The following is a 64,443-nucleotide window of genomic DNA, read 5'->3' on the forward strand; positions in this document are numbered from 1 at the left end:
ACTTAAGGAAATATATCCACCTATGATTATTCTTGTTGCCCTTCCTTGTCTCTTGCTCTTTCTTTGTTACAGTATAGATTTTCACATGCCCTCAACTTATCCTCACCAACTTGTCTGATGGAATTTCCTTCATGTAAGGAGGCAGATAGAGATGTCTACATTGCGTACAAGGCTATTAAAATAATTAAGGACGCTTCATAGTTCAAATATTCAGTAAAATATGTGTTATTTCAGTCTAAATGCTGTTAAAAGCATATTAGGTGTCTGTTGTTTAAGCTGTAGCTATTGTGACTGTTATATTAGCTGGGGTTAGGATTAGTATGGTACTGTGTTATATATTTAAAGTGTGTTTTGTTAGGATTAGTGTTAAATGTTTTGTTAGTTGTATGTTGTTGCATTAGCTGTGTATAAACTGTGTACTCTGCTGAGTGTTGTTTTAGCTGTGTGTTTTATTAAGCATGGATTTTGTTGTGTAGTATTAGCTGTGAGTTGTGTTAGAGGTGTCTTTAGCTTACTGTGTGGGCAACAGGTGAGACCAGTTTCACAGGGATTTACCAGTGACACTGTCATTATCTGCGTTTCAGGTGATTTACTTGCATCACATTTTGCTGTCAGTAATTAGAGAGTGAAATAGTTTTTCTTGTAATGAATCAATATTTTGGTCACCTAAACCAGCGTTTCTTAAAGTGTGGGGTGTGTAGGTATTGCAGGTGGAGCGCGAAGAATATGGAGAAGAATTTCTTTAATAATGAGCCTGTCTTTATTAACGCCTGGAGCTTGACAGGAACCAAAATATGCTGTTATCCGCGAGCGTTTATTTTGAAAATGTGCGACGAGATTAACCTGTTTTGGCAGCGAGTCTGAGAAGGGTCTTCTTTAAGCCTTCATTAAGGCGCCTGTTCAAATATAAAGCCGCTCCAATCATCAGCTTCACTGGCCTCCTATTCACCGCCAGAGTCTGGTTTATAAAGTTAGTTTTTACCAGCTCTGGGCTTGAGGTCAGTAACGAGAGAACAACAGATAACCACGACGGATAATTACAGTTATAAAGAGGAGGATCTGAGAGTTAGTTAACGTTAATATTAACTCTGTTCAGGTTGTGAGAAAGCGCTCTAAACATACAGTAAGTTAACGTTAGTCTCTAGCCATGTCCCAGACTGCACACTGATGCTCTGGATAGTATGAAAATACATATCTAGCTACCACCCTTAGCAGTGCTCTCTGTAACGTAGTATGTAAAGTTCCATAGTGTGTTGTTTGGAACACAGCCTCAGTGTCTAAGGTTAATGTTAATCAAATGCTGTTCCACGTCATTATAAATGCAGTATTTTACTGCCTTATCTACATAGGAATCAGCTTATAGCTAATATTTTGAGTATGGGGTGGGCTTTGACTCAGCAAATATATCTCTCCCAATATCAAACTCCTACGCCCTGCACCTGCCTTTGCTCATTTTTGCACAGATTGAAAAGTGAGAAACTGTAGCACAGTTTAAATCTTAAACTTTCTGAATTTCCACCAATTTTCCGTATTTATTAACATTGATGGTAATGTTGTATCTGGTGTTATAATGTTAAGCCACTGATTTAGAGATAGAAGTTGATGTTACATGAATAAATTAGAGAATTGTAAACTTGCACGTGTAGAAGAAAATTCCCCTTCATCTGAAATGGGGAATGATAGAAAATGTTAGAGAACCACGGCCCTAAACTATGTGAGAGAATCTGGGCTGTTAAAATGCAAAGACTTTCAGGTATTCATTTGATTTGATGGCATGCATACACACCTTAAGCAACTCTGAATGTCTCTTAACTATTTTATAAAAAAAATAGGACTGATGCCCAGAATAAACTAACTAAGTCTCTGTGTGTTTTCCATGACGTGAGTCATTCCCTGTCAGGCGTTTTATAACAGGTAATTCAGCTGTTTTAAAGTATGCAAAGAATGATGGTGATCAGAATACAAAGCATTGCTTCGATTTCAGTTTTACAAGAAATAATCTTAAAAAGGGAAAAAGAGTTTTGTGTATAAACTGGAATGGGGGAATGGAGATGTTTTATCACTTCATTATAAGACATGTTTTATAAATGAGATTCAAATGAAATTAGATGCAGTGAGTTCATGAATATTAAACATCATTCTCAGTTAAAATCATTACTCAGGATCATCCAAAAACAATGCAGGAGCTATAATGTTGTGTAAAGTTCTTATGAAAATTCATCAGGCCTCACAGTAATGAGTTTTGGTTTCATAAAATAAAAATAGATGAGGAATTTCTGCCCTGGTTAATATTCATGAGTGTCACAGAAACAGTAGATCTATGTCGATCGGGTGAACTTTCGGATAAGCGTATGAAACAAGTATATATCTGACACTTATCAGCCATAACTTTATGACCACCTCTTTATATCTACACTCACTGTCCATTCCCTCAGTTCCACCAACCATACGGTAGCACTTTGTAGCAGTTCTCTTTTGATCTGCATACTTTGTTTGCTGCTTTCACCCTGTTCTCCAATGTTCAGGGCCCTCACAAGACCCCCAGAGGTACAAAGGTGTTTGGGAGGTGGATAATTGTCTGATCTGCAGTGACATAGCCATGGCAGTGGAGTGTTAGTTTGCTATGTTGTTATGAGTAGATCAGACAGAGCACAATTGAATGCCCACTAGCTCACTAATGCTAGTGCTTAGCCGTACCAAACACTCGGCTAATATATTACATTTCTGGAGATATTTAGATGGGCAAGGGTCCCAAAATATTGGCTTAGTTTGTGGCATCATGACTTAAACAGCAGGTTTGTGTAGGTATGTGTGTGTTTGGGTGGGTGACAACCATTGGTGTGTGCAGATGGTTATAGATGTAGCATTAGCTTGACTTTCAGCAGTTACAGTATCAGTGTGGCACATAAAAGGCTATCTTTATGCAATTCAATCTCTAATCTCTCAAGCTCTCCTACTCAGTGTAACTGGCTGTGTCTGTCTGGCAGAGTAGGAGTCATTATATAACCCAGAACAGTTCACTAAATCTACAGATAAATAGATTTGCTCAGGAGTAGTCAACAAAGCAAGTCCCTGTAAGACTGGGGATGAAAAAAAATTATCAGCTTATATTGTGAGTGACGCAGCTGTAGGACGAGAGTGGGGTGTGACCCAGAGTTGTGACGCTCATAAAGGTGTCAAATATTTAACCTTCCCTTTCTACAAAAGGCCAGAGTCAATGCTAAATATATTTACTCTATTGATGCAGTACAACCAAGATAGAACTGACACGCGTCACTCTTATAATTAATCACATGATGAAAGACAAATGAAACATGCAATGACTCTCATGGAAATCATGAACCCATATATGGGTTCTCCTATAGGAAATTCATCATATGGGTTCATCTCCTATAGGAAAATCATTTTCAGCGTGTGATTATACACTATATGGTCTTATATGTTGGGTACCTGTCTGCATTTCTTCTGAAATGAAGGGTATCGATAAAGAGGGCATTCTCCTTTGCTGCAATCACAACTTCTTCTTTTCTGGGAAGATTTTTCCTCTGGATCTAAGAATATAGCTATGAGGATTTGCTTGTTGATTTCAGTCATTATAGCATTAACCTAATATTGAATGATTTGATCTAGATCATAAATACCACTCCACTTAGATTCAAAGAGAACGCAGTTCTACTTTATTACAGCTCTTCATACTTTATATATTTCATGCTGAATTTGGCACTGAGCCTATTGACATTAAACATGTGAAGCATCCTTTCCTATGAAGATTATACATGTTGTATCCACACAACTTTATATCTTTGTCCACAAACAGCACACTTTAATGTTACTAAACTTCACAAAAATTAGAGTAGCCTAAAACAATTGGACATACAGTGTATGTGAAATATGTGATTTTTTATGTGTGGTAATCTTATCATAAAGCATACAGTATTAATGCAATATGTGCTTTTTTGTTTGTATAATAAGTCATTGCTTAAGCCACACTGAATATCCATTATCCATTATCCTTACTGATGATGAAGAGTGGCTAGCTCAGTGTCTAGGGTGACTGGTAGCTAGGCTGCTAGTTCTGTTCCATGTAGATATCAAGAGAAATGGTTTGGTAAGCATGTTCCTTTAAATTCCTTTAAGCATGTTCCTTTAAGATTCCAGATTCACTGTCCCAAAAAAAAATCTCCTTAATAGATACTAGATGCTAAACACATGCCTATCCACCCCCACGCCAACCTTAGTACTATCACTATAGAATATCAGCACAAACATGTTCACACACCCATGCCACACATACTACAGTTCAAAGTTACTGCCAGGAAAGACAACCTCCTAAACACGTCCCACATACACTTCTCTGTTACTTAGCAAGCGAGTGCAATATATCATTTTTCTTAGTTAATCACTTCCACGTCTCTGTTTTCCAAACACACAAAGACTGAAACTGCTCTTCATATAGCCCTTTTCATCAGCAATGTGAAGCATATCATCAAACTTCCTTTAAAATATCAAGTTTATGCATGACACACTTTTCATCATTTATTCCAGCTTTATTCTAAACAGATACAATCCGTGTGATTAATATTGTTTAATATATATCATTAAAGATTAATTTAGATAATCTAGGAACACTGGCAAAAGTTGTCACTGAGGCTAAAGACTGAATAGCACCACTTGTGGAGCAAGACTGAGAATGACTCGAGTGACTGTGTGTGTGTGTGTGTGTGTGTGTGTGTGTGTGTTGGAAATATTTCCTCACATATTTAAAATCATGCACCTGTAATCTGTAGCTTTATTTGTAGTTTCTTTTCCACATGGGATTTAATATTGCATTTTATTTTGGGGGAATATACTTACATACTTTTATTTTATATTTGAAAAAAATCTAATTTGCACCATTTTCTACAATAGAATCTATTCCATCTTTATTTTTGAATACAATGGAAAATTCCCTATACAACATATTCAGGATGCATTTTGGCTAAGTATATGTTAATGACTGGTGTAGTTTTTGTAACGATAAAACAATAAACTTCCATTATTATTGGTAACCTCAACAATGCTATATACTTTAACATTTGTCTTAGTAAAAGGTAAGCAAACTAAAAGTAACATGGCTAGTTGACTACATTATGGATAATAGAGGGAAAAGTCTCTGGACAAAGCACTTTTCTGATATTTCTGGTAGGTGGATTGGTTACTCAAATCTGCTCAAAACTGCCCTGTGACGGACTGGCACATTGATAAAGGTGTGTGCAATATATACGGTAGTCTCCGCGACCCTGAACAAGTGTTGTCTAGGGTGACCAGACGTCCTCTTTTACCCGGACATGTCCCTTTTTTAGACTTTACAAAATGTCCGCGCGGAATTTCACAAACGTCCGGGATTTTGTTTTTCTAGATCTTTCATAGTATTTCGAGAAGCGTTTTGTTCACAAACTAGTCCCGCCCTCCCCTACTCCGTTTGGTTCACTTGAGTGAGAAGGGGGCGTGGTGAAGTAGTCTAGAATCTTCTGATTGGACGGTCTGACTGTAGAGCTACCGTTATTGATCGATAACCTCCTCTGTAAACATTTAATTGGTCAGTCTGCACGTCAGTAGTCCTTGTTTACGTCAGACAAAGCTCATGTACCCACAAAAGAAATTCACATGTTTTCCCATGTGTAGCAAATAAAGGTGTAAAGGACATAGGAGCATACATAGAGGACACAACCATCTCAGATCTGGTCACCCTAATTTAACATGAAAGGAAGAAAACATGTCTTTGGCAGCACTGTTTGCACATTCGCAGCTCATTCTGATCTGTGTGCGCTGCCGTGTGACTGTGCCGCTCCGTCAGCAGAGAAGCCGCGGAGAGAGCTGTCTCTCCCGCTCACGGTCAGTCCTGGTGTTCTAACCAGTCGTACTACCGGCGATTCTCTTTTATAAAACGTAGGTAAGGTTTGTACAGAAAGTCGCTAGTGCTAGTCTGATTTTTTGTTTTTTAAATAACTCACTAGAAGGTCTGAAAAGTCGCTAAAACTAGCGGCAAAAATCACTAAGAGAAGGAGAGGAGGCAAAGCGCTGCGGGCGCATACTGCCCTCCTGTGGCACTCATTGGAAATACTGCTCTTATTTTAAAACATTTAAAACTTGTATGGGGTATTGTACCGTTTTTAATGACAAAGTATTAAGATACTTTTCTAGTATCGGTATATGTGCAACACTACACACACACACATGGGGGGAGAGAGAGAGAGAAAGACCCTAACCATAGCCCTAGCTTTAATATCTGCCATCACCTGTTGCACCCGTCTTTCTTTGTCTGTCAGTCCTGGGCTGGACTTCTAACATCAGTAGCTTTTACAGGCAATGTGTGAATGACATGTAAGTTAGTAGTATAATGATGAAATTAATTAAGAATATACGTTTTTTAATATCTTCCAAAAAACTATTTTAGTGGAAGTACAAATGCAACAACTTATAATTAAACCTTGTCTTACAACTAATTATATACTTGAATCATTGTTTTACCCAAATATCATCACATCTACTTGAGGATGTTTTTGAGCTACTGGACATTTGTAAGTTCAATTCATGTGTCACAGTCACATGTTAGTGGGGAGCCATGGCCTAATAGTTAGACACGAGGGCTTAGGACTGGAAGGTCATTTGTTCAATGCCTATGACACTCTGTGTGTGTGTGTGTGTGTGTGTGTGTGTGTGTGTGTACGCGTGCACTGCCACAGATGGGTTAAATGCGAAAGACACATTTTGTTGTATGTTGTACAATGACATATAAGTGCACCATACACATTTATCAGAAGCTAATGACGCTATCCCTTTTCAATATTGCACTATATTTACCACATTTTCATATGGTATCCTTGACGAATAAATGGGTTAACTTTTTGTCCCATTCCCAAATGCAGCAGAGTCTGTTTTGGGTTATAACCCTTTTGTGTGAAGAGGAAAGTGAAGGAGGGGTGTTGTTATATAAGGCGGCATATAGCCACTTATCCTCTAAGTTCTATACCACACCAGCAGAAAAACGCAGTGTGTGGAAAAACCCAGCTCTCTGTATGGTCTCAATTAAGCCACAGTCTCCTTGACCACAAACTCCCTACAAACTAGACTCTGAATGACTTCGCATTTCTCAACTTTCTCTATAGCGCTCGGTGCCTGAGCCCTGCTGGTTTAGCACAAAAGGGCTGCAGCCTGAAGTACTTATCAAAAGATAATTCACAATGGAACGAGAGCAGGTAGTGTAACAGCACGTCTCAATGACATCCATGGAATGTCATTAAGAAATGTTCCAAATATTGATGGTAAAAATGAATATACCCTATATATATGTATGTTTTTGCTAGTAAAAGCAATAATTAGCATTAAAACACATAGAAAGACTTTGTTTTTTAGCCATAGCAAAAGTTTTTTAATTTGAGGAATTTAATCAACATCTAGGGCACGGTGGCTCAGCAGGTAGTGTCGCAGTCACACAGCTCCAGGGACCTGTGTCAAGTTCTGCATTGCAGACATGCCTGCTCACTTCAATCGCTCCAAAATAGCCAGAAAAATATAAAAACATTTTCTCATTTAAAGTCTAATCAGCCACTTAAAGGTGGTTTTATTTTGGGGTTGGTTTGTTTTGTTGTGTGTGTGTGTGTGTGTGTGTGTGTGTTAATCTGAACTTATTAACCTCTGAATCATTAATTTCATTATTTCAGTACGTATGTGTATGCATATATCTTTTGGTAAGAGTGTTTTTTTCCCTGATATAAATCATGATGAAATTCAAGCTGATTTAATTAATCTATTTCAGTTTGACTACTGTCTTAAATGTTATAAATATCCCTTGGGTTAGTTTTATTATTTGTTTTCTAACTTTACATATGTGTTTTGCTAGTACGGACCATGCCCGTAGAGGCTGAAACGGGGAGGTTATGAATGCATATGAAACCGGGCCCCCGTTGGATACATGAATATGAGAAAAGGGTGGAGACGAGGTGGAGGTGGGAGCAAGTTTTTTAAAACAGGAGGCTCGGTGGGTTTGATAATGACTAAACACGGCTCTGAATACGGGGATCAACAGGAATGGCCCAGCACGGAGGAGCGAGCTGATGTAGTGAAGCAGTAGAATCGAGATCCGTCTCCTGAACTAAATGAAGCGAGTTTGTCTGACGTGGAAATGAAGTGAATTTGCGGGGTATATATAGGGCTGAGAGGAGGAGTTTGGGTGTGGTACTACTCCCAAAATTATGTTATTACATAACTTCAATTTTTGACAGAATGTAATTGTCTTCCACTGAGCTTCAGTAGAGATCTCAGTAAAGTCACACATTGTGCTCAGTGTTACTTTTAACACATATTTATTTGGGCAGTAATTTGGCCAGTTCTAATCTAAGACTATATACTTATAAGAATCTCCTTAATTTTGATGCTGTGAATAAACATTATAATTTTTGTCCTGGCCAGAAGTGTCTTATGTCATCTATTTCTCCTAAGGGATTTTAGGAGAATCATTATTAAGGCTCCCAAGCCATCAATTAGCAAAATTTGAGCAAATTATTTCTCAGGGTCAGGCTTTGGCCAAACATGATGTGTGATACAAGGGCATATTATAAGGTGTTACCAAAGATTGCATGCCTGGCTTAAACTAATAAGCATCTATGGGAGATTCACAGTAGAGGACAAACATTAAAGTCTATGATGACCTATCCCAGCCTCTGTGGGAGTGCAAATAGCTGGCCTTTCTGTTGGATCAGCTTGATCCACTTGCTGAGGCTGACCTGTCCAGCTGAGAGCAGCAGTGAGACCTTCAGCCCCCACATTCCCAGCTTTATCTGGACACGTCTGCATCCTCAGGATAGAATCTTTTATGACAAATTCTAATTTCCAAAAAAGGAATAGAAAAAGTAGAAAATGGAGCATGTTCACACAGTTTGTCCATTTTTAGTTAACCACATCATTTCAACACAGCATTATGTAAAACTGAATGAGGAATGGACCAATAGAAATGCTTCTAAATTACTACAATGTAAAACCGTCCATTTAAATTAATGGCATTCTTCTCCTGTAAAGTTGCTAATTTGAAGATACATGTTTTTGAATGGACAGCAATGATCTGTTGCGCCATCATATGTGCTATTATATAGTCCTGTACAAGGTTTGTTCCTGCCTTCTGTAAGTGATCACAGAAGGTTAAGGAATAAAAATATACTATATATCGCATTCAAAATTTCTTCACCAGAGGTATTACACTAGATTTTGGAATGTTGCTGTGGGTATTTGTTTGCATTAAGCCTTGAGAGCAGTAGTGGTTGTTGGAAGAGTAACTCTGGATGAAAAATTCTACACACTAGCTCATTCCAGATATATTAGACACCGCTCTGTAACTCCAGAGAATGTAGTTTTACTACTTTACATCCCGTTGCTATGGAGATTTAAACCCATCTGGCCAACAATTGGCATGGAGTGATGTTGGTGATGATTTTCTTTGGATTTGTGAGTGCACAGTTGCCCACAATGGGTGCACCTTAACATTAAACAGTTGTCTGCCATATTTTGTACATATAGGGCTGGTTTCCCAGACAGTGATTAAGCTTAGTCTTGTACTATATCCTTCATTCACTGGAAACTGCTATGTAGTCCAGGACTAGGCCTAATCCCTATCTGGGAGACCATCCCGTAGTGTATATTTGACATGCATAAACTAGCCATCTAAATTTCTTATGCAAGTTCTCAATTTCAAGCCACATGTTTTTAGTGAATATGCAGGGTTCAGTGTAGCGTTTAGATGTATATTTCAGGGTCAGGACTTCCATGGAAAGTGTGGATTTCTGTAGAATTCCAAACTTATATAATTTTAGTTTGGTTCTTGGAAAACTGAATATTGGCTTACAGTGGAGGAAATGCCTCTCAGGAACTGAACAAAAACAGATCGCTGAAGGATCCCTAAAACCAGTTGTGTTATATAAAGCATGTGTGTTTTCAATTAGACTCGCTCCAGAGCCTATATCCTCACATCAGTTAGACGACCCAAAATCAAATTAGCAAGGCATCCTAAATTTAGTATGAACCATGCTTTCAGCTGCTTGTTTTTCCCAGAGCCCACAGAAAACCCATAATAATGTAGAAACAGTCTGCGTGAGGAATGATTTTATGTGCTGTTTTCACATTCAAATTGAAAGGGGAGGATTTTACGGGATGACTTATTTTAACCAATTCACTGCAAGGCCTCAAAGTCCAGGGTGACCAGAAGTGTATTATTTCCCAGGCTAGTCCTTACAAGCATTATTTTAGGTGGACAGACTTATTCAGTGCTGAGAAAGCATTGAAAGTTGCATGTAAAATTTCACACTTCTCTTCTAAGTATATGGTTTTATGATTTTCTAAGTCAGCATATGTTAATGCATTCTCTATTTGGAAATACATTTAATTATGGTATTTTTTCTGCATTTGTCAGTGCACACTGGCATTTATTTACTTTAGCATATCAGAAAGAATAGAACATAAAATGATTTTTGTTCACATTTAATGTTTTTACAATTTAGGTTCAGCATAATTGAAAAGCAAACAAATAACTGAAGTACACTCTGCAGAAGTGCATTATTTTTAGCTAAAAATAAGTAATCTGATCTGGGATGCTCAAACATTTGCATGTGACTGCATTATCCATATAAATATATACACTATAGACACACAGGCATACAGTGCTCCAACATAAACAGCCCATTGTAATACAGGGCTATGGATAGCATTAATGACAAAGTAATAAATATTAAGCAACATTTGAAGAAATATTAACCTATTTACTTATCGTATTTACTTCTTATTCCAAAGGCATTAAAACTCCTGAGAAAACCATCTCTCCAATTTGGGTAAATTTAAAAGCAGTCTGTATCATAGCAATTCTATTCATACATTCATTTATTATCTGTAAGCACTTATCCAGTTCAGGGTCACGGTGGGCCCAGAGTCTGCCTGGAATCATTGGGCGCAAAGTGGGAATACACCTTGGAGGGGGCGCCAGTCCTTCACAGGGCAACACAGACACACACACACACATTCACTCACAAACTCACACCTACAGACAGAGGATAAGTGGCTACGGTCACCAATCCACCTATCAACGTGTGTTTTTGGACTGTGGGAGGAAACTGGAGCACCCGGAGGAAACCCACGCAGACACGAGGAGAACACTCTATTCATACAGTGCATGGCCAATAATTTTGTTCACAAACCACACAATTCTCCTGAATGGCATTTTCCTGTAGGAATTAAAATTTCTCTTCCCTGGAAATAAGGAACCCCAAAAAAAAAGAAAACAGCTCCAGATCATTATGTCACCTCCACTAAAATGTACACTTGGCAGTATGCATTAGCATACAGTATTCTAGGCATTTGCTAAAATCTGATTTATCCTTCACTTTGCCAGATTGTCAAGCATGATTTAGACCTCCATAAACACTTACAGTACTGACGTGTTCAGTTACCATGTGTAATAAACTAGCCTTGTCCAATACTTGACATTGTTGAATTTTGGCAAAACTACTCTCACACTACTGGGGTAGTACCTAAAGTTAGGGAGCATAATTGTATCTCACTTTGTTAAAAATGTATTGAATCCATACATGTTGCCTTTTCTGTTAATTGTTCAATTTAAAAAAAATATGAAAAGATACATAAGTAGTTTTTCATTGGAACCACGAAGGTAGTCTGAGGTAGACAATTGGACTTTAAGGCCCTTTAAGCACAGTAGTACTTTCTTTGACAAATGCGCACATATACCACCTGATCTATCCGTGTGTTCTTTTTTGGACTATGAATATGTGGTTGCCCTCTTCAAGAGCTCAAGGCCAGAACTGTTGATTACATCACAAGCTTTACCCACTGTGAATAAATGAATGTGTGCACAGATACGGTTACTTCAGATTAGATTACAGTACAAAAAGAATTCTAATCTAAATGGATGGCAAGGGGACGTTTAGTTTTGCATACAAAGGGGCCTGCACAGCAGTTCAGCTTGTTCCCATGTAAACTGATGCACAAACACTATAGCATGGTACAAATACTGTACTTTTGAGAGGCTCCCAGCCATGCTTAGAAAAGGCCTCTCACTGCTTTCAGATTTAATGAGCAAGCACATATACAATGAATAGATCTACATTGAAGCTGTTGTCGTTACAAATAATAAAATAAGATTTGTGCTTTACATATGCATATGCATGACAAGTTGGTGTATTATTGCAATGTTCTATAATCCAATTAATTCTTCAATCATTAAAAGTCTGGAATTTATATTCTCGTGTTGCTTAGCATTCAATTTGTATTACATAATTATAAGTGATTACATAATTTAGTATAGAGTTACATAAGGACTAATGTTTATATTCAGTTTAAATTCCATGTCGCCCTCAAGTCAATTTATAACAAAAATATGACAGAACTGTAACAGTAATGCAGAACTGGATGAGAGGTTTCACATAAGCCATGGAAAGAGCACGATGTAGTGTTGTTGAGTCCTAAGGTTGTTGGTACAAGCCCTGCTCCCTTTGTCTGTGAGGAGTTTTTTCTTCTCATGTCCGGGGTTTCCTCCCATGGTCAAAAAACACATGTTGGTACTCAATATGTGCGAGTGCATGAGCGAATGTGTGAGTGTGTTTCGCCCTGTGAAGGACTGGGTAGGACTGTGCCATATCGTATTATTCACAATAATATCGTCATATTTTTTAAAACAATTTTAAAAAGTAAATATTGTGATATCGTGATATTCTAATGTTTACCTAATGATGTCATGCATTTAACCATAATATGGCATACGTTCGTTACATGAGTCGTTTAGACACAGTGAAGTATGGTTGAAAGTGGCTCTGAATGATTGAAATTACATTTGTAATAAAATAAATATTTTAATAAACAAAACCATTTAATACTTTTAATATGTATATATTACATATATTTATTGTAATGAATAATAATATAACTTTTTTGTTGCAATAGTGTGTTCTTTAAACTAATAATAGTATTTTTCATTGTTTCGTCATATCGCCAAGGATATTGTTATTGTGAAAATACCCTAAAATATCGTGATATTATTTTAGGGCCATATTGGACTAGGGCACATGTCTTGTAATTCCAGGTAGGCTCTGGACCCACAACGACAGTTACAGACAATGAATGAATGTAGGCCATGGGAGACACAAGATAATAAAACTCGGGTACGAAAAACAAGGAAAGAATCTGAGATGAGAAACAGATAATTGTAATGGCATACTTTCCTTGTGATTAGCTAACACTTCTTGAATCAGCCTCTAAGCACTTCTGAGAAGAGCAACCTGAGCCTGGGTACAGGAACATGTAAAATCTGCTTTGCACTAGAGAAGCAATCAGACTGCATGACTGGACAAGTTTCTACATTAAATATTTGACAGAGGATTAAGACATCAGAGCACAGACAACTTAAGAAATCAGGCGCTGGAACAGTCAAGTTCAGATTGTACTTAATGAACCAGGAACTATCGGAACAATCTTTACAAAAACAACAAATCACCCCAATCATCTCCAAACAACATGTATAAACGAGGTGGCATGCTTCAACATAAATCTGGGCATCTCAATGCTCATGAGTGCTGTTACCATGAGGATGCCATGCCATCACCGTCTGTTTTTCACATTCTGCTGCCATGATCTTCCCCGTTTGTCTGCTGGGCTCACCACTCCAGAATGTCATTTTCCCCAACCTGCGGTCAAGTGCGAAGCTCCTAGCTGCTGTATTCCTCTTAAGCCCAGGCCACCATCACTGTCTTCAGGTCACAACTGAGATGCTGGTTGGCTCCATGAGGCTGAGGGTAAGCACAAAATTCTTTGTCATCTTTGAGTTTGCTAATGTGCCACTGGATCTTCACAAATGTTTTGCTATTTTATCAAGAAATCCCATGGACATTCTTTACAGCAAGAGACCGACCAGTCCACAACAACAACACTCACAAAACAAGGAATGGTAAACAAAATGGGGAAAACGTACATGGACGGTGGATTACCAAATCATCCAAAATCACAGTTCTTGTACTCAAAATGACAAGCAAATCTAAATGCACTACTCACTATATTACAGAACAACAACATAAACAAATACAACAGGGCACACCAGGACCTACATATCTCCATCCCCCAACCTTTCAAACCTGTGATGGACACCACAGTACAATATAATAATGTAATGTCAATGGAAAATCTTCATGTTAAAATAGTTTTGATTGCCAGCCTATATGGCTGTCCACCTGATTTTTCAATTATTATTCATTCATTATCTGTAACCGCTGATCCAGTTTAGGGTCACAGTGGGTCCAGAGCCTACCTGGAATCATTGGGCACAAGGCAGGAACACACACTGGAGGGGGCACCAGTCCTTCACAGGGCGACACTCACACATTCACTCACAACTATGGACACTTCTGAGTCACCAATCCACGTGTGTTTTTGGACCGTGGGAGGAAACCGGAGCACCTGGAGGAAACCCACATGGACACAGGGAGAACACACCAACTCCTCACAGACAGTCACCCGGAGCTGGACTCGAACCCACAACCTCCAGGTCCCTGGAGCTGTGTGACTGCGACACTACCTGCTGCACCACCGTGCTTCCCCTGGTCAATAATTAATAGATGTCAAAATACATCATATTCAGACACATTGTATCTTTTAAATTATTACATGTTTCTTCTACGCGAAAGGAACAAACCCATCCAGGGGGTAAAACCTAATACAAGACTACAGAATCCTTTTCATATGTAGCTAAGTCAGTGGGTTCATATCTGAGTCAGTTGTGGCTGCCTTCTTCATAGTCAGTCTAAGCACCCTCTGGCTGTGTTGGATAACACTGTGGCTGGCCCAACATGTTTATTCCCACTCATTCGGTCACTACAATTCAGCAACAATGTCACTTCAAGAGACTTCCTAGGAAACCGGAAATTAAACCCAGTAACCCTAGTTTTCTTGATTCATGTATAATATCTTGATTCATGACTTGGCCAAAGATGTCAGTTTGCAGTTTACCACAGATGCATTTCATCACAGGCAAGATGTCTGTGGAGGCTGTGTGGGCCTAACAGCAATGATTGTGGGTGAAAATTTTAAAAGTACTATTATATGTGCTGCATATGATGAAGCTGAAATTAAAGTTGGGGTGCAGAAATTTAAGGCAGCATATACAACATTTATACAAGTCAAATATTAGGCTAAAATAACTATAGTCATTAGATGCTTATTGGATATCCCTGTGCTATCTGTAATCTTTGTCATCAAACACTTCTCAGACTACTGAGCTCTTCAGTAAATAACTAATAACCAATTTGGTTATTACTTTTAAGGATATACAAATTATGTGGGACTGGCTCTTTGTCCATATATATTTCTCTAATTACAAACCACATTTCTTAAAAACTGATATGTACAGCAAAATATAAGTAAATATAGAATGCAATTATGGTTAACAGTACAGAGACATTTCCTATTTTAAATATGAGAATTGTAGTTGTCTTTTGAAAAATATTTTCTGATTTTGAAAATGAATTAGGTTAACTGGCAACATTTGTGACATGACTAGGTTTAAAAAGAGCATCTCAGAAAGATCCCAATCGCCACACGGAGTGAGAATGTGAGTAAATAGTGAAATAATTCAGGAATTATATTGCTCAAATAAAAAATAATAACATTTTAAAAGGAACCTGGCGGCCTCTTCATCTACAACATATACTCTGCCAGTCTGCAACATCACAGACGACTGATAGTATGGGGTTGCATGAGTGCTTGTGGCATGGGCAGCTTGCATGTCTGGAAAGGCACCATACATGCAGAGGACTATGTTCAGGTTCTAGAACAACATATGCTCCCATCTAGACGTCATCTCTTTCAGGGAAGACCCTGCATTTTTCAACAAGATAATGCCAGACCACATTCTGCAGCAATCACAACATCATGGCTACGTAGGAGAAGGATCCTGGAACTGAAATGGCAAACCTGCAGTCCAGATCTTTCACCTATAGAGAACATTTGGCGCATCATAAAGAGGAAGGTGGAAAAATGGCCTTGTCCCAACTTTTCTGGGATTTGTTGACGCCATGAAATTTTGAAACAACATATTTTTCCCTTAAAATGATACATTCTCTCAATTTTGATCTGTGATTTATGTTCTATTCCGAATAAAATATTAGATTGCATTCAGTTTTTATTCACAATTTGTTTAGTGTCCCAACGTTTTTGGAATCCGGTTTGTACAACAAAAGGTGTTTATGGAAATAGTAGACACCTTTTCTCCAATCCTACTCACCCCAGGCAGTTTCTGTTTCAGCATGTGCCATCTGGAAAAAGATACCTGGATATCAGAGCCAGAACCACCAGATTAAATAGCTGTTTTTGTCCATGAGCTGTTAAACTGGTCATACTACAGGCATTAACTGTAGCAGGAACTTCACGCATACTGCATTTTATCTGAACTCTCTATATTTGAACATTTGAAGATTATACTTTCCATACATATTGTATACCTCTTGCATACTTGCACACTTAAACATTGAACTACATACACTTAAGCTGCTACCACTCAGTGTACATGTCTATTTTTTAACCTTAGGTTTATTCTTACATGTACCTGCTGATTCTGCATTCAGTATTAATGTACCATAATCTTAGCTTAAGTCTTCATGTTTTTGTTTTTCACTGCACTTGAGATGTAGTCTGATAGTGTTTTCTTACACTGTACAACCTGTACAATTTTCATAACGACAAAAAGTTGAATTGAAATGAACTGAATTAATTTCATTAAAACATTCAAAGAATTTGGAAAAATCTTTATATACAAGGGACAAGGCCCAGAGCTAATATGGGCTGTGGTTTTCAGGCCCTCGGAACTGCATTAAAAATCGAAGACATTTCTCTAGTGAAAATCACTGGATGGGGTCAAAAATACTTTCCAACACCAATGAGAACCACTGTTCATCACTGCAACCACAAATAGAACTTTAAACTCAACCAAGCCAAGAAGAAACTATAGATAAACAGGATCTAGAAACACTACCTCATTCTCTGTGCCATGCTCATTTAACATGGATAGATGTGATATGGAAACATATCCTGTAGTCTGATGAATCAAAATTTAAAATTAATTTTGGAAATGTTGGTTTGTAAGTCCTCCACAATAAAGAGGAGGGTGACCATTTAGCTTGTTATGAGTGCACATTTCAAAGCCAGCATACGTGATGGCTTGGGGGTGCATTTCTACCATTGCATGTGAAGGCACTGTTAATGCTTAATGATATATACATGTTTTAGAGCAACATGCATACTGCATAAAACATACTATCCATGCGCAGTACAGCAGTTACAGAAAATTGTTGGACTTGTTGGACAAGTGGCATCCTGACAGAGGTATGCTTGTAAGATACGTTCTAACGTCACTGCTTGTCTGTCTAGACTGCATGGTTGTGTGGACCTGTTAGCAATGAGTATGGCTAAAAATAGACAAAAAATATTTAAAATTTAAAAGCCCATCTTACATGTATGAGGGAATTCAATTTATGTTGAGGTGTACAAATGCTTCTTAATTAAATGTGATATATGTGTTAAAATATACAAATTATTGATAAACCCAACTAATATAGTCATATATATTTGCTCATTGCAGTGAAACAATCCCGAAATATTGGTGTGCTGCACTGATATTCTAACATCTGCACTTTTTTCCATGGTGGTGTATGTGATTACTGATGGAAAAGCACATCAACATCATTTATTTTTTGCCAAAGAAGTTTATCTATAAGAACTCTCAGAACTTAAAGTCAGGAAAATCTTTTTGTTGGTGTTGTTTTTGTTGTAGTATTTACAAAATACAATCATGCAGGTCAGTGGAAACACTGGAAATATTTTCTTAATTTTTTTTACAGATACATAAATGTTCAAGAGAATCAACATTTTTATTTAAAATTTAGTTTTGTATTTTACAAAATAACCCAAACTAGAAATGGACTTTGTTCAACAGTATTGGGGCAAATGTGAATGAAGTAATACCAATTATTCCACAAATTATTGTTTTCATCTACACTAACATTACATCAAATCATAATCTCAATCTGAACAATATGATCATAATCTGAATCTATCTCTCATCTCTTTTTAGCACACATCAGAGGAATATCCTAAATCCAGTCTGAAAGTATTGCAACCTTTGTGGAACTATAACACAAATGAAATACCTTGTCAAAATCATTCTAGCAAATCTACAAAAGTATCAGCTCAAATATATTTAATTAACGAATAATTTATAGAACTGTTGCAGAAATATTAATACCTTCAGCCCCTACTGGAACAGGAACTGACATTTTACTGATCTGTTCTTCTCTTTTGGTATCTGATTCTTTGGGAGTCAAAACATCATCCTAATGAATGCCTCTCTTATTCCTCACCTGTGGCAGAATTTCTCCACATCCTCCAGCTTTCATTTCATTTAATCTAATGCATTAGATATCTTTGAGTATGAGAGGGGAATTGGCAGTGCCACGATGCATGATTCAGAGCCTTTTTCCTAACCATAAAACCATGGGACAGCCTGGTACGCCCTGAAAATAAACAGGTAAAAGACACTACAAAACCTGGCCTCAAGTCAAACACAGGCTTTGCTCACATCATACAACCAGCTATTTCCTTGTTATAGTGGCAAATGAAACAGAATGAATAGCTATTTATGTTTTCAAGATTATGTAAAGCTATTTATTACCACAAGATACTTTTAATCACCAAAATCTTTCTCATTAAATGGTTTAGGTTTTTATTTCTTAGCAGGGAGCTAAATGGGACTGTTTTGTATGGAAATGAACTTTACCACAGAACTAGGATATAACAAAAGGGGCAGTATGATGTAATATATTTCCTGTATTTCACACTTACAGCCAAGACCTTGTTTAAAAAAAAACTCCACTATGTAAGAAAACGAATAAAGCCTAGACTCTAGTGTAACCACTGAAAACATCTTCATAACAAGCTCATCCATTCTTCCAGGAACTAAGTCAAAGCTTTTAAACGTACTGAGAAATTCAGGAGAGGGGCAGGACATTTCGCTTCGCTCTTCAAAACAGAAAACACACAACTATGAGCTCCATTGAAATGTGAGGAAACCGCGCCTCCAGGGGGAAGTAAGGGAACTGCACGTTGTTTACTGTTGGTTGGCCACATGATGATTCAGACAAAGGGTCCAGCGGCAGAAGAAAATGAACACAATGTTCTCATCCTCTGAGAAAGCACAAAGGATAGCAAAGTGTGGGTCGATGTTGGGTTGATGTATGGTTCAGATGTGGGCCATATTTGGGCCAAACATTCATTGCTATTATGATAAACACAAGTTTACCTTTGATTTACATTATATTAAGAGGAAAGGAAGCACATGGGTATTTTTTTTTTTGAGAGAGATTTTTTATTGCTTGTAGTTTAATCACGAATTAGCAAACATCGTGCAAACTGTATGCCCAAACATGCCTCGAACTGTGAGGAATAGTAAATAAATATAATAAAACATGTTTGTGAGGTACACAGTAAATTCACTAGTATTAAATCAACACTATTAGTATGTAATAATGCAATAAGTGTTTCCACTAATAGTGTTGATTTTACACTGGTGAATTAACAAAAAAAAGCTTCACTTTCATTATTCTATAACAACCTCAAGATACGTAGACCCCGATAGATGCTGTTCATTCCACGGCCCCAGCACCGCTGAGTCGCAGCAGCAAGTTCAGAGCTAAAGCCAAGGCTGCCATCTTGTGGAAAATGAATTGCAAAGCTAGGAATCTTTTTCATTCAGTTTGGCTTGTATATGGTACTGTATATGAGAACAAAGATAGCGCAATGTGATTTAAATAATTACTTACACATATTCGGCTATCAATTTTATTTTTGTAATTTCTTTACCCAGTGGGTTCATTTACATCGACACTTTAATGCAGTCACGAAGAACCTGCTCTGCTTTGGTTGACATTAGATGTTATTCTCATTATACTTTCATATGACATTATTTTTTAAATTATTTTCTTTTCCATTCAGTAGTCTGGAACATGGGAGTATGTTATGGTCTAATATCAATAAACTCATCTTATGCATCTTATATAATTCAAGAAGAAAAAAAATCAGAATATTTTTCATTAACCATTTCAACATACCAATATCATGTATTAAACGATCTCTTAAATCTTAAGTTTAATTGACGTCAGTTCAACATCTAACTGAACTAAGCTTTTTCCTCATCCTGGAATTGAAAAGAGGACTATGACCCCTGCAATTATGGTAGACTCCAGACCCATCAAGACCCTGACCAGGATTAAGGGAAAACAGAAGGTGGGTGGATTGATTTATTCATTATTTTTGACTTCCTTTCAGACATTGCCCAGTGGTTAGGTTTATCCCAGATACACACAAGCAGTGTTAAAAACACTTACAGGTGTCAATAAATTAGAATTACATACATGTCAATAAATTAGAATATCATCAAAAAGTGAAATTCATATATAGATGCATTACAAACCAGTTCCTTAGTCTTATTCAGCAGGCTGCACAAACATGGGGAAGACTGCTGACTTGAAAGACGTTCATTGACACCCTCCTGCTGTATCCAAACATATTATGGAAGGAACAAGTGTGAAAATAGTGTTCCAAAGTCTTGTTTTCAGATGAAAGTAAATTTATTATATGAAGTTTCCATAATCAGTGATGGTTTGGGGAGCCATGTGATCTGCTTGTGTTGGTCCACTGTGTTATATCAAGTCCAAAGTCAGTGCAGCCGTCTACCAGGAAATTTTAAAGCACGTCATGCTTCCCTCTGCTGACATGCTTTGTGTATTTCAAGATTTGGTTTAATAACAACAGTATCGCTGTGCTTGATTAATGCAGAGAGCTATGTTCAGGTTCTAGAACAACATATGCTCCCATCTAGATGTCATCTCTTTCAGGGAAGACCATGCATTTTTCAACAAGATAATGCCAGACCACATTCTGCAGCAATCACAACATCATGGCTACGTAGAAGAAGGATCCTGGTACTGAAATGGCCAGCCTGCAGTCCAGATCTTTCACCTATAGAGAACATTTGGCGCATCATAAAGAGGAAGGTGTGACAAAGAAGGCATGAATGGGAGAGCATTCCTATTTCTAAAATTGAGAAACTGGTCTCCTCTGTCCCCAGACGCCTGTTGAGTGTTGTAAGAAGAAGGGGGGATGCCACACAGTGGTAAAAAATGGCCTTGTCCTAACTTTTTTGGGATTTGTTGATGCCATGAAATGATACATTCTCTCAGTTTAAACTTTTGATCTGTGATTTGTGTTCTATTCTGAATAAAATATTAGATGTTGGCACCTCCACATCATTGCATTCAGTTTTTATTCACAATTTGTTTAGTGTCCCAACTTTTTTGGAATCCGGTTTGTACAACAAAAGGTGTTTATGGAAATAGTAGACACCTTTCCTCCAATCCTACTCACCCCAGGCGGTTTCTGTTTCAGCTTGTTCAATCTGGAAAGAGATACCTGGATATCAGAGCCAGATCCACCAGATTGGCCAGCAAACTCGCCTGACCTAAACCCCATAAAGAATCTATGTGGAATTGTCAAGAGAAAGATGAGAGGCCCCAGAGTGAACAATGCAGACGAGCTGAAGGCCGCTATCAAAGCAACCTGGGCTTCCATAACGCCTCAGGAGTGCCACAGGTTGATTGCCTCCATGACACGCTGCATTGATGCAGTGATTCATGCAAAAGGAGCCCTGACCAAGTTTTGAGTGCATATTCTGTATATACTTTTCAGTAGGACAAGAGTACTGTTTTAAAAAACCTTTTTAAATTGGTCTTAAATAATATTCTAATTTTCTGAGATAATGCCTTTTGGGTTTTCCTTGGCTGTATACCATAATTAACGAAATTAACGCTTGAAATAGATCACTCTGTTTAAAATGAATCTATATAATATGAGTTTCCCTTTTTGAATTGAATTACTTAAATAAATAAATTTTTTGATGCTATTCTAATTTATTCAGATGTAGTGTTAAATTAACACCATAAATGTACATTTAACCCTCCCGCTATGTTCATTTGTCAGGAACAGCAATGGTGTTCCCGGGTCAATTTGACCCGGTGCATGTTTAATTATCCAAAAGATGTCTGAAACCAAAACATTCCTAATAAGCAGTGTGAATATGTCATTACTAACTCCATTATTAATTTTTCTATCAATATTTAGTGCAGTGGTGTTCTTTACCTCTAACAGGTAATGGTTCAATTAGGATAATTCACTCATTTTACATAAAAAAATACAATTCACCTAACCTCCATGTTTTTGGACTGTGGGAGGAAACCAGAGACCCCGGAGGATTTGTCATTCATTCATTGTCTGTAACTGCTTACCCAATTCAGGGTTGCGGTGGGTTCAGAGCCCACCTGGAATCACTGGGCGCAAGGTGTGAACACACCCTGGAGAGCAAGCCAGTCCCTCACAGGGTGACACACACACTCACATATTAACACCTACGGACACTTGAGTCGCCAATCCACCTACCAACGTGTGTTTTTGGACTGTGGGAGGAAACCCACACGAATACTGGGAGAACAAAGCACACCCTTCACAGACAGTCACACAGAGCACAACTTGAACCCACAACCTCCAGGTCCCTGGAGCTGTGTGACTGCAACACTACCTGTTGCATCACTGTGTGATATCAGATATCAGAATCATTAGAATCAGAATTTTGCTTAAGAAATTCTTCATCTTCAGACACATCCTCCTCTATTTCACTGTCATGATTAATAATGACTTCCAGAGCCTCCTGGGCTGTCATACCTTTGCTTTGGCTGCTCATTTTGCAAAGTCTGCCTGACATAGTGTAATGTCCCCATGCAGAGAATCTTTTATGTTTTGTCCCTCCCCTGTTGAGTGTGGAGTTTTCCCGCGGAAACATAAATTTTTCATGTCAAAAGTCATAACATCTGCACCTGTGTACCTGTGTGTGTGCGTGTGTGTGTGACTGGGGTGACTGGGGTCTCACAGTTGCGAACAAAGAAATACTCTGACATTTCTGACACACTTTTACCTCCAGTTTGACTGCCAGGTCAAATTGACCCGAACAGTATCTATGTGATATAAACATGCAGGGGGTGGTTGCAGGGTTAACATTTAATACTCAGTGTTGATTTAACAGTGGTGAATTGGTTGTGTGTTGAATCTGTGTACGATATTAGACTCACATAAAGCCAGCCACCTTGTAAAACAGCTGTTAATGTAATATCAGCACTTGGAAGAGCACACTGACTGCCAGTTCTGTTAATAGATGCTTTCTTTGGCTGTCACCTTGGTGTGTGATGGCATTAATGCTGTTAGAGGCTCAGAGGCAGCAATCATGTGCTATTCCAATTTGTCTTATACCTGCCTCAGAGGCAGCAGAGGATTAATGTGTAAAATTTTGTAGCTCCTTCAGAGGTAGCAATCATTGTGCAAAAGTGAGGGAATGTACTCTTTCAGGATCTGCCTCAAAGGCAGCGCTGCCTCCAGAACCATTTTGAGTAGTGATTTTGCACACATGCTCTTTCTCTAAACAGGTTAACACATGCTGTATTTTAGGTTTTAGTTCCTGTATGATTAAAATTGTGCAAGCACTTACAAGCCTCATAAAGCAATAAAGTCATATGACATTTATCTAAAACATAACCGAGCAATCGCATTAACTTTTGGAATCACTTTTTAAATATTACGTATAGCAAAGTGTCAGCTGCCTATTGTTTTAATGCTTTCAAAATAAGTCCTCTTATTTTTGTCCTCTTTCCATTTTACGTTATCTGCCTACTGATCCTTCATCATTCTACTCAAACTCAGTGTGTTCTTTATGGTCCATATACATTAATCAGCCAAAGCATTAAAATTACCTCCTTTTGCACTCATTGTCCATTCTCTCAGCTCCACTGACCGTATAGCAGGTATGATTAGGGTGGTGGGTCATCCTCACTGCTGTGGTGGTGATGTGGTATTATTTAGCATGTGTTGTACTGTTATGAGTGGATCCGACACACAGGACTCATACAGTTTTTAAATACTGAGGCCACTCACTGTCCACTGTATTTGAAACCCCTACCTTGTTGATCCACTTTGTAGATGTAAATTTAGTGACAGTAGCTTGTCTGTTGCTTCATGTAGTGCATCATCCGTGGTTAGTTGAAGCTGCCCTCAGGACACTGTTGATGGCTTTTGGTTCCAATGAGGTGATACAGTGTCCAGCAGCACTGCTGTGTACCTGCAAAAAACACACAAAAACATCTCCAACATGTCATTTAGAATGACCCACCACTAAAAAAAATAATAATAAAAAGTGAATAAATAAATACATAAATTAAACGGTTTTTAAAGGGGTCTCAAAAAATATAAAGTGCCACAGATTAACTACTCTCTGTAATTGCAGAATTACAGGGTGCACCAGTATGTTAAGCAATGCTTGGAAAATGAGTGTAGAGACAAGGAGATAACTTTAATGTTATGGCTGATCTATGTATATTAATTCCCCTGTATATTAAAGAGCCTGTGAATGTTAACTTAATGTGTAAACTTAATGTGTAAGGAGCATATTCATTGTGTGCATTGTATTTTTAGGCCTGGACTAGCCCAGTATGCGTCAGCAGTTTCTATGTCCTGAAGCAAATTTGTGTGGTAACTGGACATGTTAACCACTGTGTAAGCTGCTGTGGTTCAACCTCAGCTCTGTTCTCAGGTTCTCGTATTTCCTCTGCTGCTTCATTTCCTGATCTATATGTACTCTCGAGGCAGATGGGCACTACCGTCTGTATCAGCATATTATATTCCTGTCCCTAAACCCTTCACTCAGTTGATGATGTAGCAAACACTAATTGCATTACTTGTGGAATCCAAAACACCAACGCCTGATGCCCTAGTATCTAATCACATAACATTTTGAACTGATGTGTAGTGTTATATGTGCATTCTGTGACTTCAGTAAAACAAAGTTCTGGTGCCCTTCAACTCTGAGTAGTGTAGAATACTGTGATAAATTAATCCATTAGTTATATTAATAATGAATTCATAAGATTTTAAATTAGGACTGACATAATTGGAATAAACCATATATAAATTATTTCAGTTATATATATATATATATTTCACAACTAGGAAACTAGATATATGTTCTATTTTCAGTCCATAGAACTGAGTATTTCATTCTATGGTGTCATACATGGAACTTAAAGCCACGGTATGTTCCAAACTATAGTTTGTGACAATTTAATGTTTCAGCAATAATTTCTGAATTCTAAAAAAAAATGAAACTCAAAATATTATTATTTTTTATAAAACAATATGAAGGTTGACTAATGAATTTAACTAATATTAAAATATTTATCCCTCAAAATAGACATTTATAGACATTGCTAATAGTTACAATGTGTAAAGTAAAAGAGGACTGTATGTAGACTGTAAGGAAAATGTTACCTAGAATCAACTGTAGCAAGAAGCTGTAGTTGACCATATTAAAAATCATTTGTAAACTGCATTTGAAGTGTGATTCCAAATCTACAGTTTTCAAACGGTCTGTAACCCCTTCTGTAAATCCACTGTAGGGGTCGAGTCTTGTTAGAGAGTAGGGAGTAGGCTGGGACTATTTCAGAATGAAACACACCCACAATCTAAACAACGACCATGTGGCTCTGAGCTGATGATGGGAGTCCAGCATCGCTCCTGCACAGAGCCACATTTTAAACACTGGCTTAAAATGAACTGTTCACTTTGAAAGCGGGATCGGAGGTTTGAAGGTAAGAAACTCCATCTTCTTTATGGCCAAGACAGAGTTAGCTGCTTGTGGGTGCAGAGTGACAGCAGTGTTTTAAGTGAAATGAGCTAATATCACTAATTAGCCTAGACATATTTATTTTAAGAAATTAAAGTAATTCCAATGTGATATCTGAGAAGTCAAAATTTACAACTTTTACAATTTTCAGCAGAATGCCTTAGAAAAACTTTACTACTGGAGGTCAGTTCTCAAAGCGGCCATACACTTTGTCTCAATTTACCTTATTTTCAACAATGCTTTATTTGATTTGTAAGAATACTTTAATGCATTATTTTATTTCAGTTGTTTATATTATTGTCTCATTGTCATTAAATGATACACATGCATTTATACATTTTTTGGAAAGAATTATTTAATTGCTCCCAAATTTAACAGTTTCTATTTATTTATTTTCAAAATTGTGTGTGAATAAAAAAAAATTGAAAAAAAAGGAATATACTTTTTTCCCTCCTTAGGTACAGCAAAGGCAGGTCTGAGAACCCCTTTAAACTGTGCACCCAGCCCAGTACATTTCCACCTAATTGTCACTAACAAAAACAGGAATATGGCTGAAAACCTAAACCATTTTAAATCTGATATTTATATGTCAAAAAGAAGCATCAGAAAAACTTTCATGAATAAGAGATGGTGTCCACCAATGGAGATGGAAATCATTTCTGAGTCTAAATGCGGTGAAGACAATTTTTCCCCACACAGTGCTGAGAAATCTCTGTCCGATACTGGCTGTGCCTATGGAATGAATCTTGCCTATGGAGTGAATCCAGGCACATCCACTGGTTCGAATCTCTCAGAGAGGTTTGCTAAGCTTTTCGATGAGTCTGAAGATCTTAGCCACAAAGCTAGTTCAAAATCTGAAGATGTTAGCCATAAGAATGCTGGATTATTGCAAGATCCCTGTTCTCCAGACAGTAGCAGAGAACAGGGAGAGGAAATGCTCAGCTTTGCTGGTATCAGGGTGGAACTGGAGGAGGATTTCAACTTGGCTTCACCCCCAGAAACACAACAAGAAGCCACAGCCACTTCAGACAAACATGCAGCAAAGGAACACAGACCAAACAAAGGTAAACAATCAGGCCATCCGCTTTTCATGTTTGCCACTATGAAGAAGCGAAATGGAGTGGAAAGGGATAATGAAAACCGCCCTTACAAGTGCACCTACTGCCAATGGGCCTTTAAGAAGTACAGCAATCTTCTGAGCCACATGGATACCCACAGTGGGCTGAAGCCACATGTGTGTGACCTCTGTGGAAAGGCTTATTCTCACCAAGGCACACTAAAACAACACAAGCGGCTGCACACTGGCGAGAGGCCCTACAGCTGCCCCTTCTGCGACAAGACCTACACCTGGTCATCTGACTACCGTAAACACATCCGCACACACACTGGCGAGAAGCCGTACACTTGTGAGGAGTGTGGCAAGGAGTTTGTTCGCTCCTCTGACCTACGTAAACATGAGCGCAACATGCACGCCAATGACAAGCCTTTCCCCTGCAATAAGTGCGGCAAAACTTTTAACAAGCTGCTCTCTCTAATGCGCCACGAGCGCACCCACTTGGGGGAACGTCCTTTCATCTGCCCTGAATGTGGCAAGGCCTTCGCTGTGGCCAGCCGCATGGCAGAACACAGCAAGATACACACTGGCCTGCGTCCTTACTCCTGCCATATTTGCTGGAAATCCTTCACCAAATCCTCCAACCTGGCTGAACATCTCAGTATACATACAGGGGTCCGTCCACACATATGCTCAGAGTGTGGCTTGGCCTTCGCCATGCCATGCCGCCTCCTGCGCCATCAGCGGACACACACTGGCATAAAGCAGCACGCTTACCAGAGCTGTGAAAAGTCCATCAGCAGATCACTATTAAATTAAGAAAAAAAAATGTTCAGGAACTTAATTAGGAATCATTCGACGCATTTCTACCTACATAAATTGGCTAACCAGAAAAGTTAATTCCTAACTGGAACCAAAGAAATGAACTTAAGAAACTCTAGAAAGACGCAGGCTTAAATAAATCATTAGCTGGATGCGTTCACGGCAAGAGGCGCGTTAGATACATTTCTCTGCTCTTCACAAGCTCATTAGGACGGCTCTCATGCATGATCTCGCTATGATCTAAACCCACTGTAAACAAAGAATAAACATTGACTTTGTCCGTTTACCTCTGGTGCTGCATTCAGCCACAGTGATGCTGGAACAGAGAACCCTGGATAAGCTGTGGCCCAGAAGAAACCTACTTTAGCACCCATGCCTTCTTTACCCTGCCTAACCACATCGGTCAGTATTCAGTCCCAGCAGGCAACTTGCAGAGCTGAACATTTGCCAAAGAATGTAATCTCTGTTTGAGTTTACATGCGTGAGTTATGTCTCAGACATAATGTTATGTCACAAAACTCTGGACCATAATTAGCACAACTCACATTGCACTCTGTCATAATTTCAAATTTTGACATACTGCCAATAGTCTAAGCATTTACAAGTAAATATGCCACTCTGGTGTTTATATGCAGCTGACACACTTACTGCTGTCTGTATAAATACCTCTGTATTGAATGGACCATCATACCAGTGTCAAATTTATGTCTTATACTTGGCATTTACTGAATAACGCACATATGTAGGAATCTTTCCACATTGTTTTCATATATCAGCTGATCAAAGAATCTATTCCACCTCAGTCATTACACTTTCCAGGGATTTATAATTACATCTACAGGCACCTTTTATTTTTTCTCTTGGAATGTGCATTTGTTATTTGGGCATCTGTTGCCTTGTGTGTTTTGTTCGGTTAGCACTTGTCTCACAGTGATAAAAATATTTTGTACAGTCTGCTCATCGAGTGATAACATCTACCGGGAAGTGTGAAGATTATAGCAGAAAGGTTCAGATTACTCTGTGTTCTCAGAATGTTAAGACATCAGCAAAATAGCCACCATCTGCCAGTGCTGATCTGCCTACTATTATTAAGAGTCTCCCTCTCTCTCTCACTCTCACTTTCTGAGTCACAAAGCACTGTATAAGTATCAGTATAATATAAATAGCTTTACACTATTCAGTTATTATTTTAGACTATATTCAGAAACTGAAGCCTCAGTCAGATAACCTTCACGTGCTAATATGCTAAAGGGAATCAAGAATTATAATTTTGTTAAAAACAAGTATAATAATGCTTTTAAATGGTCATTTACTCTTTATGGTTTTAAAACCTTTTTGTTTTTATATTCTTAATTATACTGGGTTTTATGTATTTCTTGTTTATAAATATTGTGATTGAACCTTACTAAGTTATTTCTGGAAACACTGAAAATATCTACACTGATCAACCATAACATTATGACTACCTCTTGTTTCTACACTCACTCTCCATCCTCTTAGCTCCACAACCAGACAGGAGCACTTTGTAGTTCTACAATTACTGTAGTCCACTTTGCATATGTTTTTTGCCAAGATTTACCGTTCTTCAATGGTCAGAAACCCCACAGGGCCACCACAGGGCACGTATAATTGGGGTGGTGGATCATACCCAGCGCCTCAGTGACACTGATGTTGTGGTGGTGTGTTAGTGTGTGTTGTTCTGGTATGAGTGGATCAGAGACAGCAGTGCTGCTGGAGTTTTTAAACTCTCTTTCCACATACTGTCCACTCTGTTAGACACTCGTACCTCATTGTTCCACCTTGTAGATGTAATGTCAGAGATATCCATCCATCCATCCATTATCTGTAACCGCTTATCCAATTTAGGGTCGCGGGGGGTCCAGAGCCTACCTGGAATCATCGGGCGCAAGGCGGGAATACACCCTGGAGGGGACGCCAGTCCTTCACAGGGCATGTCAGAGATAGTAGCTGATTAGTTGCTGCACAGTTTGTGTATGTTATCCTCAAATATTTTATCAGTAGTCAGTGGACACCGCCTACAGGATGCTTTTGGTTGGACATTTTAGTTGGTGGGCTTTTCTCAGTCCAGATGCACTGCTGTGTCTGATCCATTCATACCATCACACACAAAAGAACACACTACCAGCGTGTCCCTGCATCTCTGTGGATGATCCAAAACTCAAATCATGCCTGCTTTGAGGAACAGGAGGAAAGGGGGAAACAAAGTGTGTATGGTCAGTGGAGCTGAGAGAATAGACAGTGAGTACAGATACACAGAAGTGGTCATAATAAAATCGTTTTGTTAGAGTGCATCATGAAAAGATATTTTCTACAGATTTTTAAAATTGTTGTACAAATAAAAACTTAGGATGTAAACTAAGACATCCATAGGTTGTTTTAAATTTTTGCTTGCAGATAAATATATCACATTAGAATTCAGTGGTGATGATTGGAACCAGACATCTAACACGTTACACATTAAACCATTCTTACTTACTTGATTCACAAGATTGTTTCTACACATTTGAAAAATCAGTGGCGTGCCTCTTTAATATGCAGCCTTTTTAATGTTATGTTGAGTTTGTATTCAGCACCGTAGGGGACTGTGTTATAGAGGATTGTACATTCTACACATGCTTGAGTTACAGTGATCTTCATGAACCTCTCAAAACTGTAAATGTTGCAGGAATGTTGTCAAGAACACTATCTACATTGCAGGACACCCCCTAAAACTAGACCCTCAAGAAAACACTAGTAACTTATGTTTATATAAATATATAGATATCTTTCTTTTGATATATGTATTGTAATAAAAGCTCTTACATAAGCAGAGAAGATACATGTTTTATTAATATATGAAGACATTGAAATAAAAAAAATGTATTTAATTATATGTGATTTCTACATTAATTTTAAAAAATGGCAATAAAAATAAAAAATATTTTGCAATGTTTACTTTTAAACATGGGTAGTTTTCTCTCTCTCTCTCTGTTACTCTGGTAGGCCACATTCTTCCCAACAGCAGAGCCCAGCAAATATCTGCAAACTGCACACTCATAGTAAATGGAGAAGCCTTTCAATATGTTGTCAGTTTTGCTGCCCTAATTGAAACATACACACACAAATTGTGTGGATATTCAAGTTCTGTGCACCTGTTTGAACGTTGTTACAGTAATTATTCAACACAAGAAAACACACCACTTGCAGTCAAGCTGTTTCCCTTTATTACCATCTCTGGCATTTTCCTGCTATGCCACTAATTAATCAATAAACTAAGAGTCAAAGTGCAAAAAAGCTGGTATACATTACAATCATAAGATGTCAATTACCATTTCACCATGAACAAATAAACTAGAATAAATCCTTGTATCTTCATCATGGCAAATTTACATGGTAAAGAAGAACTTAAATAAATAACCAATATTGTAAATAAAAATGGAACCATCTGCATTGTATCTTATCATCTCATAATTATTAGAACTAGCTATGTCAGTGAGACTATTATAAGATGCTGTCTGAAATATTTGAGAGTGAGTTCCTCATTAGTGTAACCTATTAATTTCCTTCCATGATACTCATGACATATATCTAAAGGGAAAAAAGATTAGTTTTAACAGCAAAGAAAACTGAAATATTAAACAGTACTTCAATTTACAAATTCATAAATATTTACAAAATACAATCATGTTTGGTAATTAAATAATCCTGTATTTAATTAGCTAATAAAGGGATAATGTATAGAACGTGAACACTCAGTATAACACTATTTACAATCTATTACATTTATAAAGTTGAATTTGAGAAGGCTCAAATTGCTAAGCAGCATTTGGAAACTTTGAGGTGTTGTCTGTCCTCACAGATCATAGCTATCTTCGCTTCTGTTACTTTGGTGTCTCTGTGGTTTTTCATGTGATCTTCCTCGTCTTCAGAAATAGGTGGCCACCCCCACCAATATTCCCCACCTTTTAATACTCACAAAATCTCACACAAATGTCGTAAGTGGAATTCAGGATGAAACATAACAGAAATGAGTGTTTACAATCTGAATCTCTCAGTATTTTTCTCTGACTTTGTTCATTATTTCTTTGACTTTGTTCATTTATCACCTGGTGATTATTTATCCATGAATCCCCTCTTTTAGGAAGGTAATACTATCACAGGGTAATGTAGCTTAACAATGCGACAATACTGGAAAAACTGGGAAATTAAAACTGAAGTTCTTCTGTACTAAATACCGAAGCTCCATACCACCCGACCCCACCCCCAGCACCCTTGGCTTTGAAATATTAGTTCCTTTACAGCGCCCAGTTCTATACGTCTGCCAGCTCCTCTGCCACTTCATGTGTCCCAGAGCAAATATCCACAGTCAGCTCCAGCTGCCACAGCTCAGCTGTTCTCCTTCTTCAATGACCGTAAAGAAGCACATAGTGATAAATGTTCAAGTCTACACAAATATACTCTTGCAGTAAATAATATAAATATAAATGTATTTCTTAGAAAAAGAAAAAGACTATGAACAATGAGTCCTTGAGTCTTCAGAGGTGTCACTTTGGTGTGAAATCATGGAACAATTTCATCCATCCCTAAGCCAGAGTGTAGGCCATACTGTGGAGCTGTGTTATGGACCCTGAAATCAGAACAAAGTCAAAATATTTGTGTTGACAAAAATAGTATATGGTATAAAGGTTAAATGTATATATGCATTATTCTTCTTATAAGTATATGATACACTAAAATTGTGTCTACCCCAACATTTTCTGCAGTGCTCTCCTTTTGTAGATATGATTTTTTTTGAGCCCCATCCAGTCTGACAGACAGAGTGCAAGCTACCCCCTATTTTGGGAACCACTGCAGTATAGAAACTAAAGTAGAAACTGACAGATTCTTAAAGGAACACTTAGTAATATTACCACCAATAAAGTAGCAACCAATATCTGTGAAAGTGCAGCTCACATGATATAAAGAACCAAACTGCTTTGATGTCCTTGAAAGAATCATTTTATGCTCCATAGGGTCCCCCACAGGTCTGACTAGGTTTAGTAACCCTAATTTTATAAACTAACCCTAGCTTTATAAACAAATCTCATGTAATTGCTTCCTAACAGTGTAATGGCTGTTTCATAATGTGACAAATAATCATTGGAGTAAATATCTAATTGCTCCATTAAGTTAATTACATTACAAGTTGATGTACTAAGCTACATAATGTATATATTTACATAATGAATTGTACAACAGTTTATTTTGGTCAATGTATATGTGTAAATGTGAGTTGGTTAATATGTCCAGGAAAATTACCTGTGGTAAATTTGGACCAAAGGAGCCACACGGTTTTTGCCCTGAAACAACAGAAAAAAAAAGGTTCTTGACTTATAATCAAATGGACTAAATGGACTATACATTTAGCTAGAGAAAAGCTTGCTGTATATCGGTAATCCAGGCCAAAAAAATATGTTCAGTTTTGGTATTAAACTGTTTCTTAAAAAAGCTTTTCAAAATATTCAAGAATGTGGTTCTTACTCTGAAGCAACAAAATGCAAATATTAAGGCAAAGAGAAATTAAACTTACATTTTCACATTTCACAGACAGTTGTTTTCCAACTTACACATTACCTATGTTTTAGAGGTAGGATTAGCAGTTCACTGACACTTATTATTGTACTTGCAAGGGCAAGGCATTGATACCTGGACAAAACATTACCCACTCCATTCTACCAATACTTTGCAAATTGAATCAGTACTTCCTGCAACTTAGGTTAAACCAGACATTGCTTTAGAATAATTTGATCATTCCTTGCAACTAGTGGATACTAAAACAATATAGGAACAAGAAAAGTGTTGTCAGATATAACAACATGGGTAGACTGTTTCTTAACAAGTCTGAAAGTGTGGATGACAAAGGCAGCTACATCACACAGGCCACAGTTTTTCCATCTACTGCAAAATATCACAGATACAACGGGGCTGAACTTACCTGCTCTTCGAGAAAAAGGATTGATGCCAGCTTCTTGAGGCTGTAATGGCAACATGCTGGGAGAAGTCATTGACCCATATGGCCTAGATGGGGGTAAAATAGGTGTTGGCTCCTAAGGTAGAAAAAAAAAAGCCATAATTAACATTTAAATGACTTAGTACTTAGGGCAGAAAGTAAATTAGCTAACATTCTTGAAATCTCATCAATGGCCTTGGCCTTATGTATGGAAGATTTAAAGATTCATACTGTTAGCAATCATTTCTTAAAATAAAAAAAGACATATTAATAATGAAATACATAACGTATAACCATTTACAGTTACATATTACACATTACATAATCACAGTACATTATTATAAAACTGAACTATAAAAATGTGTCAGGATTCTGTTCTGCTCCTGTCTATGTTCTGTTTCTGGCTGTGTCTCTTGTTTTGTTTGTTTATAGTTCTCTTTGTACCTCTAGCTCAAGTCTTTGTCCTTAGCCACACCCCCTCCTCTCAGGTGATTCTCTTGTCCTTGTCTTAGCCACATCTCTTTCCTTAGGTGACTTCCACAGGTGTTTCTCATTTTGTTGAGTTTTATAAGCCCTGTCCTAGTCTTAGTTGGTGTCTACTATTTGTATTTTTTGTGCTGAGTTCTTTTTCTTGTGTCCTTTAGCCTTCCCTGTGTCTTGTTCTATACTATGTTACATTGTTTTTGGTATTTCAGGTTTGTTTGTACTTTGTTCAATCTGATCTATTGTCTGCTCCTTTGTCCTGTTACTTGTTCCCTGGTCTCTTTGTGTATTGACTTTGTAATCCCTAGTGTTTATGTTCTTAGTTTATGTTATCCTGCCATTTCTGTCATTGTTAGTGTATGTTACTGTTTAAGTTTCCTGGTTTGGGTCATATGAGTTGTAGGTTAAGTTTCCTTTCCAACTTTTTAGAAGTGTCTAGTCTTTGTTATTGTTAGCTTATGCAAGTCCTATTTTAGGTTCTCATGTTTTTGCTTTTCTCTGTTGTATTGCGCCATGGTTTAATTACATTTGTATTTGGCCTTTGTCTTGTCTGGCTTTGTGTCTCTTATGCTTTGTTGTTCTTAAGTACTCCTGTGTGTTTCTTGGTTGCCTATCTTTCAGTTAATTAAAGAGCCTTTTATTTACTTCTGTCTCCTTGCTTTTCCCTGAATCCGCGTGACAAATTGAGGTTAACTGTACATCAAAGGCTTCAGAATCTTAAAATTCCTCAGATAACTGTGGTACTTGCAAGTACTGCATAAGTTTTGTATATATTGCAGAACAACTGTCAACAACTGAAAAAAATATCCAATGTTGGTTACCAAACTACTGGTCATAGGAGGAGGTCTGACTTGTGTGCTTTCATCCTGAGGAGATTCCTTTGGCTTAGACCTGAACCATCCACTAAACCACCCAGACTTGGAGCCCTGTTTAAAATAAAGTGGACACACACCATTTTGAGTAACACTTTAAAAGGACTGTAATATAAATCATTTGTCCAAAAGTTAGTAGACACTTGCTCATTCAACATATCTTCTGAATCAAGGGTATTAGCAGGGCATTTGGACGACTTTGCTTCAGGAACAGACTCAGACAAAGGCTGCACTCAGTCAAAAGAGCATTAGGTCACTTATTGATATTTGACTGATAGTTCAGGATCACAAGCACCACTCCAATGTAGAGCTGTGCGATTAACTGAACTTTTATATTTACAATTTCCTGACAATTATGACAACTGTTAATCTAGAAAACATTACTACTGTCTGTAATTTTCTTGGACTAAATAACTGTCTTCAATATGTTTGATACAGTTTGTCAAAATGTTGAATATATGTTTAGGTGTTGTCCGTTGTGGCAGTGTACTACAAATAGTCTCAATTATTTTCATCATATTTATTTACTATTTTTACTGAAATGTTTCTCATTTTATATATTTTATCTATCATTGTATTATTTGGTAGAATTACTTTTAAAATTTACAGGAATCCATTGTTAAAATACAAATTTATTTAAAAATGCAATAAATACTTATTTATAATTGTGTTTAATTACTGTGCTCAGTTTTGGCCACAATAATTGTGATTATGTTTTTTCTCATGATTGATTTGCTTTACTAAAATGCATCCTAGTAGTATTCAGTGGTGCTTTATCACTTCAAAAAACTCTGATCCAATACTCTAGTACTTTATGCTTCTCAATCTGACAATTGGCATTGCGCATGTTGATCTTAATCTCATGTAAGACTGCTCCAGAGCTCTTAGGAGATTACAAGCTGTGCATGCACAGCAATACAAAGATATTAAAATTAATCCAAGGATGTAGTTTCTTGCAAATCTAGGGTAAATATGTCATTCATTCATTCATTAATTTAAGTAGCAAAATTTACTAAATAGAAGGTGTGTCCAGAAACTCTTAAGCATAAAATATATATATAAGACACTTACCTTTTCTGATTTCTGGTTGGATGTTTCCTTTGTTTCAGCCTCAAATGAGGAAGCTGCCTCTAGAATGTCTCCACCAAGACATGTACCATTTTGGGTAGTATTTATCTTAAATAAAAAAGAAACATATTTTCAAATTAGAGTACTAATGCAAGCACAATGCATGAAATTTAAAAACAATTATATATATAGCTTTTAATAGCTCTTGTGAGTTAAAATTAAAATAGTTTTTCTTTTTCTTACCATGTTGTTATTAGTGGGGAATTCAACACCTAGGAACACCAACATATTCCCATAGAATATTTGCATGGAGGCAAAAACACAACATATTGCTTTACTCTCATGAGATTCAGTATTCAACACATCATACAGTTGCACACATTTCTCTCCACCACTAACATTCTTCAGGACACAGCATCACTTATTGTAAGACTTATGTTCTTTGTCATAGTTCAGAATTCTTTAACAAACTAACTTATATTCTGACAAATAATATTAGTCACTATAAAATATTACCATGCTCTGCAATATGCTATGATTCATTAAAGGGAACATTTACTATTGTGGGGAACTGCATTTCTCTCTTGGCATGTTTACGTTTAAGATATCTGCGTCTTTTAAGGTGGGACGGTATATTTGAGAAAATAATTACACTAGTTTGTACGTGGCTGAAGTTTTTAAATGTGTTTTACTTACTGTTTGAATTACTACAGAAATTACTCATTTGTAACTTGAGTTGTTTAGTTTTGTAGTAATTTTTGTCTGGTTACTTTTAGTTAGCCATCTACCGGATTTGGAGATGTTTCCACCTTAAGTAATTCAAAACAGCAAACATAATCAATACTACCAACCTACCAACCAGTAACAGAGCAATATCCTCATCTCGGTTTGTGCTTTTCAACATTTGGGGTTCTCCCTGAAAGACAAGCATACCCGACCGAGACAATTTGACTTTTGGCCATTTACTGACACCGGGATTTTGTAAACACATTAGACTGGTTTTGAACATGCAAAGAGACCTGAGAGCTAGCAAATGACAAGGAAAAATTTTAGAATTTTATAAGTGTTTTTTGATTACAATCATGAATGCTGGCTTTAAGTTTAGGGTTTTGGAAAAGTTAAGTTGGGCAGCAGGTAGTGTCGCAGTCACACAGCTCCAGGGGCCTGGAGGTTGTGGGTTCGATTCCAGCTCCGGGTGACTGTCTGTGAGGAGTTGGTGTGTTCTCCCCGTGTCCGCGTGGGTTTCCTCCGGGTGCTCCGGTTTCCTCCCACAGTCCAAAAACACACGTTGCAGGTGGATTGGCGACTCGAAAGTGTGAGTGAATGTGTGTGTCTGTGTTGCCCTGTGAAGGACTGGCGTCCCCTCCAGGGTGTATTCCCGCCTTGCGCCCGATGATTCCAGGTAGGCTCTGGACCCCCCGCGACCCTAAATTGGATAAGCGGTTACAGATAATGGATGGATGGTTAAGTTAAAGGAGTAATCAGTCATTTTCCCTAACTATTCTTATTATGGAAAAGTAATTATACTGACACCTAGAGATTCTGTATGTTTTAGGAGAAATGTATAAATAATTAATTTTCACTTTAGTGGTCACTTTAACAAAATACAATCTAATGTCACTGTACATTGCTGATAATGGTGAATGTAGCGTGAATGTGCTCTGGGATATAAAGAGTGGTCAGCCCCACTACTGCTCTAACCTGTATTACTGCGGCTTCTTTGAATGAGACTGGTAGCAGTGTGGTAGTCGTGAGACTGATTAACACCATCTTGGGCAGCAGCCAGTTGGGTAAGCCCACTGCTCAGAGGGTGGCTCAGAGGAGTTGCCAAAGTATTCTGAATGGAGTACATGGAAACTGGAGCATAGGTCTGGGCAGGCTGCTCTTCAATATATGGCTGGGCTACTGATGGGTTAGAGTGTTCTTCTGAGGTGTAAGAGGGGTAAGACTGCTCTTCTGGAGGGTAGAAGGATTGAGGTTGCTGAGCTGCAGTCTGAGAATACTCATAACAATCCTGTACTGCACTATTATGACTGGCGTCTTCAGGGATAGCCTGAATAACCTCTTCATCCCTGGACTGATCGTCTGGGTTAAGATCTATGGAAAAAGGAGAACCATCTGTACATCTAGACAAATTGTTTGGTAAAAACTCTAATTTACACAAAGACAATCAGCAAATGTTCTGGGTGTCATTTAAAGTTTGCTGTTTTTGTTTTGCACAAGAGCTACAAGGTAAATCACAGGTAAAAGAAACGTATTCCACCATAATAAGTATCTTACATTTACATTTACATTTATGCATTTGGCAGATGCTTTGTTCCAAAGCGACTTAAAAAAGAGGATCTAACATTGAAACTACAGCACAATTTATACAAATTTATACAAATGTATACAAATCTTTCAAATGTATTTTAAAAATAATAATCATTTGAAAGCTTTAATAATCATTTTTTGGCTTAAAATTTAAGTCAGAACCTAAATACTGTCTAAATAAAAGCTGAATACAAAAAAAGAAACGCATAACATCCGAAATTAGATATCCTAAGTTTGTTTCCAAATCTAACACCTGCCTAGTTGACTAATGTTCAAACAAACTCATGAGAGAGCACAAAAACATAAAGTGTAACTCTCCTGCCAAGTACAATAATTTTAATGGTGCTTAATAAAATATTGAACAAATGCGTCATTAGTAGGAGTCTGTAAAACACATGCTGACAAAGCTGCTGAGCTCATAATAATAATAATAATAAAAATAATAACATTTACCTAAGGGTGTTTCTCATGCCCTACTGCCTCCTAGTGAATGACAGGGAAACACCCAGTGTGTAATGTGTACAGATACCTCCACTGTCCTCCTGAGCCCAAGCACTGTCTTCAGCTGCTGACACATATGCTCCACTACACCCATAGCTCCCCATCTGTAGATTAAAAACACGGCATAGCTTTCAAAAACAAACATCATACTTAACGGTAGTGAAGGTGATTTGTTTTAAAAACATTTTTGTTATACTTCTTGAAGTACTCTTTACATTCTGTTACCAATCTGCAAAATAAATGCTCTGACAAAATAAATAAATAAAAAGATTTCTTTACTATCGCTATATAAGGACTGTACCAACTCTGTCCAATCATTTAATTCAGACTGAACAAAATTACTGGATGACTAGCCTGCCTGTCTACTACATTCCTCACTCTGATCACTCTGCCCCTTAGAATGAATGCATGCAACTCCATACATGCCAGCTGAAGGGAGAGGGTGCAGAAAAGGAAAATGGACATGGAGAATGTTTTCTAAGCACACAAAAACAGAAGCTCAATGACGACACAGGGCAAATAAGTGTGAACATCAGTGTAGCTGTTGGGTTTTTTCTTACATGAGAATGAGATATGAGGTAGGTAGATAATGTTTGAACATGATGCTTTAGGCACCTCACTCCCTCTGTCTCAGTCATTGGTTAGGATATGATGGAATGTATGAAGAGGTGGGAGAATGTGAGGGACAATTACATTCAACTCCAAAAGCAGAAAAAAGTGCCAGTGTTTTATAAAAGTGACTAAAGCTTAAAACCCAATATAATGGTTTCATGATTTAATATACAAAGTTTTTGAGTGCAGAAACCATTGTTTATGACCTAGAGCACCATAGAGCACCACAGGAAGATATTTTAGATTAGCATTTTTTCAACAAAGAAGCATTTATCGGCCTTTATCCAGCCATTCTTGTGTTTTAGGGAATGGTTTTAGAAGGAGAGTGAAAGTATGGGGTGAGACTTTCATGGTTGGTTTCAATGTCAGTTTCCAAAACCTACCGATTTTACAAAATCACCTACTCTAATAATTCACACTTTGTAATTCAGCTTAATTTTAAGGTATTGATATATAAAATATTATTATTAACAGTTATTATTGATCATTTATAGAAAATGATTATTCCGAAGCAAAACAAATTGTTCTAAAATTTGATAGAGCTGAACTGACCGTCTGAAACCAACCTAAACTCAAAAGATACTTTTGAAAACGGTGTCCAACCTGATATGAGCCACAGGGTTTGGATAAATATTTTAGAGCTCTAGCTTATGTTCACCTGCATGTCTTGAAGCCGCTGTCGAAGCATAACCAGCCAGTCCAGGTCAGCTCCCGTCTCACTGATCTCGGCCTCTGTGTATTTAAGTCTGTCCACTAACTGTGAAGACACACATAAACACAGTGAAACAACCCATATATATATTGCTATAAATGTATGTATGACATGGATGTGTTTTCCATTACAGAAGAGTAATGATTGGGATATTTGTCATTGTGTGTGTGTGTGCGTGTGTGTGTATATGTTGGTTTTACCTTGATAACTTCCCCAAGCAATATCACATGTGGCTCTTGTAGCGTGAGCAGAGATTTTGCCACAACCTCACAATAATGAAAGGCTTGTGAGGCCATACCACAAGCCAATAGCCGACAGGCATATATGAACTTATACACCTACAACACAAACACAGCAAAACTAAAGCAGTATACTCAGAATATTTTAAATAGAGCAAGCTACAGTGAATATCTGCCATTTTACAAGAAACCCTGAGAAATCCAAATTCAAAAAGCTGGTATAGAGTCCTGAAAGGTGTCATAATTACAGAAAAGGTTACAGTATACAGTTTTTTTATACAGGATTTCAGTGTCTGATTGACTCAAGATAAAGTGTACCTGTAAACTACTCCACAGTAAAACTATGCCACAGTAATAAAAATATTATAAACTATAGATGCATTGCAAATTCATACAGGTTAAATTCACACCACAATTATAACATTAAGACAATAAAAGGCTAGATGCACTGAATTAGTCACTGCATTTCTTTGCATTTTTATAGAGTGCAAAAAGTACAGTCATGGCATAAATAATCAAAAGAATGCCAGAGTTCACCTGAAATGAAGGGATGAAGAAAGATGGGTCTCCGAGCCTCTGGCTGTATTCAAACACTTCAGTGCAGTGGATAGATGAATTCTGGCAGAACTCAGCAAAGGAAACACTGAAATTAAACATAAAATAGGAGAAATTAACTTTTATTTTCAGTAGATGTAATCAGACACAGTTGCTTGTGTTTATGATTAAATATTCCAAGCTATCAAATTGCATGTGCAAAGATCTGTTTACAAAACACTGTGTCCTAAATCAGCTTTCCAGGAAAGCACATATGAGGCAAAAATGGCAAGAAAACTTCTTAAAAAACACTGGGAGGAACCCAGATTCAAAAGGCTGTGAAAGGGACCAGATTTGTTTTCTGTTATCTCATATGTCTATGTCTTTAGCGTCGACCTTTGACAAAGTCTTACAACAGCTCAGGATTTACTGCGCATACTGCTATCTGTGTCTACAACCTGTTGATTTATTTTATAGCCTTACCTATGACTGCTGCCAAACAGCACCAGCCGATCTGCTTTGTTAGTGTACCAGCCAAAAGGGGAGTGAGCTGTGAGGTAGCAGATATGAGCAGCATGCAGCAGGCCTCTGGATGCTGGCAGGGAATAACACAAACAAAACTGAAGTACTAGCATGCTCCAAGTCCTAAAGTAAAGTGATAGCATAAAATTTTAATTTGTCACAATAGGAAAAAAAATCTTGGCTTCAAGATATTTGTAATATATGTCTAAATGTAATATACAGTAAAACTGTAAGAGTTTCTGACAATGGATATGATATTTATATATATATACACACATTTTATTTGTACTTTATACCTAGTGTGTCACCCAAGGTGACAATGGATTTGCAATGTATAACAGAGTCTCCCGTCTCATTGGACAGCATCACAGCAAGATGAGGTCTCCAATCTCCCCACTTTTCTTTACTGTAGCACTAGAGAGAAAAGAAGAAAGAGAAGAGAAGAGAAGAGAAGAGGTGTTAGGTTGTAAGAATCTGCATTACTCTGGACGTAGGCTAAATCTAAATGTGGTATATTACCGTGGCAACAGTTGGGATCCTGCCAGAAAGCAACTGGAAGAGAGTTTGAAGTGGATCACTGAAAGCCAGACTGCCTGTAAACCTGCCAATCACACACACATACACAAACACAAGTGGTAAGTCTGACCTTTGCTCACACTGTAACCACATATTATTACATAGGTATCATCCATGCATCAAAATACACTTGCATATGGAAAAAAAAGAGCCATGTAAAATAAATTCAAAAACAGCTATTTAAAAAAAAAGAGGACAGTATATTACCAATAGATACAGAAGAAGAGGACTCCTAATAATCCTTTATACGATGGGTCTGAAAAGATCTGTTGCTCTCAAAAAATGTAAGAGCAGTTGGGGGTAAGGTGCCTCGCTCAAAGCAACTCAGACTTGGATGTCGAGAGATGAGTCAGTACTGTTCCTTCACTCTGCCTACTACCAATTTCCTGCCAGTTCAGAATATTGACCTACTGGTACCAAGCATGGTCTCTAACCATCAGGCCATGGCTGCCCCAAACTCAAAACATCATAAGATTTGAACCCAGGATCTCCTCTTTATTAGACATACAATTTAACCAGATACGCTTATATAATTATAATGGCCATTTATACCTTACAAATACATACATTCTCAATAAGTTCTGAGAGCTAATAGCAAATCATCCATCCAACCCAGGATCTCCTCTTTACTAGACATGCAATTTAACCAGATAAGCTTATATAATAATAATGGCCATTTATACCTTACAAATACATACATTCTCAATAAGTTCTGAGAGCTAATAGCAAATCATCCATAGAATGCATGACAGTAATTTGGTTGAGTTACCTCTATTATACGTAATGTACTACATAGCTGAACTTGGTTCCGTTCCACATTCATGTACAGATTGGATATCATTATGTAAGGAGCAAAACCTTCCTTACAGGTACTGGCACAGCCCATAAATTACAGACAGGGACACCAAGACACAAAGGCCTGGTTGACTATGTATCATGAAGCATGCACTTAATAAACATCCAAAAAGAGATGGCATTTGCTACTATGTTACACCCAAAAATAAAAACCTAGAGTCTAGACTCAGGTTCCGCAGGTCATATATCTCTCTGACTTACACACACACACACACACACACACACACACACACACACACACACATACACACATACACACACAGAGAAGACTAGAGACCTAAGAATCAAGTTACATTCTGCTGTGTTGAGCACAGGGATGCTTGTCCCGTAATGCTGAGTCTCCACTTGGGCAATTTCCAGCTTTGAAACATGGCATGTAATGAGAGACAGAGAGTAATAGTGAATAGCAATATTAAATGTGTCTAGTACATTCTGTAAATAAAAATAAAGAAACATAATTTGCTATTTTTTCATTATATATAGATAGATGCAGAAACAGCCCTATAGGACTATGACTGGTTAAGATATTTGCAGCACCATGTTAAAACCTTCATAGTTTTGCATGGTAAATACATTTCTGAGACATTCATTCATTCATTCACTGTCTGGAACTGCTTATTCAGTTCAGGGTCCAATTCCAATTGGCTCTGGGTCCGGAGCCTACCTGGAATCACTGGGCGCAAGTTGGGAATTTGGAGGGGGCATCATTCCCTCGCAAGGCAACACACACTCACACATTCACTCACAACTATGGACCCTTTTGAGTTGGCAATCCACCTACCAACGTGTGTTTTTGAACCTGGACCGTGGGAGGAAACCGGAGCACCCGGAGAAAACCCACGCGGACACGGGGAGAACACACCAAACGCCTCACTAACAGTCACAAGGAGGTTTCAGGGACATGCGCCATTTAAACTTTGACAGATGAAGGTGTTTGGCTGAATATTTCTTTAACAAATATTTTAGCTTGGGAAATATTACATTGACAACTGTGACTTTAGATACAAGGTAGGGACTTTGAGCTGTCAGTCAAATGTTTTTTTGGATAGTATTGACCATGCATGGGACTCGAAAACAGCCCAGTTCCACTCGTGTCACTTCAGCAGCAGACGTAGATGTCTGGATGGAAATGGAGAGGGCTGGGATAGAGACTGATTTAGATCTGACCTATGAAAGGTTCAGCCAGCGTGCTCACACTGGGCATGTGATCTCCTTCACTGTACTGATGTTAATGGTCTGTGAAATGTGGCACCACATATGAACCTCTCCCTTTACCAAAACAAGACTGTCGGATTACAGTTTTACAGTAATTTATTATCCTACTCAGGATCATTAAAAATAGACAGGGAACTGCACAGTGATCTGCACCAATGTCAAATTCTTATTTATGTCCAGACAGGTTAATTCTGCACTAGATTTAGTGAACTGCAATTAACTAAACAGTGGTGTTGTTCTGACAGCACTATATGAAACACAAGAATGATGTGCTGCAAAACAATAGCAAATTCTACAAGTTAGAGCAAGGAATTTTTTGTTGTATACATTGTCAAAATTAATTGATCAATGGTACAGTGTGTGCCAGTGCCATTCTCCACATTGTTACACACCTGCTCAGGACGGTTGTGTAGGCCCTACTGTCCATCTTACTGGCAAGAAACAGGGCATGACCCCACAGGCCGCTCCGCATGGCTGATTCCAATGCTTCCTATAAGAGTAAAGTTTGAAGAGAGTGTCAAGAATCAGATTTATTTCCGTAAAATAATTTCTAACATTCACTTAATCCAACTGAAGCACACAAGTATAATTTACACAATTTTTCATGTGTAGCTAGCAAGTAATGGAAGCTTATAACAAACATTGCTGTAATGATTTTATTGCATTCAGCTACAAGAGACACTAGTGAGGTCAGGTACTGTATTTCGATTGCTACACTGTCTCTGAGGTGATATCATTTGCTGTCATTCTTGTGGTACACACAAGGGTAGATATTCTGCATTTTAAATTAGGGAACATTATTGTGTCATGTTGTACAATAATTGTAGATTTTAGAATTTTTATTGATTTCATACACCCCAATTCATCTCCAGGACTTATATTATGTTCCTATTATGTTTTATTTATTTATTTATTTATTTTTACACAGTTTTAAATGAAAGCTTACAAATATTCACCATTTCATTATGGGGAAGAGAATGTAATGTAAATTTAGGCAACACAACTGGACTTTAAAAGCACTGTTGTGCCTTTAAATGTACATGAAAACTGGTGTAGTTTTAGTTACAATAATGTACCTATGTTGTATTGTAATTTTATTTTTTATTATGTTTTTTCTCTGAGAGTGTTGCTCTGGATCACAAAAAACCCTATAACTGTGTGATAGTGTTCCATCACTTCAGAGAGCCTAGTTAAACTGTGCTGTGTATATGGACACTGTCCGAATCATTTTGGACCATTCCTAATGTCCATTGATCATTCACAAAATGCATTAAGCTTTGGATTTGGTTAAATTATCTAAAATTAAAAATTGGTATATAGATGCATTGTTTATATAGTAGGAAAGTGTAAACATAATAAAGGCAGGAGAGATAAAAAGAACTGGAAAATAAGGAACAGCAGGGGAGAAAAAACAGCTAAATAAAAGTAGTTACCTTTTTCCTGCCAGCTAGCAAGAGCTTGGTGTAATTGTGGAGGCTTTTTTCAGAGGTTTGATCCTCAGTGAGGGGTTTTCCAGTCAGAAGGTCTGAAGTGTGCAGGCTTTCTCTCTCTGGAGTTGGAGTTTCACTCAGATCAATCAAACTCCCAACATCTGATGGCCTACTGTCCTCCTCACATGCTCCTATAGATGGACGACCCCTCACCAGTAATTCAGCAATGTCTGAGCCGACAATTCTCTGCACAAAATGATATTCATGTATTGGTATTAACACTTTAACAGTATGCAGGGTCATGTAAGGATCAAGGCTAGGTTAAATTTGTGCATATGTATAAATAATATTTCATTTGTATTAGTTATGTGTAAATCACTTTTTAGTGTTATTTCTACCCAATTGTCTCACAAATGTATATACTGCCAATTCCATCTGTGGGCTAGGATGCTCCCAGTCACACATGATGCAACCAAACAGAGAGTACATGCTTCCTCCAAAGAAAGGTTGGGGCAGACACCATTTCATGTCAAATTGCAGTTAATATAACATCATTGGACAGCTCTTCTTCAAGCATACTGATGAGTAATAGCTAAGGTATGTTATGTCACTGACTTACAAGGGAGGTCCAGCCTAGCCATGTAGGAGGCGAGTTATGCTCTCCTGGTTTACCAGCCTCAGATGACTGAGGCATCACCAGAGATCATCATTTAAAAAAGACATAAAATACAAGTTAATTCATTCATTTATTCATTCATTCATATTCTGTAACCATGTATCCAGTTCAGGGTCGCTTTGGAGCCTACCCAGAATAACTAAGCGCAAAGCAGGTACACACCCTGAAGGGGGCGCCAGTCCTTCACAAGGCAACACACTCTCACACATTCACTCACAACTATGGACACTTTTCAGTAGCCAATCCACTTACAAACATTCATTTTTCAGCATTAGGAAAAAAAAACAGAAACATTAGGCAGTTTTCCACATTGAAGCCTTCTTAAACACAAATTTGTTTAGCGTATAGGCACCTCAGACAATTTTTCATTTTAAGATTTACTTAGATTATTCTCCAAAAATTTAGTTTGTTGTCTTTGTTGAATTTGTCTTTAGATTAATCAGCTGTAAAAATCATTCAAGTAATTATTTTAACTCTATTGCAGTTGTTCACAAATTGCTCTTTTGAAATTCTTATTTTCCAAGAAATATCAAAAATCACATAACTCCTGAAAAATGAATCATGAAACAATTCGATATTGTTTTATCACCAAATATTAATTTGGTTCGTGATTAATTATTGCTCAATAACGATGATAAGCTTTGGTAAATAGAGCTCAATTAACCTTCAATTCTATTCCAGGTTAATACTGCCAGCAGCACGCTATCAGGTGCGTATATTCATGCTGTTTTGGTGAATGAACATAGGAAACTGAATTAATTTTCCTTCTGCGAAATGTTTTCCCATTTGTGAGAGCGTCATCACACAAACTTATTTTTTTCTGCTCACGAATTTAAATATTGTATATTAATGAACATTTGGTATATTCAGTCTATACTTTTAGAAAGATGTCCTTTCTGTGACAAAATGTAAATATTTTGACAAATATCGAGATAAATCAATACAGAAAATCTTATCGTGATAACATATATATATACAGAGAGAGAGAGAGAGAGAGAGAGAGAGAGAGAGAGAGAGAGAGAAAGAGAGCGAGAGAGAGCTTGTCCAACACTAAACAATGCAGTTTTGCAGTCACCCAGGACTGACAACAGTCCATCCCCATCAAGAGCTTACCCCATTCTGTCTGCACAGTAACACCAGGAGGTGCCATAAGAGGGCAGCAGAGGAAGGGTCAGCCACAGTCTTATCCTTCAGACAAGCATCAGCCATTTGCAGCGCAAAGTTCATGACATCCACTTTGTGCAAATCTTCCCTTTATGAAAGAAAATAAAGAAAAATAAATACTATTTGTTAAAGCTAAACATTCAGATACTGGAAAAACAGCTAAACAGCATTTTGTATTGTTTGATCTGTCCTCTCGTTGATATATTTACATACATTAAAATCCATCCATTATCTGTAACCGCTTATCCAATTTAGGGTCCAGAGCCTACCTGGAATCATCGGGCGCAAGGCAGGAATACACCCTGGAGGGGACGCCAGTCCTTCACAGGGCAACACAGACACACACACACATTCACTCACACACTCACACCTACAGACACTTTCGAGTCGCCAATCCACCTGCAACGTGTGTTTTTGGACTGTGGGAGGAAACCGGAGCACCCGGAGGAAACCCACGCGGACACGGGGAGAACACACCAACTCCTCACAGACAGTCACCCGGAGCAGGAATCGAACCCACAACCTCCAGGCCGCTGGAGCTGTGTGACTGCGATACTACCTGCTGCGCCACCGTGCCGCCCATACATTAAAATAAATATTTTAAATTTAAGTGTTTTTTTGACACCTCCAGGGCCCTTGGCATCAGTATACTTGCTATTTTATACATTGAAGAAGAATCACTGAAGAAATAATACCTGTAACTTACCTGGCTAATGGCCCAGGGAAAGTTCTCATATCCTGCTGCCCCTTTGTCTCACTCAGAATTACCTGTTCACATTGTTGAATACAATTCATTTACTACCATCAACACAAATGAGATTCACCAGATTTGCAGATGTGTTATTAATTTCTAAGAAAAAATAACACATACATGTAAAGTATTAAATGTTTTCAAATCCAATTCAGGACTGACTGAAGGTTTCAGTAAATTTGTTTACATTTGTACCGTACCTCAAGACTGTGGAGCTCCACCTGTGCAGGTTCACCATGAGAGGGCAGTGTAGGACTGACCCTGACCAGCTGACCCGATGGCCCAAAGCTCACAGCCACATGAGGAACACAAAACTTCAGAGGAGCAACAGCTTTAGACTCAATCTCGGGTTCTAATGATAAGAAACATATATATATCATAACCAATTTGGTAACATTTTACATTTTTTTCTTATTTGTTTCTGTAGGAAGTATGCATGTACTGTATGGTACCAGTTTGTGTATGGCCATTCTCAGCCTCAGGGGTTGCAGTGGTGCTGTACCACCTCTTGAGTTGGGGACAGGATAAAGTGTAAATACACAGAAAGTAGGTGAGAGGTGTCGAGGAATCACATTCCCTCTCTGCCTCCATTCCATCTTTGGAAATGGGTATAGTCTCCTCTACCAGGCAACAAGGATTCAAGGGCTAGTGAGGAGACTGTATATAACCTGGGGTCTTTGCTGTGTGGATATCATTAATGGATGAAACCTCACTGATCAAAAGCACACAACTCAAAGAACTTTGGGATTTCTAATGCTTTTCCTCTGGCTAGACTGCATATGGGATTACCTTTTGACTACCTAGAATCCTCCATCATTTGGCCAAATTCTCCCTAACCCATCTACCCAACCAGTGAGACTCCTCCATATATATTTTTTATGTTTTGAACATCAAAGACAGACAGAGTGCCAAAAGGCTAAAAAAGAGACTGTTGGCATGTTTTTTGTAAATATTATAATATTGTGTTTTTATATAGAGTGTGTGGGTTCATGTTTAATACACCTTGTGGGTTGGCACCATTCATACAGTTGAGACTGTGTACTTTGTGTGGCTTTCCTCAGTTTTATCCTTTGTTATTTTTGTCTTTTCATATACTACCATTTACAATACACTCCTCAATAGCCCGGTAGGTGCAGAGAACCCTCTCATTTATGTAAACAATCTCTTTGCCTTGATAGAGAATGTTACATTGTGGCGCCCGACCTATAATAAAAGGGAAACATAAAACTCCATTGTCATTTACATGGTCACCGGTGGCAACATCCATTTTTTTGTGATGTTGAACCAAGATCTAGCTTTCCCTATTATTGTAGGTTTGGATTTTCTGTGGACAACTAAAATTTCCTTGGATTTCCAGAATTCCTTATATTCTATACCTCAACTGAGCGAATCTTTTCCATTTTTGTCGGACAAGCCTGAGGACATTGTTAGGACACATGTATCTGGGTCAAGAATTCAAACCACCTGATGACGCTGAGCTGCAAGACCAAATAAAACACCTGGTGGACCAGGCCAATGCAGCTAGTCAGGTAAGGCAGGAGCTGTATGATCTCTTGACCAGGTGGCCATCAGTCTACACAACACATTTGGAACACACAGCTACGGTGACTCATCCGATCACTACTACTGATGAATTACCTTTACAACAGTGCCCCTACAGAATCTCCCTTGAGAATAAAGACCTGATTAAATTGAAAGCATGCTGGAGAAAGGAATTTTAAGGCCATCAACATCAACAGGCCAGGACATTTCCAGTTGTACTGGTGCCAAAACATGGATGGAGGCATAAGGTTCTGTGTTGATTACAGGAGGTTACACACCAAAACTCATCTGGATAGATATCCAATGCCTCAAGTGCAAGAAATCTTATTGAGTCCCTCAATGGAGCTACTGCATTTAGTACCTTGGACATAACCAATGGATATTGATAGGTGGGACTGGAACCTGAAAGCATACAAAAAACAGCCTTTACAACTTGTTGTGGACTATTCAAGTTCACTGTCCTTCCCTTTGGACTCAAGAATGCTGCTGCCACGTTTCAACAACTTGTTGAGTGTGTCTTGAGGAAGTTGAAAGAGTTGTGCTGTTTTGTGTATATAGATGACATTGTTGTCTATTCCAGATCAATGGGACAGCATCTACAACATCAACAAGGCTTTCCCTTCATTTCTCGGTATCGGAAAGGGAGATGTAATCTGGTGCCAGATACTTTGTCCCATATTCTACCCAATCCAATGGCAGGAGTGTTAGCCACTTTTAGGAAACAACCTCACACCAGTTGCGCTTTCCCATAAATTGGGCTGAGATTGCCAGCTCTAAGCTAAAGGATCCCACATTGTGCTCCCTGAGGAGTGAGCCTGCAGACCAGGAAATTCAAACTGACCAAATCTACTTCTTCACCAAGCATGCCATTTTGTTCCGGTCAGTGCAAAACAAACAGAAAGGGTGGACATTGCAAGTAGTGCCCACACAACGGCAGGCCATTATGCAATATGCCCATGATAGCACGGTGGGTGGACATCATGGGAAGATGAAAACACTGTTGCGGCTCTTAGAGGTAGCGCATTGGCCAACAATATGAAAGGATGCGTGGACATACTGTAAGCAGTGTGAAACCTGTCAACCATTTAAGCCCAAACTCTCAAAACTGTCTGGTCTCTTGCAGTCAACACCTGTGGTTGAGCTTGTGTATATGCTGGGCATCGACCTTATGGGACCTATGCTGAAGAGCCCTCTGCAAAATGAATACCTACTCGTCATCCTGGACTACTGCAGTAAATGGGTGGATTTGTTTCCACTGAGGGTAGCCAAAGCCCCACAAATTGCAAACATCCTCATCAAAGACATTTTCACAAGTTGGGGTACGCCGGCTTATTTGGTGTCTGATCGTGGACTGCAATTTACTTCATTCTCAACTCTTGTATACAGTATGCCGTCAAAGGGATGTGGTACAAAAACTAACCACAGCTTATCATCCACAGACCAACCTCATAGAAAGGGTAAACAGAATCTTAAAAACCATGATGGCTACTTTTGTCAAGATCAAACACCGCCTATGGGACCAGTGGCTACCCAATTTTTAGCTTTGCCATTAATTCTGCATGGCACAAAAGTACCAGTTTCACGCCAGCAGAAGTGGCCCTGGGAAGGAAGCTGAAGGGCCCTCTAGAAAAGTTCCTAAGCCAAGCCCCATCTGCAGATCATGATGCTTACAAAGTCATAGAATGACAGCAAGAACTTCTCAGACTTTTCCAGGAGAATGTGAAAGAAGTCCAGAACACGCAGTCAAAATACTGCAATCGCCAGAGGATACCTGCCAATTTCCAGAGTGGGGATAAAGTGTGGGTGAGGTCCCATCCATTGTCACAAGCAGATGCAGGATTTACTGCCAAATTAGCAGAAAAATTGAATGGTCCTGCCCAAAACTCTGAAGGCTGTAGGTCCAGTTAATTACAGAATAACATCTCTGAATGATCCTGATCAGCTCGACACCATCCATGCTGAACATCTTATACCTTATTATGGCATGAATGGGTCGCATTCAGTAAGGGAAGTATGTAACTGATTCGATAACATTTTTTTTTTTAATTCTTATTTGTTTCTGTAGAAAGTATGCATGTACTCTATGGTACCAGTTTGTGTATGGCTATTCTCAGCCTCAGGGGAGCAGTGGTGCTGTACTGCCTCTTTGAGGTTGGGACAGGATAAAGTGTAAGTGCACAGGACGTAGGTGAGAGGTGTCAATGAAACACATTAACTCTCTGCCTCCATTACATCATTGGAAGTGAGTTTAGTCTCCTCTACCAGGCAACAGGGATTCAAGGGCTAGTGAGGAGACTTTATATAACCTGGGGTCTTTGCTGTGTGGATATCATTGATGGATGAAACCTCACTGATCAAAAGCACACAACTCAAGGAACTTTGGGATTTTCAATGCTTTTCCTCTGGCTAGACTGCATATGGGATTACCTTTTGAACTACCTAGAATCTACCCAACCAGTGAGACTGCTCCATTATAAATATTAAATATATTTTTGTGTTTTGATCATGGACAGACTGAGTGCCAAAAGACCAAAAAAAGAGAGTGTTTGCATGTTTGTAAATATTAAAATATTGCGTTTGGGTTCATGTTTAATACCCCTTGTGGGTTGTCACCATTCATACAGTTGAGTACTGTGTTTGGCTTTCCTCAGTTTTATCTTTTGTTATTTTTGCTTTTTCATATACTACTATTTACCATACACTCCTCAATAGCCCGGTAGGTGCAGGAAACCCTCTCATTTATGTAAACAATCTCTGTGCCTTGATAGAGAATGTTATATATTTGATATAGATAGGCAGATAGATCATTGGATAAAAACACACAATAGGTAAACTGGTCTACAAACTTTTTGAATACAGTGAGTTTTGTGACTCTGAGTGAGCTGAAGATGTGCCTGCTTTGTTGCTGACAAACCTAAGCATTGTGTAGGTGCAGTATCTGACTGTTCTGCTCCATTCATGTACTGGCTGAGCTCATAGCTGCTGGACGACAAGCCAGAGGTCTTGGAACTGGCCAGATTACCAGGTTCATACACCTTGAGGTAAAACACATAAATAGTTTGAGTAGAGATACATTGCACTTCGGCCTGACATTATTAAGCATACACTGCATTATTTAGTATAATTCAGATAACCATAACAAACGAAATAGTATCTTAAAAGAGTTATTTATTACTTTCATTGATCCTTTAAATTCACAGAACAATGTTACTAGAACAAAAATGTGAGGCAGGTTATAGCTAACCTCTCCATGTTCATTTCCATTCTCCAAGATTTTACTGCGCTCTCTTCCAGAAGCACCATCATCATACTGAACACTGTCTCTCCTGGGGCCATATCTGAGAGATTCAAAGAGGTTGTATTAACCCTTAAATACCACCCATCACTAGCAGCTCAGTTTTAGATATTTTGTAGATCTCTTTGGGTTAGATGGTTAAATGCTAACATCACTAACAACCCCAGGCATGGCTCAAATTTGGTTATAAAAGAAGAATACATAAAGCTCATTCATAAAAAATCATCATCATTCATTCAAATGACACATTCTTTTAAAATATGAAAATACTGGCTAAAATGGACTGACCCTTTTTGGTCTGAATATGCAGCCTCTGCATATTCCTGCTGGCTCCCTCTGCTGTGATACACCTCTGAATGCCAGCCTTCCTGAACTGGCCATCCACTGGTCTCTGAAGTGTATCAATAAGAGTGGATTAAATGTCTGTGTGAATTCAGAGGGAACTGACGTGCTTAAAGATTTAAATCAGCACTAGGGGTGAGCAAAATGACAATGAGATATTACAGCTTGATACATTTTCCTGAACTTTGTCACTGATGCAGAGCTCTAAGCAGCAATCTTTATGGAAAGTTTGTTTCAAGTGGGGGCGGCACGGTGGCGCAGCAGGTAGTGTCGCAGTCACACAGCTCCAGGGGCCTGGAGGTTGTGGGTTCGATTCCAGCTCCGGGTCTGTCTGTGAGGAGTTGGTGTGTTCTCCCCGTGTCCGCGTGGGTTTCCTCCGGGTGCTCCGGTTTCCTCCCACAGTCCAAAAACACACGTTGCAGGTGGATTGGCGACTCGAAAGTGTCCGTGAGTGAATGTATGTGTGTCTGTGTTGCCCTGTGAGGGACTGGCGTCCCCTCCAGGGTGTATTCCCGCCTTGCGCCCGATGATTCCAGGTGGGCTCTGGACCCCCCGCGACCCTAAATTGGATAAGCGGTTACAGATAATGGATGGATGGATGTTTCAAGTGAGAGTCAGTGACAAGTAAGGTCCAATAAGTGTGTCACATGTAAACATGATTTGTTTGTTGTTAATGTACCAATGCCAGTGTTTTAGCAGAAACTCAATGATGTCAAAAGAATAGTGTATTATATAATCACTAAAATATCATTCAGAATTTCTGTTATATCATCCACTTCTATTCTGAATCAAACTGTGAAATAATTTTGTAAATACCTTGGTATTCAAGATGGCCTCTGTAATAGTTCTGATTATAATAGCCATAGTCATCCCTGTAGTCCCAATAGCTCCTAGGAGGATAATCATATGCCTGTCTAAATAGATTACACAAGTCAAACCAATATTCACTTGATTTTAGAAATGATTTATAAGAATTAAATACACAGATATATATGTTCAAAATAATTTTCAGCATAATTTTCAATATAAGGCACCAACCCACTCAAAAGCTTTCAAGTGTGGGTGTGAGACTAGAAACTGACAATTGTAAAAATGCTAAATGTCTAACATTAAAAGCAACACACAGCTAAAAGGAAGATGTTTGGTTGGAATGATTATACAGTATATACCATACATGTGAAATTCTTAGATAAAACAACGTACCTAGAGTGTGAATGAGCATGGCTGGCCCCATAGCTTTGGCTTGACAGTGGGATGCTGTTGTATCCAGAGAAAAATTCCGGTTTTGGGGGAGGACTTGACAGATACTGTCTGTAACGAGGATCTGGTGGGTACCAGGGTCTCTCTCTTTCCCTGAGGTCTGGAGGAGGGTAGTGACCTTGCCCAGCAGGCTGTGGCCTGTAGTACGCGTCATCTCTGTCTCGGTCTCTGTGCTGTGCACCCTGGAGTGAGGGGTGGTACAGTGGACTAGGTTCATAATAACCATGCCCTCTGGGATCCATCTTTAGTTTCGTGCTAAAGTCAGCTCACATTAAAGAGACACAGCCCTAAATGAGCAGATTAGAGACATATTACCTTTATTTAATTTGTTCTCAAGATACTTTCTAAGACTTTTAAGAAGTTGCAAGCATCAGAATCAGATTCTATGGTTTTTATGTTTACAAAATAAAGTTATGTTTGTCAGTGAAAGTATTTTCTTTGTACTTTAATCAGTATACGTTCAAGTGATTTAACAAATAGTTTTTCAATTGCATTGCTTTTTTTTTAAGAAAATATAATTAATTAATTCATTCATTGTCTGTCACCACTTATCCAGTTTAGGGTCGGGTGGGTCCGGAGCCTACCCACAATCAATAGGCATAAGATTTGAGGGCGTGCCTGTCCTTCACAGGGGGACACACATAGAGATACTTTCACTCACACCTATGAACACTTTTGAATGGCCAATCCACATACCAGTGTGAGTTTCTGGTTTCTGGGAGGAAACCCATGTGGACACAGGGAGAACACACCAAAATCCTATACCTTGCTCGTGTATTTTTTGACTGAAACATTAATAATTTTATATCAAAATCCCTATGGGAAATTGCAAGAGCTGCAAAGGTTTCAATGGGGAACTTTAGCGCATTTAAAAATTACAATTGCAATACTGGTCAGAATATTCTTAGACATATTTCCAAACTGTTCAGCCCTATAACACTGTGCTGAGACAGTTTGACTGGACCCATGAACATTCCCTCAACTTTTTTCTATTGGTAATCTGTATCTGTCCTTATCAGCTACTCTTGACAGCACTGATTGTTAATTAACCAGACATGCAGTAAGAATCAGTCTTTGTTTTTCCTTCTGTTTACATTACAGCATGTGAGACACACATCAGCTTTATAAAACACTGACATGCTTTTAAACACTTTTCACACTTTTAATAAAATAAAATGAAGGAAATGGGAGGAGTACAATACGCGGAAGAAGAGATGGAAAGTTTTCATAAGAAATTACTATACACTGTAAAAATTGTTTTTAATTTCAATTCCCATTTCTTAAAAAGTTGAGATATTTTGTAAAATGCAATAAAATCAAAAGCATGTGATTCCTTTTTCTTGAACATTTAACTTTTAAATGTAAAAACAATTGTTTCCAGTGATTTCACTGACCAAAATGATTATATTTTGTAAATATAAACAAATTTAGAACCCGATTCCTGCAAAATGGTCAAAGAAATTTTGGACCAAGGCAATGTACGAGTGAAAAGTTTATAGAGCATTCTTTTACACTATTAGCAGGTGAATGAAGGCTTAATGTTTAAACATACTCATACTCAACATACGTCAGGGTGGTGCATCATTGCCCACAACCTGTGTGACTTGTAAATTTGTGAAGTTACCTTGTACAGGGATTTAAAAAGACATAAGCTGCCATTAAAGAGATGCGTTATTCTGGGAAGTCTCGTTCTTTTCTGCACATGCTACAATTGTATGGCTTCACTGAGTATGTTTAACTGGTTTGCATGAAGTACAGACATGTGTCCTACTGAATATGTATGACACATACTTTTGAGGGGAATCTGACTGTTTAGCACCTTAGGTTGTGTATAAAGTAAAAATATAATAGAATTAGGCGGTGTAATTAAAAGGAAAAAAGGGAATAACACAATGGCAAACATGCCTCTGTCCTAGCTTTTTGCTTAGCTTAGTGTGCTGCAGGCATCAAATTCCAAATTTGTTTATATTTACAAAATCAACTTGGTCTGTGAAAATATTGGAAATCTATTTGCTCTAATTTTGAATTTTATATAAAGGTGAAATTTTTCAGAAATTACTTTGTAATGTAATGATATATCAAGCAATTTGACTTGTTTCATTTAATTACAATTAATACTACACATTAAAAAAGGTCTGTTCCAACAACATTGATTCAGATCAAACCAATTTTGCACCGTTTCAATTTTTATAATGTAGAAAATCTGTGAAAAAATTGTTTGTATTGGAATGACAAGATTAAAACATATTATTTTTTTCCACATTCAATACAAATATCCATTTAATACCTTGCTTATTTTCAGTGCTAGATTGGCGATAAAAAGTATTAAAAAAATGACACAAACTTACTGTACAGATTCTCCTTCTTGAATGTATGCTCTAAACTGAAGTCACAGAAAAAGGCAAAACTATATCAGTAGTGTTTAATCTACATCAGACTGAATAAACAAATCCATACAGGACCAGGTTATCACTGAGGGAGCAAAATCCCAACGTATACAATCACGGCGGGGCAAACTCTGATTGTATTTCCTGTCTCAAAGTGCACACTGCCACATCATTATTTTCAAAACACACACACACACACTAAGAGTGGCAGCAGTGACCCCTGAACCTGCTCAAAGAGACAAAGTACAACACACACACACACCTTTTTCATCTACAGTGTTACTCAGAGTATCCTTAAGAGCAAAAGTTGAGTAGGCTGTAATAGTTGGATAGACTATAGTTTGTGATTTTCAAACTTGCTCCAGCTACGGGTGGAAACACAGCTGTGCAGCTGTGGAAACAGCTGGAATATCCAGCTAGATTAAATATGAACTGAACAATCCAAACTTATTTTCATCAAACTCACAGAAAGCCTGTTCTTTAATGTGTAATATAAATACAGATAGTAGAAACTATTTAATAAACTAAAGCAGAGAATAACTTACATATTCCATCACTAAGAGTGCAGTAGAAGAACTCTCTCTCTCTCTCTCTCTCTCTCTCTCTCTCTCTCTCTCTCTCTCTCTCTCTCTCTCTCTCTCTCTATCTATCTATCTATCTCTATCTCTCTCTATCCATTTCTGGTGTTGTTTGCCACGTCGGTGCGGAACCAATCCGCTCTGGAATGATTACCGTCGGGAACATTTACTGAAAGCTCCTCCTAATGGAACACTCGAGTCTCCATTTTATGAAGGGCAACTATATTTTCCATTTTATTCACTAAATGGGATATTCATTTTGTTTGTCTCTAATATTTTACTTTATGAACATACCTTTAATCCAAATTTGCTGGCGTCAACCTATTTTTAAGCTTAAATCATCTCTGTTTTGATAATTATTTGGGATATGAAGACACAGTAAGATTTTGACTGTATAAATGTCTATTTCGCATTATAAATTACTCAGCGTCGCCACTAATGGCCTTCATAGTTTCCTTCCTGTCCCGTGTGTTTTCACTGAGATACAGATGTGAGAATTCCTTTTTCCTTAAAATGATCACATTCATGTGATAGGGAAAACAATATTACAATATTACACTGTGTTAATGCCATCTACCGGCAAGAGTGAATAATGCGCTCAATTTGTCCTTATAACTGCCTGGTATATACTGAATAAATACCTTATATTCTGCAGCATCCTCTGAGGCAGCAAGTTACAAATTATGAAACTGAACCAAGTGTACATTAACAAAAGAAAGTCATATTGCACATTTTTCCAGAGCCATTTCAGATCCGGATGAGCTTTATCAGTTTATGTGACAGTATCTCCACTAAACACATTTTAATCACATTCATCCCCGCCTGCTGGCTCGTAAACAATTTTGTTCCCTCTGTCTCAAAAGCAGCCCTACCTCCAAAACAATTTTGAGAAGTGATTTTGTGCATGCGCACAGCGCACAATATATTTTTCAAGTTACATCGATATAACTGAGGAAAAACTAACAAACAAACAACAAAATGCAAGCCATTTCACTGAGCTTTTCCCCCCTCTATGTCCCTTTAGGATGTGTCTTGCTGTTGTAATATTAAAACAAGGATGCCCCCCAAAAAGCACTGTGACGTGGAAGGCAGCATGTTACTCCAAAATGTGACTATATTAAAGTTAATGGTACAATCTCATATGCCAATAATCCCCATAACAATATGCAGCCAAAAAATACCACACAATAGATCCCATAATAATTATATACATTTCTTATTTTGGACTAAATGTTTTGACACCAATGGTTAAATATATCATTATATCTCATGACCACACATATAGATAATATTGAAATAAAGTTTTTACCTACAGATTTTTATGTTTCTGGGGCCAGCCATAACTTTAAACAGTTTCAGTGCATTTAGTTAACCTACATTTAAGTAATACATTACCTACAGATAACCTACATTTAAGTACTATCTTAACACGTGTTCTCAAATTAATTTGTGACTGGTGTTTAGAGAGAAATATTATGGTATAGTTAAATATTATGAGTAATCAACATGATTAATTATTTTAGTAATGGCACTGTTTTAGGTCACAGTGTGCTTTGGGTTATTGAACAGGGTATTGTTTATATAGCCTAGGTTTCAGGTAACAGAAGACAGCCTGTGCATTATGTGCCACTGTCATTGTGAGAACTCAGGCCAGTATGTTAGGTCAAACCGGACCACGTGTTAGATACTATTACGAGACTTCATAAAGACTTTTTCAATCAGCCACACGAGGGCGCTGCAGCTTCATAACAAATCACAAATCACATTGTGACATGTGGAGAAGGTAACAATGGTCTTATATAAACATCATACGTAATCTTTAAAACAAAACTCACAATATTTATATTGTTGTTTATAATCTGATGTATTACTTAAAAAAATTACCAGGTAATGTAAAATGTCATAGATGTAAAAAAAAAGAAGAAAAAAAACGGCCATTCTCGTCATTAACAAATGTTATAAATTAATAAATAGGTCAAAGCTATGCATTGGGAGCATACGGAGATGTAGAGTGAAGCAATGCAGGTTCTCTTCTCTAAATACAGTCACATTCTTACATCAATGTTTCAAATTCTAGACTAAATCCTTCCCAGAATGGTGGAGGCTGTTATCCAGCAAGGACCTGCATGTTCCCTAATGCACTTTGATTTCAAAGAAAAAGAAAAAGAAACCACCATATTTAGCCTGGAGGGAGTGACTGTAAAGCTCTTGGCAGCTCCATGTGTCGCTACAGACCACACAGCCTCGTTATCTCAGCCAACCAATAGGAGCCCTGTATTCAAATCGAGCAGAGTGTCTAGCCCCTCCCGGCGCGGGCTCTTGCTCACAGTGCGCGCTCGCTCGTGGAGTTCTCAGAGAGAGGCACAGCGCGGTGATGTGCAGGATGACTCTGGAGGAGTTCAGCGGAGAAAACGCCTCAGAAAGGTACGGTACTTCACTTATCTACACAGAAACACAACAAAGAGCACACACGCTTAATCGCTTAAAGACGCTTCAGACATTTTCAAGATTAGTTAAAGTCTCTAAAACGAGTTTATTGTGGGGAATATGCCGCTGTATTTGTCTAGCATACCTGCACATGTTTGAACAACGTTTCAGACACCGGCGTCACGAGGCTTCAGCAGCGTTTTCGCTGTACTCCTACTCACAATTTAACAATACTGAGCTATTTCATTTGCAAATCTAACTAACAGTTGCTGTTTTATTCTATTGTACATGTTGTTAGTTATTAGTATATTTACCATATTTTTTTCCTCATTCAGGATGGCCTCTGTGGTCAAGGCTCTGGAAGAGGTGCTGACTGCAGCTCTACCCCAGGGCTGCATCACTGTGGGGGTGTATGAAGCTGCAAAATCACTAAATGTGTAAGTTACCAAAGCATTCGACCCCAGTCCCTGATGCTCTGAGTATTTTAGTTTGGTATGTTGTCTAACATTCTGCTCTCATTCTGTTTTTCCCAGGGATCCAGACAATGTAGTCTTGTGTCTCTTGGCCACAGACGAGGATGATGTCTCAGATGTGGCCCTTCAGATCCATTTCACTCTGATCCAGGCTTTCTGCTGTGAGAACGACATCAATATCTTGCGGGTGAACAACATGAGGCGCCTTGCCGAGATCCTGGAGGGAGTGAAACCTGGAGGAGAGCCCATGGATTTACACTGTGTATTAGTCACTGTACGTGTCGCTTTTTTGCCTGACTCATCTTTCCTGCAGTTGCAGTAGCCACAGGGGAGCTTAAATCAATTAGAGATTAACCATTGAATTGCAAACGTTTTTTCTGAGCCACCTGAGGCATGCTGGGTGTACAAAGTTCACTCACACCTTACAGTTCTGGCATGCACTCCTGTTAAATATCTGAAGCTGATGCTGGGTGTGGATTCCTGTAAATGATGTTGGTTTATTGCAGCTGCTCATGTAGTACATGCATTCTTGGAAATTCATGGCACTGCAAGCCCTTTGCTCTGCCAAACGTCTGAGCTGATAATGTAGCTTTAGCCACAGTCTTTGAAGACGCCTGGGTTTCAGTAGTTAAGTTCCCTGATCTGCTCCACTGTCTGTGATGTGGAATTTCAGTCAGACTGGAGCGGCAGCAAATTGGCAGAGATACATAGTGATCTGACTCTGGTTCTTGAGCCTCTGTGGCCGCTTTTGGCAGACTTCACAGCATTTCCTGTGAGGCCACGTGAGCAAACAGCAGTTTCCTGGAAGACAACTCTGTGAAGTGACCACCTTTTGCAAATTAGAGCGGGATATTGTGTAAACTGCTTCTCGCAAGTGGCAGTTAGTCACTCTTGCTTGTTGTGTGGGTCAATCTTTCTTATTGATGTATGGCTCCCCTGGCTGCAGTACAGTGGAGAAAGAAACTGTTTGCATGTAAAAAAAATCTGTATTACTTACAAAATTAACTTGTTTTTGTCTTTTTTTTTCCAGAAACCACAGTCATCTGCATGCAAAGACCCAGCCCTCAGCAAGCTGAACCGATTCTGCAAGGACAGCAGATATCTGGATCAGTGGGTGCCGGTCATCAACCTGCCCGAACGATGAGACAAAGCAGAACATGCTGCGAAAACACATTGCACAAGCTACTGCACTGTATTTGCCTACTGCCTTGGCCGAGTCCCCCGGACAACCTTTACGCCATCACAAGGAGAAAGTCAGACTGGGAGATTCAACAGAACGTGAAGGGAACATGGGAATATAATCCGAATCTGAATCCGAAAGACGAGGAGCTTGGGTTTTCTTTCAGGCCACAAAGGCAGGCATCATGAGGCCAAGAACAGGGAACATGACTCAGCAGCGTGTAAGCTATTCTGCTGCCAAGGAATGACAGCGTCTGCCTTTAGCTGGGGAACAAAAAGACTGTACCGGAAACTGAATCATGTGAGTGCTCGCTGGCACTGGATACGAAGGAGCGGAACAGCACAAACTGAAAGAATGGAGTGTAGCCGTCCAGACCAGATTGGACTAGACTGAGCATAGTTCAGCACGAGCAGACTGAAAGAAGGACTGCTGGACATGCCCTCGGCCACTGTTCTGGAAAAATACAACAGGGTTTTATTTGGAGAGGAATTCTAACTTATGATGTTAATGTTGTTTTTAATTATTTTAACTATTTAAAAGGGGAAACTACAAGAGTATTTACTAGTTTTGGAGGAGGAAAAAGGTGTTACTTTTTAAAGCTTACCCTTTTGTGGACTTTCTCATTGTTTATTTGAATGTTAATTTAATGATTTGTATTTATGTTGAAATGTACATTTGTGTGCACTTTTTGAGAAATTTAATAAAATAATTTAGTGTGATGAATGTTTCTGGCCTGACTATTTTGGACAGCTTTTCTATTGATATATATAACATTTTGCACCCCATTTATACGTCTCTACTTATTATTAACGTTTCACACAATATGAAGAGTTTTCAAATTCTGGCAAAAATGATGGTGATGGTGACAAATACTGTGTGATATTTTGGCATTGCCTTGTAGGTCGGGATAACTCTAAGGTTAGTGTGTCCTTGGTCACGCTGTACATGACGCAGGCCTGAGAAACGAGCACTGACGTAATGTCAGAGGAAATGATAATGTGTCAGACGACATGGGTGCACTTGCAGGTCAAACTTCAGCTTACTTTCAGAAATTTGTATTGAAAGCAAATCTGAGCAGCAGTTATTTTTTTCTCTTATTCAAAGTCTCAGTGTAAGCAATTATACACTTAAAAGGCTCTAAAGCAATACACTTTTCTCCTGAATACTGCATATGCATTCGCCAGCATCTAAGTGACTTATGACCCAGATTAATTCTGCACATAGTCAGAACACTGCAATAACATTTATGCATGTGTTAACAAACTAAAGCAGCAAAAAGCACAAGCTTTACAAGAGCAGCTGTACTGAGTAAGCTTGATTAGATTTTTTTTTACTGAGGAATATATCACACATTTGATGTTATCCCACTACTCTTATACAAATACCCTAGCTCATCCAATAAAAAACTAGACCTGCCAACACTGACAACATAAAGATCAAAACGTATTAGGAACAAAGTGTCCCATTTCCCTTGTGTATGCAAACAAGTTTTGTCATGTTGCAATTCCACTGTTTGATAAAAAACATGCACCGTTGGCAAAAGTGTTTTGTGCTATAAGCACATTCTAGTGAGATACCAGGTTGATATAGTAGCCCAAACCTTGTCCTCATTTGTTTTGCCAACAGTGAACCACACAGCCCAGAGAAAACAGCCCACACCCTGGGTTTCCAAGTGCAACCAAAAATAGATGCACTCGTACTATGACAACAGGAGAACTCTGTTCCGGTTCCTACGGCAGCTGCGCTACGCCTGACGACCGGGCCTCCGGGGGCTTGTGCTTTACACAAAACAGGAGATAACAAGGGCTCTCACTGAGCCAAAAATAGCAGCGTCTCTGAGAGGGATAGTGAGCCATAGGCTTGTGAGCAGCAGGGCGCTCATGGCTGACTGCTGGCTGTGCGTAAAAATGGTGGGCAAAGCATTGAAAGGAAAGCTGATGGCATGAGTCAAGGCCATTCAGGCTTGCAGCGGGTGGCTAAAAATAGATCCATACACAGGCCCAGTACTTCCTGTCAGAGCGGAGAGACAGACGGTTGGCATGGATATATTCCACCAGCTAACTGACCGTGACTCCCACTGTAAATCAGCACAAGTGGCCTTTTAACAGCGAGCACAAATGATGCAAAAGGTCATTGCCTCTTGACCTAATAAACAAATGTTTCTTTCAAAAAAGACACTAAGCATGCCCTCTACTTTTCTATAGATCTACTACACAACCAGAGCTCCTTCCAACACAGTTCCTAACCTGAGGCTTATACTTGATTCCACCCTTAACTCCCTTGTTAAATCCTCACCTTGGAAACATAGCAATAATAATAATAATAATAGATAATGCCTCTCTCAGTCTGCTGCTGAAAAATTCATTCATTTCAAACTTTCCTGATTACTGCAACTCTCTCCTCTCTGGTATTAATTCCTCGTCCCTCCATAAGCTCCAGATGTTCAAAACTCAGCAGCCCACACTTTCTTTATCACAACCGCTCACAACAACACATTACACCTGTCCTTCATAATCATCACTGGCTCCCTGTTAAATAACTTATTCAGTTGTGGCACACGTCCAAAGCCTTAAATAAACTTGCACATTCCTACCTCTTAGACCTTCTTCAGCCCTATAGACCCTCCCACAATCTTAGACCTTTCACCACTGGACAACTATCCATTCCCTCCTCCATTCCTCTGGAGCTCTCTTCCCTTAAAAATTCAGCAGACAAATTC

At 38.4% G+C, this 64,443-nt stretch overlaps 3 protein-coding genes across 3 annotated transcripts; 2 read left to right on the forward strand and 1 right to left on the reverse strand.

The window, feature by feature from the left end:
* The first annotated feature begins 26,492 nt into the window (after nucleotides 1-26,492).
* On the forward strand, nucleotides 26,493-30,474 carry znf648 (zinc finger protein 648). Its single transcript, XM_066664054.1, has one exon. It carries the CDS (start codon nucleotides 26,493-26,495, stop codon nucleotides 27,723-27,725), a length of 1,233 nt encoding a protein of 410 aa, XP_066520151.1. The 3' UTR covers nucleotides 27,726-30,474.
* A 244-nt stretch (nucleotides 30,475-30,718) lies between these two features.
* On the reverse strand, nucleotides 30,719-57,125 carry sec16b (SEC16 homolog B, endoplasmic reticulum export factor). The gene is made up of 25 exons (XM_066665024.1): nucleotides 57,028-57,125; nucleotides 54,623-54,966; nucleotides 54,236-54,333; nucleotides 53,366-53,468; nucleotides 53,027-53,120; nucleotides 52,697-52,817; nucleotides 48,441-48,592; nucleotides 48,196-48,257; nucleotides 47,439-47,577; nucleotides 45,653-45,895; nucleotides 44,612-44,709; nucleotides 42,093-42,174; nucleotides 41,870-41,987; nucleotides 41,535-41,646; nucleotides 41,055-41,160; nucleotides 40,479-40,616; nucleotides 40,225-40,323; nucleotides 38,983-39,058; nucleotides 37,842-38,237; nucleotides 36,384-36,412; nucleotides 36,144-36,248; nucleotides 35,022-35,126; nucleotides 33,703-33,814; nucleotides 33,027-33,067; nucleotides 30,719-32,355 (listed from the first exon to the last, which is right to left on the reverse strand). The coding sequence occupies exons 2-25, from the start codon at nucleotides 54,919-54,921 to the stop codon at nucleotides 32,347-32,349; spliced, it is 2,937 nt and encodes a 978-aa protein (XP_066521121.1). The 5' UTR covers nucleotides 54,922-54,966; nucleotides 57,028-57,125; the 3' UTR covers nucleotides 30,719-32,346.
* A 2,846-nt stretch (nucleotides 57,126-59,971) lies between these two features.
* On the forward strand, nucleotides 59,972-62,415 carry gadd45ab (growth arrest and DNA-damage-inducible, alpha, b). The gene is made up of 4 exons (XM_066665025.1): nucleotides 59,972-60,068; nucleotides 60,407-60,508; nucleotides 60,605-60,818; nucleotides 61,575-62,415. Exons 1-4 carry the CDS (start codon nucleotides 60,019-60,021, stop codon nucleotides 61,686-61,688), a joined length of 480 nt encoding a protein of 159 aa, XP_066521122.1. The 5' UTR covers nucleotides 59,972-60,018; the 3' UTR covers nucleotides 61,689-62,415.
* The last annotated feature ends 2,028 nt before the right edge of the window (nucleotides 62,416-64,443 follow it).

This window comes from Hoplias malabaricus, chromosome 3, assembly GCF_029633855.1.
Source record: "Hoplias malabaricus isolate fHopMal1 chromosome 3, fHopMal1.hap1, whole genome shotgun sequence".
Classification (NCBI taxonomy): domain Eukaryota; kingdom Metazoa; phylum Chordata; class Actinopteri; order Characiformes; family Erythrinidae; genus Hoplias; species Hoplias malabaricus.

Coding starts and splice junctions, on each gene's coding strand:
- znf648 (XM_066664054.1), top strand. CDS start 26,493: ATGGAGATGGAAATCATTTCTGAGTCTAAATGCGGTGAAGACAATTTT.
- gadd45ab (XM_066665025.1), top strand. CDS start 60,019: ATGTGCAGGATGACTCTGGAGGAGTTCAGCGGAGAAAACGCCTCAGAA. Junction 60,069..60,406: donor GGAGAAAACGCCTCAGAAAG/GTACGGTACTTC, acceptor TTCCTCATTCAG/GATGGCCTCTGTGGTCAAGG. Junction 60,819..61,574: donor TACACTGTGTATTAGTCACT/GTACGTGTCGCT, acceptor TTTTTTTTCCAG/AAACCACAGTCATCTGCATG.
- sec16b (XM_066665024.1), bottom strand. CDS start 54,921: ATGGATCCCAGAGGGCATGGTTATTATGAACCTAGTCCACTGTACCAC. Junction 45,896..47,438: donor TACTGTGCAGACAGAATGGG/GTAAGCTCTTGA, acceptor CATTTTGTGCAG/AGAATTGTCGGCTCAGACAT. Junction 44,710..45,652: donor TGCTAGCTGGCAGGAAAAAG/GTAACTACTTTT, acceptor TTACTCTTATAG/GAAGCATTGGAATCAGCCAT.